At 38.5% G+C, this 72,089-nt stretch overlaps 2 protein-coding genes across 2 annotated transcripts; one reads left to right on the top strand and one right to left on the bottom strand.

Annotated features, from left to right (window-relative positions):
* The first annotated feature begins 13,631 nt into the window (after window positions 1-13,631).
* Window positions 13,632-14,552, top strand: LOC139738297 (allatostatin-A receptor-like). Its single transcript, XM_071648939.1, has one exon. It carries the CDS (start codon window positions 13,632-13,634, stop codon window positions 14,550-14,552), a length of 921 nt encoding a protein of 306 aa, XP_071505040.1.
* Window positions 14,553-27,690: 13,138 nt separating this feature from the next.
* LOC139738296 (uncharacterized) lies at window positions 27,691-43,242 on the bottom strand. Its single transcript, XM_071648938.1, has 2 exons — window positions 38,874-43,242; window positions 27,691-28,621 (listed from the first exon to the last, which is right to left on the bottom strand). Exons 1-2 carry the CDS (start codon window positions 43,061-43,063, stop codon window positions 27,691-27,693), a joined length of 5,121 nt encoding a protein of 1,706 aa, XP_071505039.1. The 5' UTR covers window positions 43,064-43,242.
* Window positions 43,243-72,089: the final 28,847 nt, after the last annotated feature.

Below are 72,089 nucleotides of genomic sequence, written 5' to 3'. Positions count from 1 at the left end.
CTGAAGACTGCGCAGCCGACCAGCCGTCGCGTCGCTACCTCCGCCGCTCTTGCTGGCCAACAGCGCAATGGCTTCAAGGGTCGTAAAAGCAAGTGCGCCATCTAGCGCTCATGATGGACCCAACGACATTGATAAAGAATCCTTCAAAAATGTCCACCCCAAAAAACACACACACACACAAACAAACAAACAAACAAACAAACAAACAAACAAACAAACAAACAGACAGACAGACAAACAGACAAAGCAAATTAAAACAAAATGAAGACCAATCCTGAATCCTGACTGTGCTTGGATCACTACGAACATTAAAATGACCATTCCTTGTGTTATTAACAATGTCAACATTTTCTGAAAATTTTATCCAAATACATGTACCTACAGTCGTATACAACTTCTTGAGTTATGTTGCACACAAATAAACAAACCAACACCGGCAAAGCAGATCTCTTTGGCGGACGTAAGTACACCATGGTTTAAAAGGATAGCAATTTCTTCTTATAATGATGCTATTCAAGGGTATACAGGTCTTGAAGTTGCATAATAATCATCACTTCAAGCACCGAAAAATACACGGAGAATTAATTACATCACAATCATGGGGACGTGTCAACACAAAACTGGTATCTGGATTTTCTATCATTTATGATTTGTTTGAAGTTACTCGTATCCTGGTTAGAGTTTTCTCCTTACAGTGCTCAATGTGATGTTGTTCTTCCGGGGGAAAATAGAGGGCTATGCCTGCAGCTGTTAAGCAATGTTTTGCGAAGGCGAGTACGAGACATCAAAGTACTTGAATAGTGTTATTCGAGGTACGCTCCTGCCTCAGTACCACATTTCCATCTCTTCCTTTTCCTCCGACACCGTCCCCGACTCCAACACCGACAGATGCAGCAGATGAGAAGGATGATGAAGAGGAGGCCGAAGAAGCCGGCGACCACGGCAGCGATGATGATAATCATATTGTCTTGGTGAGTGTTGAAGTTTGATTGACGGTGGGCATAGAAGTGTAAAAATGAATCAAGGAAAAGATGACATTTTATTCATTCTTTCTTTTTTTCTTTCTTCTTTTTTTTTGGGGGGGGGGGCATTAAAGTATTTTTGATAAACAGTTCAATATGACGAATTCTCCAAGACTATTGGTGAGTATTTCCGCAGTGGTGTCAAAGACCTGTTTACTTCCAGCTGTCGGCCCGAATAAAAAGTGGGGTTCTGCAATTTGTTTGTCATTACCTGTCTGGCATGATTTATTTAGACATTGTCCCTCTCACCTCCCTGCTCTAACAAACACTACATTAATAGCAAAAAAAAAAAAAAGAAAATTCACATAATGTTTCAGCAGCTTTCATGGTGACATCACTGTTTTGTCCAAAAAACAACAAGAAAAGAAAAACCAGTGTCGTTTGTAACAAAGAAAAACAGAAAGAGGAGCATTTCGGATTGAATCAATGTTCAGTCAGGTTCATTCACTACATGCATTAGCCGAGATAAATATGCATATGAATCAGCCATTGGTGAATGAACGAGAGAATAAGTGACTAAACAAACATGTGAGCATATATACGCAAGCCATAAATCAAGCGTAACTGCAAAACAACATATTAATTAATCCACATTGCGGCAGACGTCTTGTAACATTCTCAAACATTTCCAGAAACCATAGAGATCTACATCGATTTCTGAAGCGCAGTTTGATAATACACGTGATTTACAAGAGTGCACCAACGTTGCCAACCATGCATAAATGATTTCATGGATACACAAGGTGAAATCTATTTCATTCATACATTCCTCTTTGACATTGCTTTAATCAAATTATATTTATGTCATTTTAAAAGGTAGTGCTGAAATCATTGAATTAGACAGAGACACGGCCATGGAATGTCCAGTTGTCGCTAAATTTGGCATGCCCCTAGTTTTTTACAAAAAATACCATAATTTTCTAATTAAGGCTTTTGTAAATATGATAATCTTTATAGAGTTTTGTTTATTTTGTGCCAATATGGTTGTGTAGTGATCCCTTAATTGGGAAATAATAATGTGAAAGGGAGTTGTTTAACATGTATTTGTAAGAAAACTGATTGTCTAAGAGCAAATCATTTTGTGCCAATATGGTTGTGCAGCGATCCCTTAATTGTGAAATATGTGAAAGGGAGTTGTTTAACATGTATTTGTAAGACAACTGATTGTCTAAGATAAAAAATTAGGTAATTGATTAAACAATACCATTGTACTTGTTATACAACTAAACTAGAGTATCTCGGTATTTCTAATGTTAATTATTGCCTTTATTTCTTTTTCTATTCTTTCACAGTATTTTTTTTATAATTAGAACAATTAATTTCAACTTCATATGAGATTTTAACAGCTGGAAAACATACTGTGCAAGAAAAAAAAACAACAAAAGGAACATGTTAGAATCTTGCAAAACCTCATTCATTTTACACATAAACACATACAAATACGCCATTTTTGACTGACATGTGACCGTCAAATGTTACGTAACACCATAACCGCTGCAGGTATATGCGCAAACTAGGTATCAAAAGATGCGCGTAGACTCGTGGGTTGAAATCTTATAAATTCTGGAAGTTATCGCAAAATTTCCGGAGGGGCCATGATGCCCCCCCCCCTCCCAATTCTTTTTAGGGTTGAAGAATGCAAATGTTAATTGTCCTGACATTATAACTTAATAACATTATAGCTATTCTATCTTGGTAAGATTGAATATTATGACTGTTGCATATTTTTGTATCCCTTTTCCTCACCACTGCCCTGTTTCGTACTTAATTATGTTCATCGTGTGTTTTCATCTAATCAAATCATGCTTCTTGGATTTTAGAATAGTAAGAACTGGTACTACCACATTTTTCATGCAGGTAACACAATTTTAGTACTAAAAGGTTATTCATTTTATTAGGTGTGTTTTTTTTTTTTTTACTCATTATAAGGCTAGCCAGATTCGCTCGTGTAGTAAATATTTTAAGTTTTAGCATTTGTCAAGATATTGCACCTTATACACGTAAATAACGTTTTAAGTATGAATACGGGGGTTGGACGTGTAGGAAATTTATATGAGATGGATATAAATCCTCAAGTGCCTAAGCTAATATGTCATCTTATTTCATGTTATACCTCTCTGGTTTTCGTCTGGGTTGTATCTAATAATTTTTGCTTCCGTAACAAATTTTTCAGGTTAAAATACATCTTGCTCAGTCCTTGATTTCGGGATCATTTGTGTTCTGTCTGATTAAAATTCAGTGACATGTGATAAATGATCAAGAAGGTATAATTACGCTAAATGATTACCGTAGCTTATGGTGTGATTTAAGATTATACTGTGATAGACAAACTGTGATAGAATGAGTTTGCAGTTTATTGTTTTGTCACATTTGACAAGACACGCGCCATTAACATCATCAGAACAGTGAATGTGGGGTGTAACATACAGGTTATTGAAAGGGTCACCCAAGCAAAATGGAATTGCGTGATCTTACACCGGTTCTTGAATAATGTCCCATACAACGCAATATACTTTCGAGTGGCCAATCAGGTCAAATCCACGTGAGCAGTTGAATGTCACCTCTGACCCCAACATGAAACTGTGTCCTGTTCTTGTAGCATTATGAGGGGTCATGACACACGGCAAATTCGGCTGAAAAGATTTATTTAAAAAATATGTAAAAAATGTAAAAAAGAACGGCTTTGTTTAAATAAAATGATCGAGCTGTAAAGAAGTTGGAAAAAAATAAGTAGAAATAACACACAGGTGTCATTGGATATCTGTCAGAATTAGGCCTACTGAATGATGACCTTTTTCATTGTTATTTAAACCTCAATAACGATGAAAATGGTAATGACTTCGATTGTCTATCACAATAACAACTACAATGGGAATATTTGTGAAATTCAACATTGAAAAGACTGTCTAATGATTTCCACTCAGTGCAACAATGGACAATTGCCGTGTCTGATTGGTCAGATACATACAAGCAGATTTACCCCAATCAGGAGTAGAAAATCGATTCCATGCATATGGCACTGCCGATCCACACCTGGGACCTTTTGCAGTTGCTTTTCTTTTTTTCAAGCAAACTGAGGAAAACAACGTAGATGTCTAAAACGGGAAATCGAATCCAAATATAAGCTAGTCTGATAAGAAAGAGTAAACTATTACGAGTTCAACGGTATAAATGTGATCAAAATTGGATGAAAAATAAGGAAGTTATGACATTTTGAAGTTTCGTTATTTTTTGGGAAACAGTTCTTAAGAGTCAATATGAATATGCAAATGGTGAAGTGAGTATGTCATTCCCTCACAACTTACCATAATTGTGACCGTGCATCACAAAGCGAACAAAAAGTCGCACACACTGATTTTGCGTGAGGACTGAAAATAGGTGAAATGGGTCAACCTAGCCGATCTTGACCTTTTCATTTCTTTTGAAAGAGCAAGTCTTCTTCTACACTGTTCTAAAATTTGGGATCAGAAAACGGACAGGAAAGTATGTTTTTTAGCAGTTTATCTCGAACATTTTTGATAGAATTGTATGGTTAGGTGTGTCTTTAGAGTCCCCTTTTCATTTCTGAAAGACCTTGTACACACTCTTCACTTTCACCTCTAATAACTTTTGAAAGGATGATGCTACTGCTTTGGAAGTTGGCATCAATAATGGACAGAGCATGTTATTAAGGCATGCTCAATTTCAGTTTAATCTGGTAATCTCTTCATTGTTGTTGCACCGGTGGTTTACTTCCTGTTTTTTGTCCCATTCATCGCACAGCCAGCACGGCTTGGTAAAGATTAAGCGCTTGAATAGACACTGTACTTCAGGGCCTCTTTTCTCAGTTCACACTTTCCTGAGTGTGTGCTTTCTTTCCAATATTTAGATAGGTTAGGAGAATCCATTTGATTTGAGTTATACATTTTTTAAAGCTTAAAGTCTGCTCTTTCATAATATGCTCTTACCTAAAATTTCATTTCTGGCGACTTCATGTTTGTTTTGTGAGGCAGGGTCACAATTATTATAGTTTGTACATAAAATTGTGAAATTTCCCGTTTTTCATTTAAACGCAAGTATGCCCGAGGCTCAAATCCTCGTATATCTAACTGATCACTATTCTGAAGTTATCAAACCGAGAATAACATTATGTTTCAGACTTCAATGACAGAAACATTGAATTTTTGTAATTTATTTTTGTACACGATCAATGGAAAATTGTGAGGGTATGACATGGTTAGCTCACTCATTTGCATACTCTTATCCACTGTAAAAGAACTGTTTTGCAGAAATTAGCAAAACTTCAAAAATGTTATAAGTTCTTTATTTTTCATCCGATTTCAATCAAATTTATACCGTTAAACTCATAATATTTTACTCTTTTTAATCAGAGTAACTTATATTTGGACTGGATTTCCTCTTTAACAAAAAGACACATACATGCATCAGCATCACACCCATACGGTGACAACTCTTCGAGTATATACAAAGTTGTATGATACAGCTGATATCTGCGATGATCGCACTAGCAGATTATGAAATATTATGCAAAAAAGATTTTGCAAAAAGTAGGCATTTTTTGGTTGACTCAGCTCAAATTCGAATCATTGCATGTAGTAGATGTAGTTTTTTTGTTGTTGTTGTTTTGGGGAAGGGTGAAGCAGTTGTGTCGAACCATTTCAATCTGTCTCATTGGTTTTGCCTCTATTCGCCACGAGTGAGGTACATAAACACAAGACGTGAAAACCAACAGGAAATATTATGAACAGTCAAAAATAGGCCTACCTTTCGTGCATATCTGCACACGAGTCATACTTTATTAGCTTTTTTTTGTGGATTTGATGGGTCGTATTCCCTGACTGTTCAAAATGCTTAGCTACACGATTCGTATTCTTAGAGCATTATAGTTAAGATAAAATTCATGATTATTGTTAAAACTTCACTTTTCGTTGTGTTAATTTCAAGAGTATACACAGGCATTTCTGTACATTCACCAGTTTGAACGGTTTTCTGTCAGCATTTACCGAAACAGACTTTGGTTATTGAATGCAAATAGGCACAAGATGACAACGTACAACACTAATGTTACGGATAACCAAGGAGGTTAGATAGGAAGCAGATAGGAGGACAATTGACCCGTGTATCATTGCATAATCCCCAGCCACTTTCTAGGGAACGATAATGTCTTGGTGATGGTAATTACTTTTCGCCATCCCTTCTTATAAAAGGTAGGTCCTGTAGACACGAGGATGCGCGAATAAGAATTGAGCAAACATGCTGAAATAATTAAAGATTAAAATTATTCGACTGGGCATACCAGGGCACAAGTCTGATATATCTATCAATCAATAATTATATTTGAATATTATTTAATGTTAGTTTCATTTGCGGAAATTAAGTGGAAAAGTGAAAACCGGCTTTCCAGGATCGTACAGTTTTAAACATTTTCACATGATACAGCTCTGATTTACACTTCTGCACAAATTTCTGGACGGAATGGACTTTTGTGTTTAATAAATAAATAAGCATAATATGACCAACATTATGTTAGCGTTCAAGATGAATCCAATGAATCTTCAGATTGTTCAGCAAGACCGCGGCGTCGAACATCGATCATCAAAGGCACAAATGCACCTGTGTAATTCTTTTGTACATTAATACAAAACTGACATCTGATAGAACCACTGGCGTAGCCAGGGGGGGGGGGGGGGGGGGCGATGGGGGCGGTCGCCCCCCCTAAGATTTGGACCGGGGATTTGGGAGGCGGAAAAAAAAAATGCGTGCATACTGTATGCATGCACATGAAGCGGGTCTCCTTTGCAACCTTTCATCAAATAAGATTTTTTTTTTGAATATTTCACTCAAAGTGTGCACCAGATCGTTGAATTTCAATTCAAAATACGCAAAATTTCTCGTGCTTGGGAGGGGGTATCCCCCTCCCAAACCCTCCCCCTCTGTGCCTCTTTCCCTAGCTAAGTACACTTTTTAGATTTACAAAAAATTCTGAATAATTCTGAGTGCACAAAACTTATCACTTATATTCCGAAAACTGAAGGTTCCCTCATGTATAAGGGGAATTTCCCCTTTTAATCGACCCTTTCCTCCCTCAGCGCCCCCCCCCATCAGTTTTTTTTTTTTTGGGTGATTTCCCAAATTTAGATTCCATCAAATATGCGTATACGAGATATCTCAATTTCAACCTTAAAAACATAAAAGCTCCATCGGAAGGGAAGGGTGGAGATAACACTCGCCCACGCCTTCTCCCTGCTCGCCCCTCCCCCCCCCCCCCCCCCACCCCCGCCGTGCAAAGAAGTAGACTGTGGCTATACCCAGATCGCTTTATTTCAATTGTAAAAACGCAAAAGCTCCGCGCGCGGGAGGGGGAATCCCCCTTCCCCTAAGCTCTACCTCACTAGACTTTATACATACGCACAGATGGTGCACATTCGGAATAGGAGCTAAATTCCGTGATTTTAACACTTCGATGAAAAAGTATTGCACCAAAAATTTGCACCAGATCGCTGAATTTCAGGTCTGAAAACGCAAAATCACCTTCGTGTGGGAGGGGATATGCCCCTATCTACACCCTCGTGTGCATGCTTTTTCTGTTTGATTGCTGAACAGACAGCGTTCATGATATTCAGTGTAAGAATTAATACAAGAAGACTAGTGTATTTAAATCATACCATTTTATAGGCAATTGTTCAATAATAATCTACACTAAAATATACTGCAACCTTAAACAAGTGGGACTGTTTCAACTCGTTAAAACACGCAGAATGCAAAAAGTTCTCATCGTGGGAGGGGGGACACCCCCTCCCACACCCTCCCCTACCCCCTCGGTCGCTCAGCTCGCTCGGGTTCAGTCGCGGTCATGATATTCAGTGAAAAGAATTAATACAAGAAGTGTATCTAAATTATACCATTTTATAGGGAAATTGTTCAATAATAATCTACACTAAAATATACTGCTACCTTAAACAAGTGGGACTGTTTCACGTCGATAAAACGCGCAAAAACATGCATCAAATTGCACCATTTGCAACATCAAAATGCAAAAAGTTCTTACTGTGGCAGGGGGACACCCCCCTCCCACACCCTCCCCTCCCCTCCCCCCTCGCTCGCACCGCTCGCTCGGGTTCAGTCGCGTTCATGATATTCAGTGAAAAGAATTAATACAAGAAGTGTATTTAAATTATACCATTTTATAGGCAAATTGTTCAATAATAATCTACACTAAAATATACTGCTACCTTAAACAAGTGGGACTGTTTCACGTCGATAAAACGCACAAAAACATGCATCGAATTGCACTATTTGCAACATCAAAATGCAAAAAGTTCTTACTGTGGGAGGGGGGACACCCCCCTCCCACACCCTCCCCTACCCCCTCGCTCGCTCCGCTCGCTCGGGTTCAGTCGCGTTCATAATATTCAGTGAAAAGAATTAATACAAGAAGTGTATCTAAATTATACCATTTTATAGGCAAATTGTTCAATAATAATCTACATCAAATAAACTGCTACCATAAACAAGTGGGACTGTTTCACGTCGATAAAACGCACAAAAACATGCATCAAATTGCACAATTTGCAACATCAAAATGCAAAAAGTTCTTACTGTGGGAGGGGGGACACCCCCCTCCCACACCCTCCCCTACCCCTTCGCTCGCTCCGCTCGCTCGGCTTCAGTCGCGTTCATGATATTCAGTCAAAAGAATTAATACAAGAAGTGTATCTAAATTATACCATTTTATAGGCAAATTGTTCAATAATAACCTACATCAAAATAAACTGCTACCATAAACAAAACGCACAAAAACATGCATCGAATTGCACTATTTGCAACATCAAAATGCAAAAAGTTCTTACTGTGGGAGGGGGGACACCCCCCTCCCACACCCTCCCCTACCCCCTCGCTCGCTCCGCTCGCTCGGGTTCAGTCGCGTTAATGATATTCAGTGAAAAGAATTAATACAAGAAGTGTATCTAAATTATACAATTTTATAGGCAAATTGTTCAATAATAATCTACATCAAAATAAACTGCTACCATAAACAAGTGGGACTGTTTCACGTCGATAAAACGCGCAAAAACATGCATCAAATTGCACCATTTACAACATCCAAATGCAAAAAGTTCTTACCCACACCCTCCCCCCCTCGCTCGCTCCCCTCGCTCGGGCTCGGTCGCTTCGCTCCCTCGCAGACTAACCGCCCCCCCCTAAGATGAAATCCTGGCTACGCCGTTGGATAGAACGATTATAGCCAGTTGCCACTGCAGCTATGAAATACACAACCAGACGTTGCCAACTCTTGAAATGGCATACATGATATGTGCGCATCTTTTATAAGTACAGTGTACATGTACAACTTAATTACTTATTACAATGTTGTAGGTACACCTTCAAGTTAAAGTCAGTCATGATCAATAACAGTAGTATGTTGATCCATCGCCTTCGAGCGTCTGAAACATACAGCTTTTAATACAAGCGGAAATTGTCTGTTATTTCTAATGCTGAATGTACATGTACATGTATGTATGGTTCATTCCGAGAACACACGCACACACACACATACACACACAGAGTACAATTTTCACACTTACTATCATATAGACGGTGAAAAGGACAATTCTGACACACTGTTGCAAGAGTCCGAAAGCTCACCGAAGCAGACCCGACTACAACTCTCATCGTCTTCGACAAACGTAATCATCCTTCGGCAGTAACATCGGATGTCGTTGAGGACAGCAAACTGCATACTCGCATGCTCACATTTTGTCAAACAGTTCTCAACAGTCGAACAAAAGAAAAAAAAAACACTAGTAATTTCAGTCAAATCGGGGAAAAAACAGTACGGCATTTCGAAGATTTCCTTGTTTTCGATCGTAAATGAATAACATTGGTCTCAATCACATATGCATGAGATTACAGGAGATTTTGATTTAGCAATGATAACTTCGACATCAATTGTTAGGTCACTAGTAACTGTGCAACCATGCTTGTGGGATGTGTGCAATTGTCACAAATGGATCGATTGGCACAGATTCTGAAAAGCCCGTAGCGTTGCACTTTCTGTTAAGTCTGGCATGGAAAATTTAAAGTTTGTCTTTAGTGATTTCTGACCTTTCGCATGAAGATTTTTGGTCGGCAAACAGTTCCCAACCAATTGCCGACCAATATTAAGGACTGATAGAACCATCTGCCAACTGGTCACCGACCAGATAGTAACAATTACTACTAAAAAAATATCATTTCTTAGATAGTAAGATGAGGGCATTTGATGCTTGGTTGAATTCCGACGATACTATGTCGAAAACATTGCAGGACTCAGGGTGCTGATTCACTCCCTCAAACGTGAAACAATTCTAAATAGCAGTTGTAATAGACAGGTCAAGAGTTCTTGAGCGTTTGATGACCACGTATTTTTTTTTAATTCATAGCACCAATGGCGTGGTGGAAATCTTATTTGCTTCCGAGTGTTACATTGACTCGAAAACACAACAATTCTTGGATTATGAGAATAACTACAGAGAATGTTAATAGGCAGTTTGGAAATAGATGACGTTATCGAGAAATAGAAGCAAAGTTCCAGGTCAGGTGTCTGGGAGAGACGTACAATGTGAGAAAAAAGAAAAAAGAGCTTATCAGAGAGAGAGAGACAAAGAGCGGAAGAGACAGAAGGAGGGAGAGAGAAGAGAGAGGATAAACAGTAAGATAAAAGACAGAAAAGAGAGTGATATAAAATGACAACCAAATGGCAGATAAGGAAAAAAAACACACCAGGAGACCAGGACAATTGAATCCCATATGTCGTATCGATTTCTTTGTTTAATCTCATCTTTGAGCTTTCATTCATTTTACTGACATTGACTCAGAGAATCGCAAGCACTGACCTTCGTCATGATGTTTCATCAAAGCGACTCTTTGTCTCCCGAGACGGCGGTGGTGTGTGTGAAGCTTAGCCCGTTGAGGACGAGTCCCGAGTATACTCGGGCAGGTGTCTATGGGAAATGCGTGTTGTAGCAAAATCAAACCGTCCTCAACGGGTTAGTATTGATTCTCACCTTTCATCCGAAGTTTCAATAAAGATTACAGAGAGGACGTGAAAGGTGCAAGGTTTGGCGTATTTATTTTTTGTCCATATTACGACTCCGTGTTTGATGAATAGAATATAGGTATTGATAGATGAATAAATGAATAGAAATGCCTATAGCATACATTCAGATTGTCAAAGTTGTACATTACAAAATAACTTTTTCTCATTTTTTTTTTCATCCAAGCTGAACTTTCTGTGTCAGGTATTTGAGCTGCCTAATGTCACGTGATCTTTCTGAGGTTACCACAAGATGACACTGCGTGTATATAAAAGTATACCTTGTGTGCCTTCCGTTTCAAATGGTCTCCAATTCGTGTTTTTTACCGGACAGTTAAGCTTGTATGTTAACTGGTAAGTAATGCACTATTTCTCTTACTTTGAGGCTGATACAGCTCACTGGGTGACCATCAAGACCTCAAAGCAAAGAGAAATCGAGATTTGATACCTGCGATTTGTAAGACAAAGTATTTACGATTTCCGGTGAGATAATTTTACCTGTGTGCGTAACAGGGGTAAGAATCTTCATTTATTATCAAGGTGCCAAAATGGTGAGAACTCTATACACTTTGTGCAAACCAAGTGATATACAAATAAATAAGTCTTTTTCCTTGACTTTATAGGATGATAAAATATGTGTTTGATAATTATACAGCTGTATTGCAGAAATGATGTATCTTCTATAACAGTTAATCACTGCGTTAAGAACCACCCCCGAAAAAATCTGGGTTTTTTTTTTTTTTTCAAATCAACAAGCATCTGAGATGAGATCATTACATTAATGCAGAGTATTCATTAACAAAATTATTTTCATGATTACGTCAAATTATAAAGCTGTTGTTGGCAAGTATCGCTTACATGGAGTTTTCGTGGTTGCAAAAACAAAAACAAAAACAAAAAACAAAGACGGGTTTAACTAGAGAGAAGGAAAATAATTGTTTTTTAACAACTGTCACAATATTTCTTATACAGTGTACTTTAGTCCTGCTCGTTTTAACATCAGATGGTATACATTGTAAAAATCTCAGAATACACTCAAACTCGTTTTCAGGTGTTGATACCAGAAAATGGCCCAGTCTATATGGTGTCTTATGGGTTTGTGACTTTCAGTCACACCTGGTAACAAGCTCCCCCGTGAATTTTGTGACATTTGAAAATGCAGTTGATTAGATAGTGTCCTGAGTTATAAGAATAAGTTGTCAAATTGTGCTTCACACATTTTCTTTTTTATCGTGATTGCGGAGATGTTGAAAATTCTGTATGTGACTTTGTGTACAGAACATAACACTGATTTATTGATATTCAGATATTAGGTTAATAAGTACAAAATTGTGTCAATACCAAACTGAAACAAGCCCACAGAAAATAAGACTTGGAGATCCTCGGGCAGGGTTTTTTTTTTTCCTTTTCTACACTGTTGTTAGTGATAAGTAGAAAAAAATAAAAGTGGCCAGTATTTTAATCACACATATTGTTCGGGCAGATTATTTGCCTTACGATCAATATTTAAGATGGTTTCGTAAAATAAAAATGAATACAATTGCAAATGTCTCTGATTTTTTTTTCAGAACTTCTATTCAAAACATATCTGGGTAAACATATTTCCCAGAAATGGCATTGATATTCTGGGCAATGTCCGTGCCATCCCTCCTTCAATATGTTTGTTCAACCTGTACTGGCATGTCCTCTCTGACAGTGATGTCCTCAGAGGTCAGCAATAATGAGGAAGCTATTGCAGTAACCTCTGATAATGGGTCCACACTGCCATCACTTGAGTTCAGTTCCGAGACAGCAGCAGCAGCAGCAGCCATATATGTGACCCTGCACCACAAAACAAACAAAAAGTCGCCAGACATGAATTCTTAGTTAAGACAATATTCTGAAAGAGCAGACTTTAAGCTTTAAAATGATGTATAACTCAAATCAAATGGACTCTCCTAACCTATCTAAATATTGGAAAAAAGCACAAACTCAGGAAAAGTGTGAACTGAGAAAAGAGGCTCTGAAGTACAGTGTCTATTCAAGCGCTTAATCTTTGCCAAACCGTGCTGGCTGTGCGATGAATGGGACAAAAAAAACAGGAGGTAAACCACCAGAGATACAACAATGAAGGGATTATCAGATTAATCTGAAATTAAGCATGCATTGACACATTCTGTCCATAATTAATGCCAACTTTCAATGTTATTAGAGTTGAAAGTGGAGAGTGTGTACAAGGTTTTTCAGACATGAAAAAGGGACTCTAAAGACACACCTAATCACACTATTCTACCAAAAATGCTCGATATAAACTACTGAAAAAACACACTTTCCCGCCCGTTTTATGATACTAAATTTTAGCATTATGGAAAAGAAGACCTGCTCTTTCAGAAAATATGAAAAAGTCAAGATCGGCTTGGTTGACCCATTTCACTTATTTTCAGTCCTCACGCAAAATCAGTGTGTACGACTTTATGTTCGTTTTGTGATACACGGTCACATATTTATGGTTGGGCGTGACACCCGATTGTATGGTCACCGTGGACGGTTATGGAATGGTAGGGAACGGTCTAGTTATTTTGGTAGTGTTCAAACGCCGCAATGCTAACCGGTCCACGGATACCCTCATAGGAGCCCTAGCCTGGGCCGATTTTCTCACGTCTTTCTTCATCGTTCCGTGGCAAGAAGCGAGTCTGGTTCCCAATTCACTGTTGGGACACATTTACTGCAAAATCATGTACCCTAGTGTCCTGAAGTGGGCATCCATCTCGGCATCCATCTACACTCTTGTGGGGATTTCCCTCGACCGGTACCTTGCCATTGCTTTCCCGCTAAAATTCACACGCATAGTCACCAAGGGAAGGCTTACCGTCTGCATCATCACCTCGTGGACAGTCATCTTGGCTGTAACGCTCTGCGAATGTGTTTTTCCCGCTCGCTTCGATGAGTCATTGCAAAACTGCGTCTATGATTACGGTTCCAGAGCGGCACAGCTATCGTATGGATGCTTCGTCTTCATCTATCGCTTGGTGTCCCCTGCGCTGACGATGTTCATCACTCAGTTGCTGATTGCGTCCTCTCTCTACCGTCAGTCTAAGCGTTTCAACAAGGTCGATTCCTCCAGAACAACAGGATCAGCCGCCCACCTGGTAGCAAGAGATCGTGTCATCAAGATGATGCTCCTTGTGATCATCATCTATGTCATCTGCTGGGGACCAAACGAACTCTTCTTCATGGGCATCAACCTCCGCATTATTCCGTTCACCTTCTTCGACACGCCTCTGCATAGGTTCCTGACACTGCTTGCGTTCATAAACTCCTGTGCTAACCCCTTGATATACGCTGCGCGCCATCCTCAGTTCAGAGTCGCCGTGCGAGAGCTTTTCGTATGCGGAGTTTCCACAAACGTGCCTGTCTTTGGCGACGGAGAACAGAGTGATGAATCCAAGCACACTGATTTATCGACATTGGCTTAAACACAAGTGACATAGCTTATCAGCTTCTTCTTTAATAGGTCAACCCTTTCCCCCCTTCAGTCTTTCTTGTTAATCTAATTTTATTGTCCCTGTCATGTTTTTCTTTAGATTTATTTATCCGCCGGCTTTTTGATCCAAAGATCTTCATGATCAATGGCCAAGGACTGATATCAAAGGCATTCAACTAGGGTATTTTTGGAATAGCAGAACATGGTTGTTCATCATATTAGATCATTACGCATCTCGCAATTTTCACAGTAAGCAGACAATCATCAACAACGAAAATTGTTAAGCGTCGACATTGATTTTAATCCCCTCTTGGTGTGTAAATGTCGGTTCCTATTTTTTTTCTCATGTACTTAACATAACGCGTTCCTAACAGATGCTCTGAATGTGAGTCCCTCAACCCCCCCCCCCACTTCCCTTTTCCCTCTTTCATACTCATTGTCTATATTCCAAGGTAGAGATATAAAGACTCACAGATGTATTGTAGAACATCTGCAGCTGCAAATATCAAACCAATTCCCCTTTCTGAGTATCGTAATGATTATCAAGGACATTTTTATGAAAGATTGTCGGACATTTTTTTTCCGAGCTGATATATAAATATTTTCTGTTGCGACTAACTAATGAGTAAACGAAACTGTGACGTTGCTAAAGGGTTGATAAATATGCTACTTACAGTGATAGATTAGTTATTGAGGAATGTGAATGATTAGTCCATAATGACTCTGCTGATATCAAAAAAGAAAAATGAGTATCCGCGGTCCAATCATTATCGCAGAAATTGTGTCATAGCCTGAAGTTAAGGTCCTTTGGGGCAATGATATTAACAATGCCATGAACAGTCCTTATATGTATAATTTCATAGTATAAGATCGTTACTAGCTGCTAAAGTTTTAAAAATTGTTTTGTCGGAAAACCAAGGCAATGTGTGTGGAATTCATTAATTTTGTATGACTATAAATGTTTATTCACCAGTGAAGGACATGGTCAGTAGTACATGCCACCTATCACATGAACATGATTTTGTTTTTGTCCAACCATGGTAAATATTCATTCATTCATTCATTCATAGCCAACCTAGACCCCCGTCACTTGAAAGCTTTGACCCCGAAACTGGGTGGTGCAGGTGCTGGTCTCATGCCATCTCTGACACCACGCAAGTTACCTACAACACTGTCTTTGGCCTGGCAACAAAACCAAAGAGCTTCGACAGATGATGAAGCAAGTCTTCACGTCTTTATCCTGTTTGCATGGCAAATAATCACCCTCTGACCCTTGAGATAGTGCTGAAAATAATCAAATGTGGTTGCAATTAAAGCCACTGAAAGACTGAAATGCATCTTTAGCCTGAGAAACCTGCAAATTGGCCTGCTGTCAAACATCCAATTAAAGAGATCTTTGAAGACAATGAATTGACAGTTTTAAGATAAGACTGAATGACCTCACGATGTCAAAATGTATATCATCAACACCTGGGAACTGTGAGAGAACTGAAAGAGGTACCTCATTGCTCCTTAATTGGTTGTGCGGTATTGCGTTTGGCATGTTTGGACGGTTTCGTTTATGCCTTCACCAGTTTTTGTTGTTTTAATTAAAGAAGAAAATAAAGCTTGCTCGATAATATCAAGGCGGTACTCCTAAATTATATCATATCAAAGTGATGGAGGTTATGATCCATTTCAAACTCGCTTCAGGATCCCCCCCCCCAACTCCTTGCCGCTGAAGGTACATTGTAAAGGTTTTAGTTTTGTCATTACTATAGTAATGTCCGATGTATTTTTGACCGCAACCGTGTATCTCTGCACTACTGTAGAGGATTTTTATTTTCTGTATGTCTGATTTTTTTAAAGGAGATCGCATATAAGAAACTTTGCTTTCTAGTCCCCACCCCCCCCCCCATTTTCAACTTTATTTGACAAATACCATACATCTAGTCTTATCAATTTATTGTTTTGGTATTACATTTTTATATTCAATGACCTGCATGTAGAATATGATGGTATATGAAATTGTGTTAAATATCTTAAGGCTTATAAGAATATCTAAGGCTCAAAACTCCATTCATAATTCCTGGTAAATGTTATAATTTATGTGGTAAATTGGGACTTTTGCATCATTTTTTTTTTGTTAAGAACATCTTCAGATGCATGATCAGCACTAAATCTTAAATAAACAATGTAGATGCACGTCAGAAAAAAAACGCAAATCAGATTCATATTTCCACATATAATACTTTATTCATTGATATTGTGAAGGAGAATACGAGTGGCGACAATTTTGAGTTTTTGCATTTAGAAGAATAAAAAATACATGTATATAGGCCCTCTATATTGTAAGTGGCACCCAACATATCTGTATTGCACATGCAACACTTTATAACAGCGTAGGTACGGTAAATTTGTTCCATATTTCCATACATATTTTTTTTTTTTTGTCATTCAAATTGCATATGACCATAGGAAGGCGGCCATTTGAAATTGACAATGAGCTTAAAAGTTTTGGTACCTCAAAAGATTCCCTGAATTTCCTTGTCTTGGTTTGTGTTTCAGGTTAAAGTACGTTGTCTGTGAGAATTACTCGCCCCAAAGTGCTCTCATGTCTTAGTAATTATGCAATAATGGTTTCGTACCAGAGCCGTCGCGGTACCTCGGTATAGGTATAGTATTGTGCGAAACCACTGACTGCGACCAGCAGCGTGCAGCCCCATACGCATATTAATTGCGACCAGCAGCCCCATACGCATAGCGTAATGGGGCTTCACATTGTAGCATTCAGGATCATGACAGAATTAGTATCGCGGGTAAATGTCAACTTAAAATCCAAAAACTTCTTCAATTTGAAGACTTACCAATTAAGTTGAAGTATTGAAAACAGGCTTCGGACAACGTTTAGTTCTGCCAATAGTCCCTTTCTGTTCGAATTGATGACTGAATGTGACTCGGTCGAGAGGACCTTGGGAGAGCCACATACACTGAATACTACGGCCAGCGCATCACACAAACATCTTATCCGTTCGTGGATTTGAAATTTGTGCGCATGTGATGTGTTCGCATGCACTGACTGTAGTATTCAGTGTATGTAGCTCTCCCGAGGTCCTCTCGACCGAGTCACATTCAGTCATCAATTCGAACAGAAAGGGACTATTGGCAGAACCAAACGTTGCCCGAAGCCTGTTTTCAATACTTAACTTAATTGGTAAGTCTTCAAATTGAAGAAATTTTGGGATTTTAAGTTGACATTTACCCGCGATACTAAATCTGTCATGATCCTGAATGCTACAATGCGAAGCCCGATTACGCTATGCGTATGGGGCTGCTGGTCGCTATGCGTACGGGGCTGCTGGTCGCAGTTAATTGCATGATTACTAAGACATGAGAGCACTTTGGGGCGAGTAAGTCTCACAGTGTTAGTTATATGAAAGGTACTTTAACCTGAGACACAAACTAAGACATGGAAGTTCAGGGAAACTTTTGAGGTACCGAAACTTTTTATTATCTTTAAATACTAAATGAAGCTATATGAAATGAAATTTTTCTTGCAAATGCAGATGGAGAAACTCTAGGAACAGAAATGTAAAAAAAAAGTTTGGTGGAATAATCGGTAATAGAATGCACATTATTTTGATAATCGCGGCTAAATTAGCATAGGCCTATCTGGCGGCCATTTTGGATTGTTGCATTTTGCCGAAGCGATTGGCATCAATCAGATTTGGAATCAGCACCCTCAAATTGACAAAAAACCAGAAAAAAATTTGTATATATCAACAAACAAGGTTAGGTGCCTTCTAGCCTAGACTATTATATGTTATCAATATTACGAGACTTATGGTGTACGACTTTGACATCCTCTATCAATCATTTCACAACTTTGTGGACTTAGAGAAAATGAAAAAATTATCATGCCTAAGCAGAAATATTTCATCTTTTCAGGGTATTGAACATTAAAGCTATTGAAAAAAAGAAAACCAATTAAGATAAATGTGATTATTCCTTGTCAGAAATTCAATTTGTAATGTAATTAGCGCAGTGGCATTGAAGAGATTTTCTTTTTCTGTATCAAATTTTCATGACGGCCTTTCACCGAATGAAAATACACATTTCCCGAGAAGGAAGAAGGCCCGTTGCGTGGTGGTCTTCACGGAAGCTCGTTCAAGACACAAACGTTTACAGTATAGTATACAATTACACGCGGCTTTGCTGGCAGTGTAAAGATGCTTGCATTGCTCTTTAGGACAAGGAGCGGTCATTGGATAGGGTGTATAACCAGTGAAATGACTGAAGATGCTCATCCATCGATATTTTGTTTGTTCTTGTTTTTGTTTTAGTACTTACATGTACGCTATCGGGTTGCGAAATTTGAGCTTACCCCACCCTGCACTAATGCATACATCCGTGAGATCATATGCCATGTAATATCCCTTATCAACATGATTCATTGCTCAACCAGCAAAATTTTTACAACGATGCACCTATTGAGGATTAACCTTCCAATGAAATGCAACCCATTATATTATCGGGAAAAAATGATCGTCATGTTTGAATTGATCAAAAAAAAAACCCGGTTAAATTATCAAATGTAGGCTTATACACATGACATAATACTGTTGTGTATGCCTTCATTGAAGTGGATGGTCTTGTCATGGAGACGGTTTGTCTTAGAGGTCCACATTTTATTGACCTTGTTCTTTCCTAAATGTAGCTGATTTACTCGAGTGCTTAGTGCCAGTTATTACAATCTCACCTACACACACATATATTTTGCACAGCAATCAAATGCGTTGCTTTAATCTTTTGTTTTTCAAAGTAGATTAGGTTTTGAGAAGTAGTTTTTTAACCCGTTGAAGACGGTTTGATTTTGCTACAACACGCATTTCCCATAGACACTTGCCCGAGTATACTCGGGACTCGTCCTCAACGGGTTTTAAGAGGTTTGTCGAATTTAAACGAGGCGATGATGGGTTTCAGTTGTGATCTCAAATTCTATACGTGTAGAGAGACAGAGACTTCATCACACATTGTACATGCTGCACGACAGAGTTTACAGAATAAGGAGGTACTGTACGATGAATGCTAAAATTCAGTGTACAAACACTTATGACAACAAAGAAAACATACATTGAAGTAGGATGCTTTCCTACGGCTTTATTAACGAATGTTTTGCAAGGATTAGAAATAGAAATATCTAAAACAAACGTATGAGACACTCGAGTATTGCTTCATTACCAAAGACTATTTTCACGATTTTGAGACAACTAAAAACAGAGAGGCACATGTCTATTGAAATCATGTTCTTTGCCTTCGACTGATATTATCATATCAAACGTGGTATAGTTGGTATTATACGCTATGAAAGCATAGCAAGATAGTTCATAACAAGGTTGTCTTAAATCTTGTAAAATATCAACAGTTGTAATACTTTGAGTGATCTTAGTGACATAATGTTAGTATGCATTACTCATAAACACATATATCATACACAGACGTACACACCTTCACACATAGTAGTCATAGGGTACGGCTCGACAGCATCACTTTTTTGAGGCCCGACAATGAATAAAAATGAGGAAAACTATGGAAAATAGTGTAATTACACAACAATTTGACAGAATAAGATAAATCATTATATGTGTGAGTTTCTTCAATTTGTCTCGCTCTACAAATGAAATTTGTTAGGATAGCAACTGCTAATCTGTGAATTAAGAAATAGTATGTTGTGGTAAAAAGGAACCAGTGGGACTCGAACCTGTCATCTATACAGCTTTCCGGGCAGAGACACTACCACCAGGCGGTCCCTGGTTGCTGGCAGTGACACGATGAACATGGAACAAATACCCATGCAGCTACGAAATTCCGACATTGTTACGTTAAGTTACTGTAGTCCAAGGCGGACAAGGCATGTTAAATGAAAGCAAGATATTATTCAGAGGGGTGAAGGTTCAGGTGCGAATTTCTTCAATTGTCTCCCTCTACAAATGAAATGTGTTACTTATAGCAGCTTTTAATCTGTAAATTAATCAACACTGCGGGAAAAGGGAACCGGCGCACAGTGGGCCAGAATGGCTCCAAAGTGCGCCAAAATTCATATTCACCGAGATCGACTTAAAACGTACGCTAAATTGACCGATCTAGGGGGAATCAGACCCGTAGAGTGCAATGAAAATATTTTCAAACACATATGACGTCATTTATATAGGGATTTCTAATTGGCTGTGAACATCCAATGAGAAATATAATATTTCTCACGTTACAATATTTTCCACTGTCAGAAAATTGATAGTGCGAACTGTAGCTGTGGGATAACGCGTGTGCTGAAACAACATGAAAAGTAACAAAATAAAAGAAACAAAAATAAAAGAAAGACGTCAAAGGTTCAGACTTTGGTCACACTTGGAGGGGCGCCCTTAAGGACTTTTTTGGTATTTGTCATTAGTTTGCTATGTTATGTCCCCTCTTGAAAATGCATGCGTTAACATTGCAAATAAGAGATAAGTGAGAAACAAACATTGTACACAAATATTATTGAAAAGGAAATTTGATAAAGTTATTATGTTAAGCCAAAGCCTTAAAAATGTTTTAGAGAGGTATTCATACTTCTTCAAAATGAATTAATGAGAATTTTTGGTAAGTATGTAGGATGTTACAAGACTATAGATATAATCGCATAATGATGGAGGAAGATGTGCTTACGGAGGTAGGACTGAAAGACAGAGAGGTGATATTATTATGATAAACTAAGAATTCAGTTAAAACATTCCTTTTGAAAATAGTATTTACTTTATTTGATAAAGGGGAGAAAATAATGGTTATTCTACATTCTAGGGCATACATATATTTTCGGAGAAAAGATACTCTACATTTTCGTAATGAAAAAAAAAAAGAACCCGAATGATTCTCCTCCCCCTTCCAACTGACTTGACCAGTGTGGTCTACAGGCATGCATAAAGCATGAAGAACTCGGTATTTCAATACAGGGAAAAAAAAGATCATTAACACCCACACTGGAAACTAACCTTACACCTCAATAACCCTACACAATAACAGAAGCAGAAGCCTATGGTATGTATTGCGAAAACATCATGCTAAAACAAAGTATCATGAACTGTCTATCAACACCCAATACTGCGTTGCATTTTCTGTTATTTTCGTGTTTTCCAACTCCTTACAGTCAGGTAATCCCATCACTGCAAGCCCTTGAGGCTCTTACGGGACACCTTTTTCTTTCACTTTATACCTCACTTCTCCCCTCTTGTTTTTGTTCTTCTTCTTTTTTTTAAGTCTGACTTGGTACTATAGTTTATTGTATGATGACCTATGATGACCTATGTCATCCCTTTGTGAATTATATTGTGAACTATGTTATATTTCGTCTTTTTTAACTTTATATACTGTGAATGTGGAAAGAAATAAAGGAGAGTCATAATTATGCTCTCGGTCAATTCAATTCAATTCAATTCAATTCAATTCAATTCAATTCAACACTGTGAGATTATCAATAATAAGAGGATATAAAAATATGACTGTGGTACCACGAAAAAACAGGTCGAAAGAATCGTGCAGGAGGAGAACGTCAGATCTGTAGGTTTCTTGAATGTGGGTACTTGGCAAGCTGTTAATCAGTGCAAGTAACTGTCTACACAGGCATTATAGGGTTATAGACCATCGAGACATTTAAGTTCGATGTGAACATTGTACACCTATCAATCATGATGAACATGACACCCCGCCCCTCCCCAGACCCCCGCCCCATCTCTCACCCTCTCTCCCTCTCTCTTGCTCTCTCTGTGGTCTCTGTTGTTGTGTGTGCCGTGCCTGCGTATGAGGATCCATTGGATGCGTGCGGCCAGATTTTGGCAAAAAACAGGCAAACATGCGGATGGAAAATTGGGTTTTCTTCACAAGATTGCGGAAGATTGCAGCCAAGTTTGGTATCATTGTAAAGCAGAAACTACAGCAAAGGCGACTGTGATATTTTTAGCGCGGGAATCGGTGGGAATGTTGACCATTTTTTCACATTAAAAGAAATTTGCTATTTTTAGCCAAATTTTCCTTGTTTTGACCCAAATTACTTTCAGAGGGAATAAAATCTGGCCTGTAGAGTTTATGATCATTTAAAATAATTAATTTGACACGTGTGTTGAAAATTTGAAGAGGTTCAAACGACCTGTTCGGCGGAAACCTTTTGAAAACCGCAATATTGCATTTACACGTGTTTTACCCAGTATTCACAAATTTTGAGTCTGTTTGTAGATAAACAATCCATTTAAAATTAATTTCAAGAAAAACTGTCATTCAGAGGTGTTCAGGAGGATGTAATTTGTGCCTAGGATATGAAAAAAATAAATTTCCTTCCAGTGACTAAATCCCTATTTTGGCGCACTTTCATTCACACCTGGCCCACTGTGCGGCGGGTCAATTTATAGATAAGCTGTTGCGACCTAAATATTGAATACAAAATCTAAATAGAATTTTATTCTTAGAGAGAGACAAATTGAAGAAACTGACACCTGAACCTTCACCCCTCTAAATAACTTGCTTTCATTAGTCATGATAATCATAAGAAAACTGATTAAGGGCTTCAAATAATACAGCAGGTACTCGACTGTACATGTTTTTTTGCTGTTGTTGTTTACTGAAGATTTTTTGTTGAGATGTGGCTGCCCTTCAGTGACATTTCTATCAATATCAACTCCATCCTATATGCTTAACTACACAAATCAAAGTACGAAGAAGTACTGACATTTGATGAACATTAAAATTCAGTGTATAAAAACAAATAAATACCAGGAAGATGTTAACTATACAGGACATAGAAAAAGGAAGCACTTGAATATGATGAACTTTAACTTTCAGCGTATAAAAATGAATAAGAATCAAACAGCTATTAACTACATCATGCAGTTCATACAAAAAAAAAATACTGTAATTTGTTGAATAATTGGTCTACATGATAGCCATTGTTGGATTAGATCACTTACATTTATTCCCATTTCGTGTAATATCACTTTTTCTGGGGGGGGGGGGGGGGTAGTGGTTTGTTGTCGGTTTGTATAGATTTTGTTTAGTCTAATTATCGTTTGGTCTATGGACGTTTGGGCTAATCACTTTTAAGTCTAATTTCCTTTGGTCTAATTTCCAATAGGGCCTGTTTATACTCTCGTTTCGTCGACAAGAATGTCCAGTAGGGCTCAGTTATATTCCCGTTTTGTCGAGAAGATGCAAATACTAAACAATATTTGTACCAGCGACCTGGCTGCCATTGAAGTGCCTTAAACTGGTACAGTTACCAAATAACCTTGTGATTTCATCTACAGTATCTATTTGTGCGTGTTCATTTGTGTGTGTTCATCGCCTGAGATTTTTGTCGTAGGCTAGATTACCGTGCCCATCCATGTGCCTAATTTGTGGAAAGTTTTTAGCAGAATGAAGAAAGTATGATTACGCAAGGGTGAACAACCTCCTTGGTGTAACGTTCACGTCATGGGGTAGCATATATCATACAAACTAGCAATTCAAAGTATACATTACTAGTACCTTGTTAGCACTATCTGAAAAGATGTAGACAAATTCTTAATCACTAGATTTCTTAACATATTATTAGAACAGTAGTATAATATTGTAGTACTGCATATTTACAACCAAGTTCTGCAGGGAGCAAACACACAAATCTCCTTCAACGTAAGCGCTGCAATTGTAATGTACTTAAGTAGTTGAGAAAACTTTTCTCACTCTCTATTTAATATGAATTTAAATATAAATATATATATAAATATATATGAATATCTAAATATGTATATATATAAATATATATGTATAAATATATATATATATATATGAATATATATATATATATATATATATTGATATCTAAATATATATATATATATATTTATTCATTTATAAACAGTACATAAATTATATATACAAGAAAAAGGAAGTACACACTTTTTTTAAATCAATATTCTTCATACAATGTTTGGCTAAAAGTTAATGAGGCCTATTGTATACCATAATGAAAGGAGATTTATTGGCTATCAACCTGGTAGGTCAATTAAAAATTAAAATCTTTACGCATGAGTGAACGCCTTTGTTTCTCTTTTCAACGGCACAAAAGTAAAAATTGATTAAAAAATGTACATGATGTCATTCATGCGCCAATTTTTGTGCTGTTCCATGTAACAATAAGAGCAAAATACAAATTTATTGCAATAAAAACCTGTATTAGATTTAATACGAAACCTACGACCAATGAAGTGCTTTTCTGATATAGTTACCAAATAACCTTGTGTTTTCGTCTATCTATTTCCGCATGTTCATTTGTGTGCATTCACCACCTAAGATTTCGGTTGTAGATTAGATTACCGTGCCCATGTGCTTAGTTTGTGGAAAGTTTTAGCGTAATTGATAAAAGAAGACACTCGTTCTCGGGGCATCAGAATTTAGTATCATATAATCAATGAATATTCCTAACATCACGGTTGCTAGAAGTTGTCATTTTCTATATTCTTCTCACTTTCTCCCTGTCTAGCTGAAGAGGGAAGTCCCCTACAAAATCACATGCTGACGTCACTATCAGATAATTCTCGTCACCAGTGTGGCGTCATGTACAGATTAGGATGACTTTACAGTTGCTCGCTTTCACGAAGTAGAAAGTATGACTACGCAAGGGTGTACGACCTCCTTGGTGTAATGTTCACTTCATGAGACGGCATATACAAAAACTAAAATATATTGTACAAATTAACACTTAAAAGTATACATTACTAGTATATTGTTAGCACCAACTGAAAAGATATAGACAAATTCTTAATTAGTAGATTTCTTAACATATTATTAGAAAAGTAGTATCTTTTAGTACTGCATATTTACAACGAAGTTCTTCAGGGAGCAAACACAACAATCTTCTTTAACGCAAGCGTTGGTAACCGTAGCCGTAACGTAACGTTGAAAAGGGTTGATATGTTAGTTGTCGTTGATTTTAAAGTTTCTTAAATTGTATAGTTACCATAGTTTTACGCAATCGGAACAAGGTCTACAAATCAACTTTACAATCTCCACGCTTAACAAGAATTACACAAAATCGATCAACAAATTATTACTTCACAAACACACCTGTTACACTCTGTAGACCTTCAAGTTCAACTTGCTATCAAATAAAAATTACATCCACACATCCCAACAAGACAAACCTATCGTCGCTCTCAACAACGCTTTAAAGCTAACACAGTCTCACACATCCTGGACACAAAGTGTTATCCCCCGAGCTTAACTTCGCCACACCACCCAAAGCTGATCCATTTTACAGATATTTGAATTATAACTACGAGAACCCGAACTCAAGCAGCAGCCGACAACATCAAACTCCTGGTTACCCACGCTCTCTCAACAGTCACACCATGCCTGCTCAGCCTGAACAAAGAACGAGCAGGGATCAAAAGTACAGCTGTATACACACAAATTAATTCATCCACACAATACAAGCAGACAAAATGCAACACAACAGTCTTTACGATCAAAACACAATAATAATGAACAGCGAACGAGCAAGGATCAAAATTCTACACATGAATTAATCCGTCCACATAAAACAAGCAGACAAAATGCACCGCAACTCCAACTCTACTCCACATCCGCTATTTTCAATATCTCATTCATATCGACAGTCTCTCAAACACGTCAATCAGCTCTACAGACACTCTTGTAAGCTTTGATGTATACTCACTCTTCACCAAACGTCCGTCAACGCACCCTGCGACATCATCATCAGGACCGTACTCACATCACAACAGATACAAGTCTTCCTCTGTACACGTCTTAATGCTATCTTCTTCTGATGAAAAAAAACACACTCTCGACTAGATCAGATCAGTTGACCGAGATGTAGGCAACTCGTCAGCCGTAGAACGTTTCCAGGGTGGACCGCGAGGAGGTCAGTTCCTATGCCACCGCGATTGAACAGCCATCACCGCCACCTCAACCTCCTTGGAGGCCTACTACCGTAGGTGACGCCTGAAACCCATAGAAGAAAATCTGCGCTGTGTCCCATCAGCCAGTATCCAACACTCTCGTCGGACATACACGGCAACTCAGTAAGTTGCTGCCACTTTCATGGGCGTATTTTCGATAGTGTTTAGTGTTTGTGCTGGTGTTGGCGCTGGTGTAGGTGTTGCAGCCGGTGACGTGTTGGTGTTGCCGTGGCTGTTGTGCTGGGTTGTTGTACAATGTTCCTCGTGCTCATGTGGATCTACGTCAGCTATACGTTACCCTTCACGTCTCGTCCCTTGAGCATACTTCAATCAACACTTGGGTCTACAAGGCAGAATAAATATTAGGAAACATTCCCATCAAAGGGAGGCAGCGGGCAAAAATGGTACGAGACCAATGATGTGGCTAGTCGACATATTCAGAAACGAAAAAAAAAAATCCGCGATAACTGGGCAACCTCATTTATTTTGAATGAATGATTTGTCAGACTGTCTTACGCAGTGGTTGGATTTTTGCATGCATCAAATTTCATAGTATGTCAGAAAATATGGCCTGTATCTAGTAATCTTACCCATTGCGTATTAAACCAAAACGAACCACAGGGATAAAAGTTAACCAACTTCAGGCCTGGTAGGGAATTAAGTTAGTCACCTTTCTTAATAATCAGTACACAATCCACCTGGCCATGCGACAAGTCGTCATACAGACTCAACACGGCTTTAACCCTTGAGAACCTAAGGCTGGAAAAAAACAAGTGTAGCGAGGTAATTCATAACTGTTTGAGGTTTTAATCACCATTTGTTTTGCAAATCCAGTTAAACCCTATTTGCAGGCACCCACTTGATAATTTTTTTTTACATTGTATTATGTTGTTAAGACGACATTATAGTGGCATAAAAAAAACGTAACGAGGAAGAATACAAAAAGTACGAATGCTCGTATATTTCCTTTGGAAAATACGAAAATTGGGGAAATTACTGTACTAAAGATTACACTATTAAGGAACTGACGATACTGTGCCAGCATGTTTATGGTCCTTGTTTTAGTCGATAGTAGGTACTCGGGGAAAGGAAAGATCACAATAAATCGTTTACAGGAAAAATAAAACACGAAAGAAAGAAGAAGAAACATTCACCTTTTTGTGCTTCCATTTATGGACCAACATTGATGTCTTCGTAGATTTGCGTTCCATTTTCCAGCTCTTCGCTCTCATCTTCAAGTGTTTGGTACAAAAGGGGACATCTATTATAATTCTCGTGACATTGCTGCTGAGATCCAGGTGCCTTTTGGCCAGTGTTGCAGGACGCATTGCAATTGGGGAGTGCAGGCTGGTGGTCCACGGCCTCGTAACTTTGGTCGACCATGTGACTGGTGGAGGGTACTTGGTGGTTGATTTGGGCGTACAACATGCTTGATCTTGCTGGAACAACTACATCCTTCAAGTCTATCTTACTTTGCCCTTTGGAATGGTCAGTTTTGAAAATCTTTGATGCATACCGTCTGGGTTTTACTGGAGGTTTCTTGCCGTCAGGAACTGCATAGGAAACCTCAGATCGTCCATCGATGCTTTCTTCGCCATCTGGCTTCATTGCAGGATCTGTACTCTGCACTCTTTCATTTTTGCTTCGCCTATTCCTGACGTGCGGGGTGGACCCTGCAGTTGCGAGTTTCCTACTGGAGCTCCTTGCAGGATGATGTGACTCATTGTCACGTAAGATACCGAAGAGGGTATTGGAGTTTGTGTTGGTATTTTCGTTCGTGTTGGTGTTGGAGCTGGTGCCGGTATTGGTGTCGCTGTTTGTGTTGCTGTCACGTGGTGTGATGGGTTGTTGTACAGTGTCCCCTGGGCGTTGAGGCAGAGGTCGATTCTGGCCGGGGACCGTTAGAACCTGATCTGTGTGTGAAGTCTCCTCTAGCAAGTGATCTCGTTTCAGCGGGGAAGGGTCCTCTGGGTTTGGAAAGTTAGTCTGTTGCTGTGTATTTTGTTCCTGGACGGGTGCTGTCATGCAAGATCCAATTTGAGTGTTCGGTGACCCTTCAGTTCCGGTCTCTGCAGCATGTAGCTGCAGTCGACACCCGGAACTACAAGATGAAGTGAGAGATTTTATAATAGGCAAGTCACAATGAAGACAATGATCAAAGAGGGTAGGAAACATACAGTGTGGTCAGTCGTCACGTTTCAAATGGCGGCGAACAAAAATTCGAAAGTATTACTATAACTCACATATATCTCGAGTACTTCATGCTTTGTTATCATGTGCCACGCAGTATTGTTAGAAATTGTTTTATACTTTCGTTCAGTTTTGTAAAGCAATTTTAACCTTGTACACCTTGCAGTGGAAATTGCAACCTTGGCATTGTCATCTGTAACAACTACGGAAGATTTCATGATCACTTGCAGTTTAGGTCACAATATTGCCCACTTGTTTATTGTAAGTATCACTGTTGCATACAAATTAACGTAGAATATTCAATACATACTGATACTGTGAATTACATAGTAGTAGTAGTAGTAGTAGTAGTAGTAGTAGTGGTAGTAGTAGTAGTAGTAGTAGTAGTAATATAACACAAAATAAAGAAGGAAAACTATTGACCTTTTCTGCCTTCGATAACAACGAACTGCGATGATTGTCAAGGCTACCACAGTCATCACCACCACCAAAGCGATGATCCAGTAAACAAAATCTTGATCTGGACAGATGATAAATGGGAATGTATTGAATAGCTTCTGTCAAGTCAGAAATACTACATATCTTATTGATTCAACGGATAGGGTTTAACTGTCATTATTTCCCTCACAAATTATTTCTTGTTCAATGACTTGTCGAGAGCATTGAAGGGGTGAAACATATTTTCACATGAAAACCCCTTTCTTGTCAGAAAGCCCAACTACCTCTCCTGGAAACGAGTAGATAAAATTATATTCCGCCGGCAATAATTGCTAAACATGACACTAATACATCACGAGTATACAGTACAATTTCTTAGATTTTTTTTTTCCACAATCTTCATCGCGCACGGAAGACAATGTATATGGGTGAGAATTTTGAACGATGTACAATTGCCAATTTTCGTACCTTATGACATTCTTTCCCTTAGAACACGCCAGGATGCTCTAAGAAACCAGATTTTTTCATGTCATCTCAAAGATTGGTAAATTTCCTTTCAGGAAATATATGGTTTAGTTGACTTTTGTCTAATATTTTTCATTTCACAAGGACTTAAAGCGTAAAAATACGGTAAAAACGCTAATTTCACAATAATTTTTGTTTTTCAAACTAATGATGTGCATTTTTAATGGTACGTGGCATCTAATATCTGACCATGTTCTGGATCTGACATATCATGAATATATACCACAAAATTATAAGAACTTTATGAGCACGTACAAAATTGCAGAGAACAATTAAAATATCACAGTCCTAAACAGACGAACGTCCGTGATGCTTTTATTTCTATCGCTGCTGCAAATTCTACTTTGTTGTCTCAACTGTAACGTATACGAAAATTTGGTGTTCCACCTAATGAACATATCCTGCAAAAAGTGTACGTCTTCTGGCTGTACATGGAACGTAATATTCTTTTATGCAAAATTATACTCAGTTTTCGTCACGGACGTGCTTCCGCTATTTTCTAATAAAGATCGTAGCCCATGAAACGTTGTTTGCGATATTGTTCTGAGTCGTAATCAACTAAGATCTAGCAACACGATAATATGTTTGTTTTGAGTTTCTGTCCATCCTTTGCCAAATAGGAACCGAATTTGTATTTTTAGACGAACCTCCAAGAAAAAAAGAACGTCCGTGATGATTAAAACGTTTTCGAGTGGGACACCATCTTGCTTTGATGGCGAAGGTGCATTTTACCTTTGGCTCTCTTGCCGAGGAGCTGCATGCCATTTTTGGAGCGGACTGAGGTTCGTCCGCAGTTTTTGGACCATGCAATTCACCAAAAACCAAGCAAATAATTGATATTTTCTCTGAAAATTCACCTCCTGATCCCCCTCTGAGCAATACATATGTTGTAAGGATGTCAAATTTCTTATAATTTGCATTGACAATACCTTTTCAAATTTTTGAAAGAGTTAGGAAGGCTAGGTACTCTCTGCCGATTAGTTATCCGTCCTGGAACATGACCCTAGTAGTAGAACGAACGTCCGTGATAATTCCAGAGAACGTCCGTGACGTATGCAATCCCTCCGATAGGGATAACTTGTCCCGAAAGTGTCCTGTATTCTTTAAAACTTTTGGCTCGAATAGCGACAAATAAAGTTTTACAAAGTAAACAATGAGTTTAGAGCAGTAGTTTCAGAATTTTTAAGGCGTTATGTGATCATGATGAACAAACAATTGAAAATTTACTCACAATTTTACGCTTGATTTCCCTCTAATTATACAAAAACAGCTAAACACTTAAAACAAAGTTATGGGAAAATGGAACTTTGCGTAATCTGTAATTTCTGTGCGTTTAAATTTCTTTCTAATGAGGTTCTGGAGACAATTTGTACTGTTACAGGTTCTGAAAGTTTCGCTCACGGACGTTCTGTCCGAGAAAGGAAATTTCTGACAATTGCAAATATATCACTGCACATAAGATTAATGTTAGTTGAAAATATTACCAAATCACCGAGCCGCTCATACCCGAAAGTGAATAGCGTTCAGCACTCAATTTACCTGTAATAACAAACGGAAAACGTTTTTTTCACGGATGTTCGTTGGTTGAATAAGTCAATGGATTACATAGTAGGAGAAAGAGGATCAGTGCCACTTTTTAGTGACAGGTGCTCTAAGTGTTTATCTTTTGAGTATGGTAGCTGCCGTCTCAAACAGAACACATCCAGTTTTGGTCTCCATAACGGACGTTCGCTGTAATTGTCATGATATTAAATGCCTTAATTCATTCTTATTTTTCTCTTCATGACAATTTTTCTCTCATTCCCTCAATAGCCTGAACATGCTGCGACCAAACAGAAAACAAAAACAAAAGAAAACAAACCAAAACAAATCCGAAAAGTGCTACGCAATCACATTCAGGATAATGACGGAAGAAGTCTGTAATGAGCATGTGTTGAATAAGAAACGGAAAAGTTTCAAAAGGACGTGGAAGCAGTTGAATGAAAATAACTGAGAAACAGAGAAGGGATCGAGCTCCAACACACAGAGAAAAGAATTGCCAGTGCACTCCTGATATACCAAATTCCTCTGGAGAAGTTTTTGTTTGTTTGTTTATGTTTTTTATTCATCGAAAAGCCGTCACCAGCGAACAAAAATCATGCAGTATACAATTATTGTCTGATGAAAACACACAAATCCATCGCTTATCATCACATGGTGTTGTTTTATACTCATCAATGAAAAGCAATATTCATTTGTAATTTTTTCCAAGATTTTTTTTGTTCATTTTACATTTAAGAGACAGAGAGATCGTCAGTTTGTTTGTGCTTTTGTGCTTACTTTGAAAACACATGTTAAAAAAAGTAATGATTAAGAATAGGTTTAAGGTTGCACTTTGATACGTTCGCTCTTCCAAAGATTCGTTACTCCGATGTCCAAAGGTTTGTAATTCCAAAATGAAAAAAAAAAATTGTAGTTAATTCAGGAGGTTTGTTATTAGAAATGTTCTTCGAAAAATAGATATTAAGGATCATTATTTTTAGGTCCGTTCTTCTAAAAGTAGAATGGGCCTCATATTCGTTTAGGTGAAAACAGTTATTATGAGGTTTTGAAATTGGAGGATTTTAGCTATTAACTTGTTTCTCCACATTTGGATAAGCGAACATAAGTTTTCATGTTCCAATTAATAAGCCTTTCGGTTAACCTCCGGAGATTCCTATCATTTACCGAATAAAAAAGCTTCATAATTATACGAACTCTATCAATTTTCGTATTGACAAACTGTATGAATAACGTGCCTCCGAAATGACGCGCTACAAAAGGTTTGTTATAACAAACCATATTGTATAATATCGAAGTCACAAACATCCATCCAAGATATATGGACTTATTGTATCTTGTTATGACGAAACTTCGCAGTGTCGAACCTATTATAATTTCTGACTAATATAATAACACAAATTTTTCTCGGTAACAGTGTGTAACACAAGGAGCAAACACAGAGGGATTTGTTCCTAATGTATTCGTTTGCCCTTCCCAGCTAAACTTCGTATTTCTATAACGGAGCACATTTCTGTTGTTTTTCTATATTAATTCTTTGTCATAATTTTAGCTGTGACCATGTTCGTTATATAAAAAGCAAATTTTGCGTTGTAGACTTTATTGAAGTTTAGGACCTGAATATTTACTTCATGATAGCGAAATTTTGATAAATATATTCGTTCTCAAGGATGGACTATACATCACTGAGATTACACGTACGTTTGTACGTTCATTTACGAGAGATGGAAAAATTGTTTTCTTTGATTCCTCAGTATGAGAACATAAACAAGCTTATATAATTGAGAATTGGTAATATCTATTCAGGATTTTGCAGAGGAGTTTGTTCTCGACATGAAATTGCTGTTTGTTGTGAGTAGAATGCGTTTCCAACTCAAGAGAGCTGCATTGTTCAATATCTTGTTTGTTCCGAACGTCCGTGAGCTACATGCGAACCTCCGTGATGAAAACTATGCTATGTTTGTTGGGTTATAGAGACTGCCCAGATGAGATACATCTTAAAAAGGTATATTATTATTTGGGAGTGAGGATTAAAGTATAGGATAGTGAAATAAGAGGTGAAAATATTGAGTTTCTGTAAAATGCGCGTAAAGTGGAGAAAGTGTTTAGCGGAAGAGCAATATTTTCACAGAAATGACGAATTTAGTTAAATCATCAGTTGTCTACCATTACGTACAGGTTACGAGTACAAGCTTAATATTCTGCAATCACGTACACATGTCCCTTAAGATATTTCGTTAGGATTTTGAAGTGAATCAGATCTTTGGAAACTATGTTAAATGGTATTCAAATGTATGTGCAGTACTATTAATCACGGACGTTCGCTGCTCTGGACATGGTAAACTTCAGCGGTGAATAAAAACTTGTTCCTCTGGGAAAATCCTAGTATAATTGGGTTCATATTAAAGCTTGGGTTATACTCTATCAGATAAGATGAATGATTTGGAGAATTTCCTACTTTTTAAATTTTGCCTTGTTTTGGCTCAATTGTACATCGTTCAAAATTCTGACCCATATACTGAGACGTGTAAATTCCACCTAATGAGTAAATCCCACTTACTTTGTTGTTATTCTTGAATGTGAGGGATATGAAACAAATATACCACATAATTGTCCCTGTTAAATTCAGCTCAATGCATTCCATGCCCAATGGAAGCATTATTTAGGAAATTTATTTTCTCTAGTACAGATGTCCTGATAGAATTTCGATTATCTCACTGTCATTGCATGGTGGAGAGTGACTTTAACAATAGACGACTTTGGAGTCGATTCTTGCTTTGAGGGTGCCATCTATCTCTTGGAGGGGGCTTGCCTTATATTCAACATTACCAAAAGAGATTTTTTTTTCATTTTAGTAAGTGGGTGTTATAAATCATGAAAAAAAAAATTAAAAATCGGTATAGTTCCTTTTTTTCCGGCAGATGCAAGCATCGGGCTTTAATCACTTAAATGGTGTGTATTGTTTAAGTGAAAGTTTCAAAAACTTGTTAGGATAGAATACATAATCATACAGGTGATATAACACAGACTTCAGTATTGAGCATACAATGATTCATCATATAAGTGATGGTGAATTCTGTAATTAAATTTGCCAACCAATCATGCATATATACATGTATATGTATATATATATATATATATATATATATATATATTGTATGGTGAATGGTGTCATTGCCTCCTTCTTCTTCGCACTTCGCTTTCATATTGTGCACACATATACAAATATGTGCATGCGCTGATCAATTTTGTGCCGACACCAAACATGACTCAAAGCCGGCAATTTACGAATCGAAAATTCACTAAAAGTTGACCAATACAGAATTCATCTATTGTCTTGACCTTGATCTAGACTGGCTTGTCTTCTCACTAAATGGCAAAATCAATGTCCCTGATTGTTCTTACGTAGGAAATATCTGCGATCCGGTGCCAAATTCTATGACGCCGCATGGAATGACACTTGACCGTGGATATATACGTCATAAATTTATGATACGTGATCAAGCAGTGGGAACTAATAGATCCCTTAACATGATTAAAGCGAACAAAAAAAAAAGAATAGAATTTAGTGGTTTTTGTGATTGTGCTTTCAGATAACATGTACAAATAAAAGAATGGTGCCAGAATAATAATTGTTTTCTATCATTTTATCTTTAGGAGTTGCAGATAATTACTGTTACCCAGTGCTGTTTGGTCTCCCTCGTGATCTAAAGCAGGCGGAAAAAAGACAAACAATCGAGGTGACGGTCATGTGCAACCGTTTTGTTTGCCTTTGTGTACATAAAGCTGTAAGAAAATACATTTTACAGGAGAGTGAAAGTGAGTTGAATGTACTCACTAGTCACCAACACCCACGCAATTATATACTCAGCAAAAAAAGTAAGTTCCCCCCTAATATTTTTGGATATATCTCAAAAACTATTTTACCGATTTTCATAATTCAAACGGAAATGGATAAGGAATCTTATTTCTCATAACATGAGTAGCAAATCATTGCCACCAAATATTATTACTAGTCTGAAAAAATGCATTTTATGTCAAAATGCATGAAAACAAAAGTTGCACTTTTGCAGTGATTTGCAGTGACTTTTACACAAATAATCAAACAATCAATCATGATTCTGAACATTAAAGCATGGTTTATTGCATATTTTTCTATCTCTTTCTTTTCATGAGCATACAGTCAAATATTTGATAATTTATATGTCCACCATCCGCTTCAATGCCCAGCCGGCATCTCGTCCTCACACTGTTAACTAAAGTTTGTACTTGGCGCTGCTCAATGTTGGCCCATGCTCTCTGCAAGATGCGCTGAAATTATTGCAGTGAAGTGTCATTTTTCACCTTCTTGCTCTCTTTCCGCTTAATGATATCCCAAAGACTCTCTACTGGATTACAGTCAGGGGATCTTGCAGGCCACTCCATACGTTCGATGCTATTTCCCTCAACAAACTGATCTACAACTTGAGCGGCGCATGATGCAAAATGGCCATAGGCACATTAATGTGATCAACCCAAATTGGAATTACAAATCACATGGCTTCTACCAACATTTTCATATTGAAAAGGCTATTGTTTAAAAAGTATGCTTAACATCTGTTTAATAGGGAAGCACATTGTACCTGAAGAAATTCCTGAGAATTACACAATTTAAAAAGGTCATTTGCTAACTTACATAGGAAATGTATACAACATGCTTCATATAGCCTAAAGTGCAACTTTTTCCCCCATGCATTTTGACATAAAATGCGTTTTTTACACCAATAATGATATCTGGTGGCAATGATATGCCATTCATGTTATGAGTAATGAAATTTCCTATCCATTCCCGTTTGAATTATGAAAATCCGTAGTATACTTTTTGAGATATATCCAAAAATGTTAGGGGGAACTTACTTTTTTTTTTGCTGAGTGTATATATGTGTATATGTATACATTATATTCGGCGTATAAAAAAAAGTTACACTGTCGAAGAAATTGTCTAATTTACATTTCAAAATATTTGGAAGATTTTTTTTTCAAATCTATGGATGCCCAATAGTCTCATCTATCAAGTGCAATCAACAAAACAAATTTTCGTGCGCGCATGCGTACATATAGGGTATTGCAATTGTACACAAGAGGATATGCATCAATCCACATATTTTATACACAATAACACACTAAGTTAAAGCAGGATTTTTTTTTTTTTTTTTGGGGGGGTCTGTCAAAACGTCACTCACAATTCTGTTCCATGCACATTTTTTTAGATTGGTTTTTCATATCTAATATATTTCTATGCAGATACATAAAAAAGCAATACAGTCAAGCATTGGAAATAAGTATACAATTACGATAGAAATGGTCCTTGACATACTGCAGTGTTGGAGTACATGCAGAAAATAAACATGCACGACGGGATGTACTGAAGTATAAGTTTGTTTAATTACAAAGTCACCTAAGATCCTCGGTGATATGAATTAGGGGATGGGACTTAGGCCTACAACACGTGACCAGCATAATAATTAGCAAACAAATGACAAACAAACAAAGGAAACCAACAGCGATACTAACAAACAAAGGACACCAACAGCGATACAAAAACAAATGCAAATGCATATCAGACCATAAAACTGAATAGTAATGAAAGTAAGATGGCATTGCCAAAAACCTAAGGGGTGTTCAATATTTAGCATAAAGTCCATGAAATTGTGAAAGTATTCACATTTTGTAGTATATAGAGGTACGAATAAATTGTTACTAGAAGATATTAGTTGAAAGTTTATAAAAAAAAAAGACAATGACACAGAAAAGCAGAAATCCATGCATGTTGATTGACCACAGCAACGAAGCACAAAGTTTAGTAGGCTATAAAGGGTGACAACAGCAATGCGCACTTTACAATGCGGAGCTATTACAATGATTTAACTTGTAAACCTATACGTAATGGTGTTTTATATAATATGCCAGTTCGTAATTAGCTCATGTACACATTGGTACAAATGACCTTTCTTTTTTCTCAGTTGGTTAGGCACTTCACTCATTCTCAAAGGAGCATAATGCATAAGCTTGCCCGACGTAACAATTTATGGAATTTATGTTCAAACAAAGAATGAACTTCCGTTGAGATCAGGTGATCACAATACTCCATCAGTTGTCAATTTAGCAGGCATCCATTTTATTGTTTTGTATTGAATGCATTAACAGCCTATTTCCTTTTATATTACGAAATACCATCCTTACTGTCAGGTGGATGTGCTGGCAAGCACCATTTAGATAAGGATAACATGAATAATCATTGCATCACAGATGCTAATTTCCATGAATTTACAAACCAAAATGTCTGTTGGTAAAAATGACCTTTTTCTGTTCATGCGCAAAGTGGAATTACGTACTGGTCTATACCGGGTGTCCCAAAAAAAGCGGAATGGTGGATTTTCAGCACTTTGCGTTCTAAAAGTGTTGTGTTCTTACTATGTGACAAACGACAATGGACACGGACACGTCCCGTTAGTAGCCATCATTTATTCGGAGCCCGTCGTCATAGCAACCACACTATGGCAAGCCAACAGTGCATGATCATACATAACAACTCTCCCCCCTGCCAATCCAAAAACGTATTTTGACATCCGGTGTGAGGGTTTCCATAATACAATGTTGTGTACATCTGCAGTACCATGTTATTAGAACATGACATCACAAAAAAGATTGTCTCTTACTTACAAATACAGCCCACAACTGTGTGATCATAATCAAATGTCACTTGATATTCAGCAACATTGTTCCTTTTCTGTTTTGTTGACGAAAAAGTGCAAAAAGTATCCTTTGCATAATAACAAAATTCTGCCTTTGGCTACTGTTCACAACTAACCGAAAACAAGCTGTTTTCCAGCAATTGTATGCGTAAATTTCACATCATATATTCTGTAACATACAAAATAAAATACATGGACTTCAACTTCCACGTGTTGTCCGAGTTATTTTTCCACAGTATGTATAAAGATCCTGATTATCACAAAACTGTAAAACAACCAGTAAATAGCATTATTCGTTTCCTTAAGAATAATGTCACATCATTAGCTCAATGCTCAGTTTGCTATGTGAATTCGGAATAACTTCTACTGTATCAAACTTTGAGGTGAGTGGATATGCGATATGTAACCAGTTCAATATCTCCAGCAATAGATATACTGTATGGTCCATTCAACTGACACAGAATACTTGTTCAAAACATTTGTAATTCCGTTGTTACTTATTTTGCTTGTACACGAAACATCTGTAATCTGTTTTGTTGCTGATAATGTATGTACATAAACTACTAAACTTAACCAAAAACCTCGGGATATTACTTTATATCCAGCTAATATAACACATGTTTCTGTTAACATCGAAACAACAATCATCTGAGTGATTTAAACACCAAAAATTAACTCCTTAATCACTGAGTTGTGATTTAACATCCATCTTTGTGTCAACTCCTCTACACCTCTATTCAGAAAGAAAATCTATCTGGTGGTTTTCTCTTCCTCTGAGACCTCCTCAACACTTGTGTAGGAGACTGTTCTACTTCAGCTCCTTGTACATCAGGTTCACTCTGAGTATCTACGTTGTCTTGTTGACGTAAGGTTTCAGGTACTCGAACTGGTGTGTTTTGAGAACCCAATGGATGTTCTTCTACATACCTAGGCAAGACAAATGTGTCCCTTGGGACAGACCTGCTTGGTCTTGAACTGTCTGGGTCTCGTGTAGGATCAAACTCTTTGTTCCCTAACTGACTCTGATCTTGTGAGTCTTCTTCCGTTTCTAATCTAGAAAGCAACTGATCTACATGCCTTCTCCAAAATCCTGTTTGTACTTGTACTTTGTACATGAGCGGACCTTCTCTTTCTACAACCACTCCCGGGACCCATTTACGCTTTCCTGTGTAGTCCCTAGCGAGTATGGATTGTCCTACTGCAAACTCGCGCATTTTGATTGCTTTGCTGCGCTTATCTCTGAGAGATGCTTGGTAATGCAGCTGTTCAGCATATCGACGTTCAATGTTAGGACGCAAGTTATCTAGTCTCATGCGCAACTGCCTTTTCATGAAGAGTGAAGCAGGAGATTCCCCCGTGACACTATGTGATGCATTACGGTAGGCCAGCAAGAATCTATCTAGCTTCGCTTGTGCAGATCCTCCATCAGATCTTGAGGCGCGCATGGACTGTTTGAGTGTCTGGACAAAACGCTCTGCTTGACCATATTTTGTACTCGGATGGTACGGTGCGCTGCGCTTGTGCTTTATGCCGTTCATGTGTACAAACTCTTGGAATTCAGCGGAGGTGAACTGACTTCCGTTGTCAGTTACGATGATTTGCGGTAGTCCATACCTAGCAAATACGCTTCGGAGAGTATCAATGGTGCGCTCTGATGTGATACTCGGCATGATGAATACCTCCGGCCATTTAGAGTATGCGTCTACTATGACCATGTAGGTGAGACCTTCGAATGGTCCGGCAAAATCCACATGGATTCTTTCCATCGGTTTGGACGCTGGAATCCATGGATGTAAGAGTGTTTGCGCTGGCTGATTTTGCACAACCTGACATGTTTCGCATCGCTTTGTGCATTCCTCGATCTGGGAATCGAGGTGCGGCCACCATACGTAGCTTCGTGCGATTGATTTCATTTTTACTACTCCGAGATGTCCTTGATGTAATTCCGCAAGGACTGCCTTCTGCATTTTGTGAGGGATGATAATTCGCATTCCCCACATGAGTATGCCTTGCTCGATTGTGATTTCTGTTCTACGCATGAAGAATGTCTTTAGCTCGCTTTCTTCTGTAGGTAGCTGCTTTGGCCATCCATCCAAAGTATATCTGAGCACTTTGGACAAGATCGGGTCTTTGCGCGTCGCATTACGCAATTCCTCGTGTGTTGTCGGTAGCATGTCCACATGACAAACCGAAACATTTCCTGGTTCACGACCTTCGCGTTTCTCGTTTGAGTCCGGAAGCCTTGAAAAGCAGTCTGCGTTTGCATTGGCCTTTGATGTGCGGTAGCGTATCTCGTAATCAAAACCTGCGAGGTACATAGCCCATCTTTGCATGCGTTCCGCTGCTAATGTAGGCAAACTCTTGTACGGGCCTAGCAGTGCTGTGAGCGGCTTATTATCGGTAATAAGCGTAAACCTACGGCCATAGATGTACATGTAGAACTTGCGAAGCGCGAATATGATTGCTAACGCTTCTCGCTCGATCTGAGGATATTTTCTTTCCGTTTTCGTGAGCGACCTGGACGCAAACTGTATCGGTCTCTCAGTTCCGTCTGGTAGTACGTGCGACAATACTGCGCCTATGCCTATCGGACTCGCATCCGTTGCGATGGAGATCGGCAACTGTGGATCATAGTGGATCAAACAATCTGACGCTTGCAGCAGTTCTTTCGAGCGTATGAATGCCGTGTCTGCTTCTTCGCTCCAAGCGAACTTCCGATCAGATTTCAAAAGATCTGTGAGCGGGGCGATCACGTGCGCTAAATTTGGAACATACTTGCGATAGTAGTTCAACAACCCTAGGTACGATCGTAACTGCGACACATCAGTTGGTCTAGGGAGATTCACAATCTGCTTCACTTTCTCCTCAACAGTGTGCACACCTTGCGCATCTATACGATGTCCTAGAAACTCCACAGAGTTGCACTCGAACTCGCATTTCTCCTTTTTGAGCTTCAGACCGCGTTGCTCTAAGCGCGTGAGCACTGCGTCCAAATTTCTCATGTGCTCTTCTTGCGAACTACCCGTAACGAGAATATCGTCTAGGTACACCTGTACTCCCGGTAATCCTTGCAAAACCTGATCTATCGCGTTCTGCCAAATTGCCGGTGCTGTGGTAATCCCAAACACTAGTCTATTCTGCTTGAACAAACCCTTGTGTGTTGATAGTACTAAGTACTGTTTGGAGTTTTCATCTAGTTCCATTTGATTGTAGGCATGGGCTAGGTCTAACTTCGAAAAAGTTACTCCTCCACTCAGACTTGACAAAATGTCATCGACATTTATGTTGGGTGGTGCCACTGAACTATAAAGCACTGGGTTGACGGTGCACTTGTAGTTTCCACACAGCCTAACTGTTCCATCTTTCTTAGGGACAGGCACTATGCCTGTGCTCCATTCACTGTGTTCTATTGGTGTAAGTACACCACACTTCTCCAATCGGTCTAGTTCTTGTTCTACCCCTGCCTTTAGTGCATACGGGACTTTGTAGGGCTTAGTCCTGACTGGTGTAGCATCATCTTTCACCCTTATGCTAGCCTTTGCATGGGACAATTTACCTAGCTGTCCATCGAATAGCTTCTCGTGTTTCTGAACTACTTGATCGCTTAGCCTATGCACGTTCACTTTCTGGTCCAATGTACTAGTACCAAGACTTGTCTGGACTAACGACTTCCAGTCTAGTGGAATTACTCCTAACCACTCACGACCTAGCAACATGTACTCTGTACATTCCAGTACATACAGGGCTAGTGTACCTTGGTACGTTCCATATCTGACCCGGACTTGGACCTTACCAACAGGCTCAACTGTCTCTCCTGTAAAACTCACAAACGACTTCTCAGTCTGGTCCATTTTCAAGTGGGACAAATGCTTTTCATAGTACGACAGTGGTATGATGCTTACACTTGACCCTGTATCGACTTCCATTTGTGTCAATTTACCTTCGATCTCAATGGGGGCCAAAATAGCACCACTCTCAGACCTAACGCTAGAACTGGACCTAGTCCTAGACCTAGAACTACTCTCAGTCCTCAACTTGAACATAGTGCAATCGTACTCAACATCACTTTCATTGTCAGAACCATCACGCTCACTCTCATTCTCACTGTTTCCAGACATATCATTGTATTCATGACTTTCCTTTACATTATGAATACCACCTTTCCTTTTCTGTCCTTCGTTTGCTTTAGTCTTTGACTTAGTCTTGGATCTAAAGTCTGTGTGTTCTTTGTTCTGATTTTTCATCGGTTTTGGCTTACTCCGGCACTTCCTTTCAATGTGTCCTTTCTTCTGACAGCATCTGCAAGTTGCTGACTTAAACCAACACTGATCAGGTGCATGGTTCCTCCCACAACGATAGCACTCGCGTTGTTCCTTCCTCCCGCGGTTACCGCTGCCTGTAGAACCGTGCGACTTGCCGTAGACCGCATTCACCATGGTGCTGGTCCTAGTTCCTGGTCTAGCGCCGTTGTAATCTATGCCATTCCGCGAACTCTGGTTCCGCATAGCACGGGCCTCTCCCGCTGCTGTTTCTCTCTGTAGCGCGTAGTCTACCGCTTCTCTGAACGAAAGTCTGGGGTTTTCTGTTGCTTTTTCCATCAACTTCAGCGAAGTAGGCTCGTGGGAAATGCCACTGATGAATTTATCGCGAAGCTGTTCATCGAGCTTGTCCCCGTATTGGCAGTTCAAGCTCAAATGTTTCAGCTGAACCACGTAGTCACTCGTCGACTCGTCGGGCGCTTGATCACGACGGATGAACTTTCGTCGCTCCGCTACAACCATGGGCGTCGATTTCAAATGACGTCGCAAAACCATCTTCAGTTCGTTATAGGACTTCGATTGTGGGGTGGCTGGTGCTACCAAGTCTCGTACTAGACTGTAGTATTTCGGTCCGATAGAATGTAAGAACATGGCAGTGACCTGCTTTACTAATGCTAGGTCCCGCTCCTCCGTGCGATCGCGTGCGCTCTGTACTGGCTCATCAGGCACCGCGAGCCCATTTGCTAATAGGTAAAGTTCGAACCGCTCGACGTAACAGTCCCAGTCTTCCGTGCTGTCGTAGCTGGAACTAAACGGTGGCAAAAATACCCTGTTCTGCCCCAAATTTGCACTCGCCATTGTGCTAGCTGCACCCCTACAACTTAGAGAGTCGAATGTCACAAATATCCCGTCCTCGTCGCCAGTTTTGTTGTGTTCTTACTATGTGACAAACGACAATGGACACGGACACGTCCCGTTAGTAGCCATCATTTATTCGGAGCCCGTCGTCATAGCAACCACACTATGGCAAGCCAACAGTGCATGATCATACATAACAAAAAGTGATATATTTTCTGACATCATCAGAAAGAGCATCTTCCGCAGAAGACCATGATACCAAAATCATTAAATTTGGATACGTACTTTTTATTCTACGTTAATTTCTGTAAATGCAGTCATTTTCAATTTTTTGCGACTTATGAAATAATAATTTGGGTGCGACACGCGTTCCATACGGTGAATTGTGTAATCTCGTTGATCTATGTCAACAAAAGATAACGCTTTCATATTGGGAGCGGATACACACACACACACACACACACACACTGTTTTTTCCTGGCCCGTGCCCAATGTGAAAGCTGTATCTTTTGTTGACATGGATCACCGAGCTTACACAATATTCACCGTATGGATCGCGTGTCGCACTCAAATTATTATCTCATAAGTCAAAAAAATCCGGCGAAATTTGACAATGACTGCATTTTCAGAAATTGGTGTAGAATAAAAAGTACTAAACCAAATTTAATGATTTTGGTATCATAGTTTTCTGCGGAAGATGCTCTTTCTAATGATGCCAAAAGATATATAACTTTTAGACCGCAAGGTACTGAAAAATCCACCGTTCCGCTTTTTTTGGGACACCCGGTATAGGTAAGCCTTCACACCCTCATGTTCAGGTAGTAACTTCGTCGGAATAAAGAGGGGAAAACATAAGGAAAAGAGAAAGAAGATTACAAAATGTATAAGAAAAATAATATCTAAGTTTCTAACAGGATAACTGAACAGTAGACCTATATACATGTATACTATAGTTGGTAATGTATACATGCCTGTAAAGGTACAATATCTCAGTATTCAAAAAGCGAGCGGGTGAATGTGCTATTCGCTATTATCACACTTGCAACGTGCCGTGCACATTGCGGCAATGTATCGTCGGGATTTAACGACACGCATGCCACACATATTCAAACGACGCAATTGCAGCATACGCCTACCCTGTTTAGTTATGTGCAGATACTTTTCTTTTTACATTGGAAATATTTGTCCTAATCTAAGCTCATTGTGCTGCTACTCTGGCATTAAAGGGGAAAACTAGTCCAAATATAAGTTAGTCTGATCAGAAAGAGTAAAATATTACGAGTTCAACTGTATAAATTTGATCGAAATCGGATGATAAATAAGTAGTTGTGATATTTTGAAGTTTCGCTTTTTTTTTGTGGGGGGGGGGGGGAACAGTTCCTGAACAGTCAATCTGAATATGCAAATGGCAAAGTGAGCACGTCATTCCCTCACAACTTACTACATAGTTTGTACATTATTTGTATTCTGAAGTTATTCATCCCTGAATAACGTCATGTTTCAGACTTCAATGACAGAAACGTTTATTTTTTTTTTGTACATGATCAATGGAAAATCGTGAGGGTATGACATGGTTACCTCACTCATTTGCACAGTCACATCCACAATATATAATAACGGTTTTACAAAAATTAGCGAAACTTCAAAATGTCATTTTATTTTTCGTCCAATTTCAGTCAAAATGTTTACCGTTGAACTAGTAAGATTTCCTTTTCTTAATTAGATTAACTTAAATTTGGACTGGATTTCCTCTTTTACATGAATGCTAATGAAGCGCATGAATAGCAAATTTTCAAGAGTATATTATAACTTACCGGATGAAGTGGGATCCACAGTTGTTTCTTTCCAAAAGATAGAAATGAATGTAATACTATGACTGATATGCTTATTATCATACATACAGAGTGATTTTTTTTGTGTGTGTTTGTGTACTATAAAGGATGTTTCTCGTACCATGAATGTTTACACAAAAAATATAGGCTATCCATATCATTTACCTATTTATGTGGTATTTTTTTCAAACAGAAATAGGAAAATATCAAGAAGCTCCCACAGCTAAGAGAATATCATCTTTGTGAACAAAGTACTTGTTAATTTCATCATTGAAACCTGTAAAATGAATCTGAAGTGGTTTCGACGAAATCAAGCTGAAATAACAGTAACTCTTCTGACATTCACACTAAAACAGTTATCTAACTTTACGTTACCAAATAACCATGGAAATGTCTTTCACTTAAGTTCCGTCCTTTCAAGTGCTAAACTAACAAATCAGATCCGGAGGTACTGTGCAATATCCTTTACAGCAATATCACATAGCATGACGCTTGAGGTTAACTCTCGGTTCTGCATTTCATTATCATAAGCAATGTCTGTTGCAGATATGGCAACCCGTAGAAGTCACGAGCGTTCTTTCATGCCTATGCCACCTCGTGCGAATGATTTCTGAGCAACTATTTTCTCATCATGACTATGATATTTGCCAAGTCTCGTGATGCAAAATGTTTATTCACGTCCAAACCACTTTTGACCACTCGGAAGGCTCTATTCGTACACTAATAGTTATTTAACCCTGTTGCATTTCTTCTGTTCGCCGCAGTGCGTTCTTACATCTTTGACGGTTAAAAGGAATCTCGTTTGTTTGCCCATCAAAAGTTTAATGCGTGATTGTATCTTAAATTAATGTGTCTCTGAATTACTCTTCTTGCGCATCAAGTAAGTTTCAAAATTGATTCAATACTATGTCACAGAACTCTCTTCTCCATTAAACAAAACGGTCCCACATTTATTTTACCATAGCATCCTTTACCATACTTCTACAATAGTAATATGTTTAAAGGAAACCAAAGCACAAATGCACAAATGAATTGACTGAAAGCAGCAATAGAACACATCAGTGAAAGTTTCAGGAAAATCGGACAATTGATTCAAAAGCTTTGCATTTTTAATGTTGTGATGCTGCCATTGCTGGAACAGGAGACTATAATACCCTTCAAAAAGACAGTTTGGATAGCAATATAAGTAGACCTATAAAAAATGAATAGAAAATTTAACATGTTTTCACTTTTCTAGCATAATGAAAGAGCACAAGACTTACTTCCTTCAGAAAGCAAGGGGAATGATATAACCCTTATAACATATGTCAAAAACAAAAAATGAAATTCTTTGATATTCCCTCAAAATTCCCTTTATACCTTATACTGTTGTTCCAAAATGTAATGACCTCATGACCTGCAGTAGTCTTCTTATCAAGTGATGACGGCACCGCATCTTTAACATTTATAACTTTTGAATTTATTATCAGATTTTCCTCAAACCTTCACTGATTCGTCATAGTAATATTGTTTTTTTTTCCCTAAATCCAAATTTATACTTGGTCTTTGGCTTCGTTTAAGTTGCTTTTCCTCTATTACAGAGATGTTCGATTAAGTCAACATCCCTGAGACGCGTCCTTTCTGCTCCCTTCTAAAACACACTGGTAATTACGTATCACATTTGCATCGTCCTTTTTAATTCAATTTACATCTTTAATAGAATTGCCCACATCGGCGATTTAATCCTCATGATTTTTGTCATTATTCTATAGTATCAATAACCGACGAAATTTATCCCATTGTCCACTTACCAATCTCTTCCTCCATACAGAAGGGTACTGTCGCGTTCCAACTTGGTTTGTATGGTGACTGTCCAGGCACGCACTGAATGGTTTGATTCCCGTTGACAATGTAACTTCCGTCACATGTCAGGGTTAGAGAGGAGCCGAGATACACGCTGCCATTTTTCGACCATTGCCCATGCTCCACTATGCCAGGATGGTTGCAAAAGCCAACAGTGGCTTTGAAGGGAAGGAGGTAACAATTAAATGTCATAATGATAAGATATGAAACTATGAAATTCTTTGAGCCCATTTGGATTACTAGGAAAGTAATACAAACTATAGAGGGTAGGGTGTTATCGTTGGCAACGCATCTTATGTTTCCATATTCCCTTTCTCTGATTAATTGTGATGTGATGTCTGTCGTTGCAAAAACAAGAGCTACCTGAATATTGCGGTGAAAGGAAACACTACTATAGAATAGGTACATTCAGAATAGCCATTCTTTTGGAATTCTCAGTTATTCTGTTAGAAAATAAAGTAAACTTGAAGTGAATTGAACAGTATACTGTAGTATCGACAAGTAACTGTTGATTCTCTGTTTGTTTGTTTGTTTGTTTGTTTGTTTGTTCGTTCGTTTATTTGCTTGTTTGTACGTGGGGAGTGTTGACTATAAACTCTGTCACTGGTACTGTAACACTAAGACAGTCATGATGTTAAAAAGGTAAAAATCATGCTGATTTTTCTAACATATCAGAATCAAACCAATCATGCCTGGACCCTCTGTGTAATGTGGTGTTGTTCGAGTGTTTGGCAATGTTTGTTATTTATTTGTTTGTTGATACATCAAATGATGAGTATTATTTGTGATGGAAAGTCAAATTATACCACTGTAGAGAGAGAACCAGGTTGGATTGCCAGCAGCTCCACCACACCGTTCATCCGTGTTTCCGGGGCATGTGCTGTTACACCTATCTTCATCCACTCCATCCGACGTAGCGGTGATTATCAGGTCTTTTCCTTCAGTGGTATTAAGACAATAACATTCGTCTCTTTGGATGACAAAATAGTTTTCTCGCTGCTCCTTGCAGGTCAAGAGGCAGTCTTCAATAGATGAAATGGAGGTCGAATTCCGTAGATTAAAGAGATTCGCCTTAGGTCCTGCAATTTCGTAGCAGCCTTGGTAACCAGGCCCTAGAAATCATGGAGAAGAAAACGATACGTGCAGAGAGGGTGGGGGATGGAGCAAGAGAGGGAGAGGGAATAGGCATGCTACACAGAGAAGCAAGGAGAGACAATAGGACAATCAGAAATAAATAAAAGGAAGTCATGAGAGATTCCACTGTACGAAGAACTGTTAAAGGTGAGGTCAGTGACCTACCGACAATAAGGCGCGAAACAAATAAAATGTCTAAATGTCTAAAGCTTTTAGGTGACACAGCAGAAAGCTACAAGAGAGGCTAAGCCAATAGTTGCGGTGCACAGTGCATGTCCAGGCGAAAGAAAAAAAATACCGAGTTAAAGCGTCACGTACGCTTGATTTATTTATCAAAACAAATAAACAAATGGCACAGACGGCCGAGATTTCGGGGGGGGGGGGGAGGGGGAGGGGGAGGGAGTTGATTCAACCTTTCCCGGCCACAGAATAGCCAAGCCCGGCCTGGCTAGGGTTAACATGCTTCTTCTCTGTGAAGGAATTGTTTTTAGTAGTCGTACACGGCATACAGACGCTATTGATAGGCAGGTTGTCACTAAACCGGGTTTGACTTTAGGTGTAAACGATAAACAGTTGTTAATTTGAATGAAGCATTAATTCTATGAAGAGAATGAAAATGGTATATTTGTTTCTTTCCAAAATAAATAAAGTTATGATGTCATTGATGACATTATGTGGAAATGATTTCACATTCATAGTATTTTACATTTGGATATCTCACACATGCATGCTTGCTCACAAATAAGATCATCTACACAGATACTTCAGAGGCGTCTATCTTAGAGAGTTTGTGGGTTGCGAGAAACTTTTAGTTTTATATCTCAAGTTTTCTTGAGGATAATGTTATACTTACGATGGCATGCTACTTTTGCGATGTTTCCAGATGAGCATACATTAGAGGATGAGGAACATTCCTGTAAAATTCGCACGTCTAAGGCAGATTTAGGGTTTAATTCAAAGACAGAATAGGAAAATTGAACAAACTTAAATTTCTATATTTATTGTGGAAGAGAGTAGTATATACATGTACCCGTTCGCACCTCGTGGAGCAGTAGAGCTGTGGAGCGGTAGAGCTCCACAGTTTATGAATATTAATGAGCTCGTGAATATTAATGATCATGAATATGTGCGAATATGCATTTCTGTAATTTATGCATAATGTGTGAGTGTGAGATATAATAGTCTGTCATTAGAAATACAGTCCGTCTAAAGCAACCCAAGTAAAACAATGCTTAGCTAGGGTTTTCGACACCGTTTTGTCTCACCAGCCAAGCTTCTTATCTACACAGTTAATCCCTTGTACAAACATTGACCTATAACAGAAGAAAGTACTCCTTTGAATCCATACACGAGTGGCAAAATTGATCTAATTGGCGAAGGGTCTGGAATTCAGACTACCCTTATCTAGAAAACGGTGTCGAAATAATCCCCAGACCCGAGTTAGGAGAGATTTTAGACGTGCAACTCCTCCTCCAACTCGGGTTTGAGGATTATTTCAGCACCAGTTTGTAGATGTGTAGTCTACATCAAAGACAGTGGAAATGCATTGCTGATGACCAAATTACTTCTTGTTGCATGATTGTGATGTGGGCATCGTAATTTTGTGTTAATTTTCTACCAAACACAAGCTGCACGATTTTTTTTTATTACGTATTAAAGAAAGTGCAATCTTTATTTGTGCAGGAATTTTTTTTTTCTCTGCAAGAGTTCTTTACCACTCTAGTCTAGGGATTGATTCAACACTGTTTTAGGGGATTGCAAGGTCTAAAACCTGAATTGTATGAAGAAATCATATTCTGAGAGGTGGGGAAGTCCCTTCCAACCTCCCCGGCATGTAGAAATGGCAGAGAGAATACTCATGACAACATAGCAACAGCAATGTGCGGCAAAGCACTCTGATGTGTGCGTGCACCCATGCATGCAGTCATTTTACACTTGCCAGACTGAGATAAAAACAAAGGAGGGGGGGGGGGGGGGTCTCTGTCATGAGAGAGCTAACCGTTGGTAATGCTGGGTATGGCAGTTAAATCCTAATAGGATTAGGATAGCAGCTTCTCTTGTGTAAACATTCAAAACGGTGAGTTCAATTTAGACGAGGTGTTCTCGTCATGGAATGGGTGTGGCAATAGCAATAGTGAATTGTCTAGCAGTGGAGCCCTATGACCTTGCATAATATTATAAATCTTAAAGAGCTTAATTTATGAGCATGTATGATCGTGCAATTATGTAAATATGACTTGTTTATGCGTGTGGAGCTGTGGAGAGTGACTCTTTTTGTTACCGATTGTATGGATTGTGTAGAGTGTTTGTTGTGGAGTCGTATAATTTTGCACAATGATATGAAAGGGTAAATTATATCAGCATATGCAAAGATTACGACATTATAGAGATGTTTAGCTTGTGAATGGGCGTGACAGTAACACATGTGGGCTTAAGTGTATTTGATACCTCATTGTGGAGCTGTGGAGAGTTACACTTTTATTTATTTTTTTATTTTTTTATTTTTTTGCACCGGGAGTGCTTTTCTTTTTTGGTTTGTTGTTGTTTTTTGCACGATGATACGAAAGGATGATACGAATATAATTATGCAAATGTCTATGACGGTAACGTATAGAGGATTAAGCAGAATCTGTAGTGAATTGTGGAGTAGTGGAGCTCCAAGATGACTAAGATATGAATATTAATTAGCTTTATTCATGAGTGTGTATGAATATGCATTTATGTAAATATACGAATTATGCTTACGCTAGGGAGCTGTGGAGCTGTGGAGGGGACTCTTTTTGCAATCGATTTTATTGCTGGTGTGGAGTGTATGTTGTGGAGTCATATGATTTTGCACGATGATACCAAAGCTTGATATGAATATAACTATAACGTATGACAGTAACGTATGTAGGATTAGTCATCGCCAAAAGTGAATTGTGGAACAGCGGAGCTCCAACAAGATAACTTAGCATATGAATATTAATGTATGCAAATACGTATCAATCATTTATAATTGTAAGATTAACTCTTTATGTGCTACGTTCGCATGTCCGACTCAGTCGACGGCGTGCCAACTTTGTATATTCTGCTCAACAAACAAAGCCGCCAAAACCGACAGATAAATTACTAATCACCGCTAATCCCGCGGCACAATGAAAGTGTCTCTCGTGCTTTTGTTCCTCTCATATACGGCTTGCATTCTATGTGGTGATTGAATATCAAACGGTGTTCCCAACTAGATTTGCTCGTACATTCTAAGTTTTTGTCACGGTTTCACGATCAAAAGCCATGCCTTTACAGTAATGTAGCAACTGGTCATTCAAAAGGAAAATTGAAAATAGATTCGTCATACAATTTATATCGAAACAAAGCTTGGCATTCCTCTTTAACTTTGCCTACTAGTATGCCCGTCTTAACAGAAATTTGTAGGAGTTATATACAAATTGGAAAAACAGAATTCTTTCTCAGAGCATTATTACCTTCCTGTCTCAGAATAACGTGGCACACAGGGGGTTTCCACCATGGCACATAAAGAGTTAAGCATGCTCAGGTGGGAGTTTATGTGGAGCTGTGGTGAGCGAGACTCTTAGAATGAATTCTATGGTTATTGCGAAGTTAGGTTACAGAGTCATGCTTGCACGATAATACATACAGAAACTTTGATATCATTACAAGCATTCGAGTAAATGTGTCAAGATGATGTACATGATCATAAGATAGGCCTATGATCACGTACCCGCTAAGCAGCGGAGTCGTGAAACAGTGAAGTTCCAAGGTGATGCAAAATGTATGAATATTCATGAGTTGACATCGCATGAACTTGAGGGTTTTTGTGAAGTTTATGGTGTGATGGGGCTGTGCGCCTTTGTAGAATATCATGGAAAATTGTATATGAATTTGTATAACGTAATCGCATTATGGTGTAAATAAATGACATCAATGTGAGAATGAATTAGAACTTTAATATTCCTAATTTTATTGTTCAATCACTTCATCGTTTGATCATTTCATCATTCGATCACTTTATCGTATGACAGTTTCATCCTTCCACCATTTCATCGTTTTATGGTACTACTGTCAGAGAGATTTAAAGGGATCGTATTTGGTTGAGACCTAATTTCAGGTTTCTAACATTTTTTTTGGTGACATAATGAGAAACCTCTTATGAAACATGAAAGAGCATGTAATTTCAAGAGGGATTCAAAGTTTATTTGATGAAAATTGGTTTTGAAATGGCTGAGATATCCATAAAAGTGCGATTCTGATAAAGTGTGGGACCCAAATTTAATAACTATCGCTTTGTTTTACTTTGTTTTTGGATGTTTCAGTCATTCCAAACCCGATTTTCATCAAATAAACTTTGAATTCCTCTTAAAATGGTATGCTCTGTACTATATCATAAGTGTTTTCTTGGTATCTCGCAAAAATTTAAAAGCCAAATTCTCATCTCCACAACTGTACCATCCCTTTAAAGTCAGCTTTCTACACAATGTTGGAAAAGCAAACATGTAGACACACAAACTTGTATACAGTGTTTACACGTGCGAAGTAACAATTTGTAGTGATAAAAAAGTACACTCTTCATGTTGAGATCGAGAGAGACGACCGAACATCATGAATATTAATGAGATGAAAAGTATGAATTTGTATGTGTGTAAATGCATATGAAATATTTATGCTTGCAAGATTAAGAATCGTCAGTAGGGATTTGTAGAGCTGTGGAAAGCGAGACTGTTTAAGTGAATTCAACGGTCATTGTAGACTTAGGTTGATGTAAAGTTGCATGCTTTCACGATTTATGAGTAAGGTTGTGGAGTCGTATGTTTACACGATAATACAGAAATGTGATATCATTGCAGGTATATGTGTAAATATGTAAACACAATGATCGCAAAATAACGATTGAGTATACCCACTGAGCAGTGGAGTTCCAACATGCTGGATGACGCATGAAAGAGTGCTCATAGATGCGACTTAGGGTGCGTTTATCAACTCCTTTTCTCGGCAGAAACAGGTTATCCAAACAGCTTTCAAGGAATTTTTACGAGTTGATAAACGCAAAGCTGTTTTGATAGCCCTTTAGGAAAGCCTTTTCGAAAGCCCGAAATTTGTGACGATCCAAACAGGTTTCCTAAACAGGTTATCAGAAACCTGTTTGTAAAAGCCTTTCGAAGTTGATAAACGCAAAGCTGTTTTGAAAGCCCTTTAGGTCGCCCTATACTGCGGTTGCGCAACCATGCGTTTCCAGTTTTTGAAAAGACGCGCGCCACGTAAAGTGCACACGAGTACGTGTACACAGGTGTATACATACAGCTGTGTGTAATGCACGCATATGCTTGGAACAAGGAGATGTTTCTCTCACCAACAAGGTTTGAGAAATAAAGTAACAACAGTCTCATTCCCTTTGATCCCATGTCTCATGCCGCTACTCAGAAATATTTGAAGTATGTGCTAAACTGGAGCTGCCTCACAGATAGGAAGACAATTGATTCATGTGGCATTGTATCATGACTCCTCACTCTCAAAGGAAGATATGTCTTTATGATGGTAATTGCTTTTCGCCGTCCCTTCTTAGAAAACAAGCGGCACATTAATAGTACAGGCAGTCAGGGCTTTGGGAAGAGCTCTCGAAAGGGCTATGGAAAGGGCTATGGAAAGGGCTATGGAAAGTTGATAAACGCAGCCGACGAAAACAAGCGGCACATTAATGGTACAGGGAGTGGACAGGGCTTTCGAAAGGGCTATGGAAAGGGCTTTCGAAAGGGCTATGGAAAGGGCTTTCGAAAGGGCTATGGAAAGGGCTATCGAAAGGGCTATCGAAAGGGCTTTCGAAAGTCGTTTAAACTGGGGAAAGTTGATAAACGCAGCCTTAGACATATGGGTTCTTTGTCATGTTTGTCATGGTCACAACAACGTACCATACGACTCCGCAATTATCGTACGAGGAAAACACCTAATCTGTTTACTTCGCACTTGTAAATAATGCAGATGGGTTTGTCTGTCTACATGTTTGCTTTTCCAACATTGTGTAGAAAACTGACTTAAATCTCTCTGACATTAGTACGATGAAAAAATGAACATGATGAAGTAATGAAATGATGAAATAACGAAATGATTACATGATGAAATGATGAAATAACGAAATGATTACACGATGAAATGATGAAATAACGAAATGATAACACGATGAAATGATGAAATAACGTAATAATTACACGATGAAATGATGAAATGATGAAACGATGAAATGATGGAACGATAAATCGATGAAAAGAGGAATATTCGTCTGTTGAGAATGAGAAGGGCGTTAGGTGGTCTTGAACACTATGGGTGTTGTGGCAACTTAACGCCCTTATCATTCTCAACAGACGTACTGTCCTAATTAATTCTCACTTTTGATGCCAAGTACTTGCAAACATGCAGCTGTACATCAACCTAAGTCTACAATGACCATAAAATTCACTCTAAGAGTCTCGCTCTCCACAGCTCCACAAGTCCCACCTGATCATGCTTAATCTCACAATCATACATAATTGATACGTATTTGCATACGTCAATATTCATATGTTAGGTTATCTTGTTGGAGCTCCGCTGCTCCACAATCCGCTTTTGGTGATGCTTAACCCTACATACGTTACTGTCACACGAATTTGCATAGTTATAATTATTCATATCAACCTTTCGTATCATCGTGCAAAATCATACGACTCCACAACATACAATCCACACCAGCCATACAATCGATTGCAAAAAGAGTCCCCCTCCATAGCTCCACAGCTCCTCAGCTCAAACATATATTTACATAAATACATATTCATGAATATTCCTGAATTTAGCTCATTAATATTCATATCTTGGTCATCTTGGAGCTCCACTTCTCCACAATTCACTACTGATGATGCTTGATCCTTACCGTTATTCGCATTGCATAATCATATTCGTATCAACCATTTGTATCATGGTGCAAAATCAAAACAAAACAAAACAAAACACGACTCCACAACATGCACTCCACGCGTGGACAAAAAAGACTTTAGTGTAACTCTCCATAGCTCCACAATTAAAGGACAAGTTCACCTTCATAAACATAAGGATTGAGAGAATGCAACAATAATAGTAGAACACATCAGTGAAAGTTTGACGAAAATTGGACAATCGATGCAAAAGTTATGAATTTTTTAAATTTTTGTGTTGGAACCGCTGGATGAGGAGACTACTACAGCTTGTGAGTCATATGCGTACAACAGTATAAAGAAAATGTAAAAGAAAATTCAACATATTTTCACTTTTCTCGCATAATAAAGGAGCTCTTGACTTGCCTCTTTCTAAAGGCAGGGGGAATAATATAACCCATAACATTTGTCGGTAACGAGTCAGGGGAATGTGTATTTTTTTCAAAAGATGGAATTTTGTGAAATTCTCTTTATATTTTCCTTATATTGTTGTACGCATGTGACATCTTAGTTATTCATACACTGCAGTAGTCTTCTCATCCAGCGGTTACTGCACAAAAAATTCAAAAATTCATAACTTTTGAACGGATTGTCTGATTTTCCTCAAACTTTCACTGATGTGTTCTACTAATATTACTACATTTTCTCAATCCTTATGTTTATGAAGGTGAACTTGTCCTTTAAGTATAAAAATAACTAAGCCCACATGCGTTACTGTCACACCCATTCACAAGCTTAACATCTGTGTCATACACTGTACATTATATAAATTGTAATCTTTGCATTATGCTGATATCCTTCGTGCAAAATCATACGTCTCCACAACAAACAGTACACAGAAGCCATAGAATCGGTTGCAAAAGAGTCACTACCCACAGCTCGACATGCTCATTCATATATTTACATGATTGTATGTGACCCTGCACCTCAAAACAAACAAAAAGTCGCCAGAAATGAATTTTAAGTTAAGACCATAATTATTCTGAAAGAGCAGACTTTAAGCTTTAAAATGATGTATAACTCAAATCAAATGGACTCTCCTAACCGATCTAAATATTGGAAAGAAAGCACAAACTCAGGAAAAGTGTGAACTGAGAAAAGAGGCTCTGAAGTACAGTGTCTATTCAAGCGCTTAATCTTTACCAAACCATGCTGGCTGTGTGAAGGATGGGACAAAAAACAGGAAGTAAACCACCAGAGTAACAACAATGAAGGGATTATCAAATTAAACTGAAATTAAGCATGCCTCATCAACACATTCTGTCCATGATTAATGCCAACTTTCAAAGCAGTAGCATTATCGTTTCAAAAGTCATTAGAGTTGAAAGTGAAGAATGTGGACAAGTTTTTTCAGAAAATAAAAAGGGATTCTAAAGACACACCTAATCACACTATTCTACCAAATATGTTCGAGATAAACTGCTCAAAAAAAAAAAAAAAAAAAAAACCCACACACACACACTTTCCTGCCCGTTTTATGATACCAAATTTTAGCATAATGTAAAAGAAGACCCGCTCTTTCAGAAAATATGAAGAAGTCAAATTCGGCTATAGGTTGACCCATTTCACTTATTTTCAGTCCTCACGCAAAATCAGTGTGTGCGACTTTATGTTCGTTTTGAGGTGCACGGTCACATTGTATAATCATACATGTTCATGAATTAAGGTCATTAATATTCATATACTAGTCCGTCTTGAAGCTCCACTGCTCCACAATTCACTATTGATATCGCCACACCCATTCACAGACTATTATATCTCACACTCATACATAATTCATGTTCATTTACATAAATTCATATTCACACATATTCATGATCATTAATATTCACGAGTTCATTAATATTCATAAGCTATGGAGTTCCACCGCTCCACAGCTCCACTGCTCCACGAGGTGCGAACGGGTACATGTATAATACTTCTGAAGAGAATGAACAGTGCTTGAAACAATTCTTGATTTGCCATGCACCACATGGACTGTGCATGGACTGTGCTGCCAAGTTAGTTAAAGGCCTTGTTTACCTTTAGGAGCGGTGATTTTTAAAAAATGTTCAAGATATCACATTTGATGCATGTGCGTTGGTCTGTTCTACCACAAAACATCCTAACATATAAATTTTTTGCAATAAAGCCTAGAATATAAGGAGATATGAGTATTTTTCTCAATAAAGCATAACTGTAGACGGTTTAGTCTGGAAACCTTTTTATTATAACTGTTATTCAGTTTGCGTATATCTAACAATACTTGACATCGATTTTACTGATTTTAATTTTTACAGTGGTTTTCATTTCTTACTCATATTTTAGAACTATTTTAAAGCACTACTGTGCCGGGTTTTGGTTTCATCTGCAAATGGTAAATTATGTCTTTAAGAAAAAACAGTAATTAATGTGTTTTATAGTAAAGTTCCGGACAAGACCAAGTGAAGACACAGGTATCTATGCATACAAGATCAGCAATTTGGAAAAAGAAAAGAAACATCAATCTTCTTGTCTTGTTATAACGCGATATTTTCAATTAACGTAAAGCAGTCGTATTGCTGTAATTCTCATGATAAATTAAAGTTGTAGAAGTCACCTTTGCTGGTACAAAGACTGCCGAGTTTTAACAATGTTTTCATGCTGGCGTCATTGATATCATATTCAGTACTGTACCCCGTGACGTCAGGGTAACCGAGCTGTCGACAAGCTGTGCGAGCTGTGGCAGAATTCCAGCCGTCGGCAAACACAGGTAGCCATGCCTTGGAGTGGTGGTGGTACACCTGCAACAAACCGCTCCACGGTGATGTGCCGTCAGATTGAATCCTAGTAGAGTACTCTGGAACTTGTAATGCACAAGACTTTACATGTTAAAGCGTATAACAACTGTCATTAAACATCAATTAATCTAATTCGGGTGTGGTTACTAGTTATCACCGCTAGCACGAATATCTCTGAAGATTAGCATTATACTTGCTTTTATAAATCAGAGGTGGGGGATTGGTGAAATACGACTTCCCGTCTAACAAGTCAATAATAATTATCAACAACGGCAATCAAAATTATGAGTATACCTTGTAATAAATTTCAATGTACGTTTTGCTAGAGCCAAACGTCAGAGTGTTGTACCAGAAATATGTATGTATTAATTACATATCTACATATTTCTGATACAACACTCTGACGGGCTGGCACTTGATTCAATGGATTCAGATATCAATTCTCTGATAAAGCGTGTGCGTGGGTCATTTTGTATAATGTACGGTGCAAAATTAAGCTGAATAGGCGACTCTCTTGACCAGGTACCAATTCTATATCAAATATTCGCATATACAGAACAATGAATGTGTGTAGAATTCCGAGCGTTTGGTTCTAAGTAAATATGATGATGATGATGATAATAATAATAATAATAATAATGATAATAATAATGATAATAATGATAATGATAATAATAATAATGATTTAAGGTCTTATTTACCCAGCCCAGGGTAGCCTCTTCAGTGTTGCCACTACCAGAGGGCCTTGCTATTATTATCACCCTATCGCTATCAGGTACCAATTTATACACCTGGGTCGAGTGGGACATAGTGGGTAAAAATATCTAGTCCAAGCACCCCGTACCAAGGACGTAAACACTGGACGGGATTCGAACTCGGGTCCTCCGATCGGGAGTCGGCAGTCTTTTATCCACTAGGCCACAGCGTCCCAACAAGTCTGTTTCTTTTGCTTGTTGAATTTGCCTGTATGTATGTTTGTTTATTTGTTTGTTTGTTTGTTTTTGGTCTGACCGTGACAACACAAAATTAAGAATAATGTAATAAATCATGGCACTAATATGCAATAAACAAAAGGTTAAATAGCTCAATAACATATTGAAATAATATAATAAACGACGATAACGCAATTACCAGACAGACTTCGTATCCACTAACTACTACTACCGAACTTTCGCCTGGTTTTAATCCTTACAGTATGCAATGTTCCATGCGTATTCGAATGAATGAAGGCAATCAGGAGATCGCTGGTTCCATCTTTCTTTCCTTCTTGTTTCGTAGCTAGCACCTTCCACGTACTCGAACAATTTTCGATATAAAAAACAAAATGATGACGTATACAGGCCCCAGATACTGCATGACGTCTTACCCGAAATAACTAGCTGCTCGTCTTATATTCCTTCAAACGTAGAATGAAAGAGTTTTTATTGAATCCATATCTTGCAAACACTGAATAAGTTTGTAATGTCTCATGTAATAATACTGGGGTATGTTATTGTCCTATCAAACATACACGTTCTTGTCAACACGCTGCGGATTGCAATCTGGGCCTTGCCGTCACGCTCTCTGAATTTGTCTTTGCAATTCCGCACTCTGTTTCGTCTCCTTCTCTCCCTCCTTCTCTCTACATCTATCTCTCTCATTTTCTACCTAAAGTTCGACAGCAGGCACGAAATGACTGGCTGTATAATTCAATAAGAGTGTAGTGTATGCCTATAAAGTAGGCCCCATAAGATCATGTCCTACTTTGGAAAAAAAAAAGATGAAAGGTATGGTCACTTATGGTTATCAGTATAGTTTTATTTTTTCTTTTATTTTTAATCATAAAGGCATACCCGCTTCCCTTATTTGGTACCATTAAGTCACTTGGTCTGAACTTCTATCTGTTCTCCATTTCTCTTTAAAACACTGATTATTCGGGGCTTACGGCCAAACAAGGTTGCTTCCCATTAGGTCCCATCATCATACTTCTCTTTGTACAGCCCCATTTCGATTTTGTCCAGTTATCATCATAATTACTGTGTCATTATCATGTATGTATATTTTTTGTATATTGTTGAAAAGGCAAAAGAACCTGTGCTATTATTCTTTGATGTGATGTTGAAATATGAGAAGTATATATGAAATGAATTGAAATTCTTTGATATGATGTTGAAATATGAGAAGTATTATGAAATGAACTGAAATTGAAATTGAAAAAAAAAAACAGTGAATAATTGGTGCTTTTTTTTTTCGTTGATAAAGGGCCACTTGTCGATCAGTTGCAACAGGGATATCGTTAATAAAGAACACGGTCAGCACTATAAAGTTATCGTTCTCAAACCAAGACATGACTTGCCAATCGTGGTGCCTAGTAACATGAATGTGAAGGCATGGGTGTAATCTGAGGTGCATGGAGCGGAACAGTTTGATTGTCAAAATGAGGTGATTGGGTTGATTCGTGACACAAGGTCTTAAATGCATTGCTCCGAAACGAAATTGAGCGCTGGAATAGCGGAACTGCATAATTACAACACCGTCCCTCACTTTAACTGAATGAGAACTCTGATAAACACGAATACAAATTCGTTTGATCAATAAACAAATCCACTCCTACCCTACAAGAAATGCCTCCAATATTCATCTTATAAATCCCAGAACTTGTTTAGCTAAAAAATCAATTCGGCACACTGGCCCAGACGTATGGAATTCTTTACCATTTCAGTCCCGTGCAATTCGCACGATTGGTTCCTTTAAAAGATTTGTTAAACATATGCTTGTTGCTAAATATCAGTGACTTAATTAACATATCCAGAACATGAATTTCTTTTGTTACTTGAAGCATCTTCATTCTATGTTGTACTCTGCCTTCTGTTGTAGGCATGCCATGGAATGTTTCTCTATTTTTGTATACAGATGTAACTGGCCCGTACGTTGCTACACCCAGCCGTTACCTGGCAACAGGGTGTATGCACCTGCAATAGTGTTGTATTTGCACAGTGTGTTATTGTACAGTGAACGAGGAGTCTTTCTATTTCTCTCTCTCTCTCTCTCTCTCTCCTGTTCTTTCTCACCATCTTTCATTATCGCTGTCCCCTTCTTCTTTGTTTTTCTTTCTTAGCATCACCTGCGTACATGTCCGTGTATGTTTTGTTGTGTAACTGTCTTTGTTGTGTAAAACTAGTTTGTCTTGTTGTAGTTAAGTAAACCAACAGTTGGTTGAAACTGTTTATTCATTTATCAGTGTATGAGGCCCCAATATCAAGCTCGGCTTACTGGGGATCCTCCTGTATGGTACCTTGACTTTTTGTTTATTATCATTATGTCTTCGTTCTTTGTCACAAAGATTTGATTACCTGTCATGTGCAAAATCAGCCATGAATTATTATGAATCATGTGTTTATTTCTGAAAGTGACCACAGTTGATTATATTGTGCCATACAGAAACAATAAAATGAAATGAAAAAAAAAATGAAGAATAATTTTTAACGATAAAGCGGCTGTGAATAACGAAACCATGTAAATTGAATGGACGCAATATCAATTTGACAGACGAACCAGGGAGGACGAACTCACAAAATGGGCAAGAAAAACCTATGAAAATGATTGAATCGAGTAACTGTCAGACGAATCATATCACATGCACTGTTAAACCCTATAAGCCCAAGCTATTTGACCCCTTCCAGGGCAAAGGGGGGGGGGGGCACCCGTCTATTACTTCTTTATCATATTATGTATCACTGTCATATTTGGCACATGGGTATACAAAGAGCAACTCATACTCTATATGACATTTGGAATTTTTCACGGTTACCCACTGAGGGTGCTATTTACCCAAATATAACGAAATACGTGGGAAATGATTATGCTAAAAATCATGTTTTCCTTCATGTTTCTTTACCCCGAATATATATGTTTTTATTTTATACCAATCATTTTCATGTTTACCACAAATGAAAGGCAAGTCAACCTTCACTACTTGTTATGGTTTACATTTTTCAAGGTCAACACATGGGGCGGTATTCATTACAATATGAAGAAACATATGAGACCTATGATGTATTGTTTGGGATAGGTATATTGGTATCAATTTCATATTTCCCTAATTTTGGAATTTTAGTTTGTAAATTGGTGAGGGACAAATGATACTACAGGCAATACTTATGTGAAAATGACTCAAAATAAAAGGGTAGTCTTTGGAAAATGCTGTAATTTCTGTGATTTTATATTATATCTATTGTTTGATGTCTATGTCACATACAAATATAAAAATTACAAGAAGACCATTTCACGGTAATTTACAACCATAATTACTTCACATTTTGGTCTTTTGGCAAATTGCAGCCCAGTAAAACCCCGATTTCATCCATTATTTACGATTAAGTGAAATTGCAACAACAAAAAAAAAGTATAATGGTTGTCAGTTTACGGTTGCCATGCCAACCAGCAACCCATGACCTCCTGATCACCGGACAGGCATCACTACGTCCATGCAATGCAATTTGTCAATCAGTTACAATGAAAGCATCTCGACGGAAGAATTTCTTGAATTTTAATAACTACGCAGTACCCGCTGCATGCTATAAGGATTAGAACCAACACTTCTCTTGCTGTCGGGCGAAAGCTCGGTGGTCTGGTGGAGATGATGCCTGTCCGGTGATCAGGAGTCGTGGGTTCGAATCCCGCTCGAGTATGTACGCCAATGATTTTTTTTTTTTTTTTTTATCATGGCTACTACTAAAACACTGATCAATTCAGTGCTTATTTACGTCCATGCAGGGCAATTTGTCAATCAGTTGCAATGAAAGCATCTCGACGGAAGAATTTCTTGAATTTGAATTTTAAAGATAAACAAAATGATATTTGTGGATCTGGAATTAAAGTACATTATAAAATTGCAACGGATAAATGATTCTATTGCACAGGCTTTTAATGATTATTTCATTAGGTGATCCGAGTATCCTCTCGGATCACCTTCCGTATCTGTACGGATTCTTTCTTCTTTCTTTCTTTCTTTCTTTCTCCTCCAAAGTTGTGCAGAGGTTAACTCAGAAAGTCCTCTGCCTATCAATTTCAAACTTATAGCATATGTGTATCGTGTCCCAAAGACGACAGATCTAATAAAATGATTGTGATCAGTCGACCGTCACGTCACTACGACGTCATTGTGAATATGACGTAATCGCGTTGAAATGTTTACACGCTCCAATCGAGCTCAATTTTTTTCTGCTCACGTTTCAGACCATTTGCAGCATTTTTCAAAAAAAATGAAAAAAAGGACTGACGCACACGCGCGCGCGCATATACGCACGCACAGCTCATATTCAATAGAAATTTCTCGTTTTTCCACACAGATCGGATGTCTGAAAAGTCAAGAAATAATTCTACCAAGTTTCAAATCAATTCGACTCAATATGACGTCATACGGGCCCGTCAAAGTTGAAATTCCGTGCGCGCGTCAATGGCGATATACAGTGGAGCTATGCCAAAAAACCGCCAATTTTATATCCGATTGTCCTCGTCAGGACGGACAATGATCCCCCATTTTCTTTACATATTCTGAAAGCTGATGAGTTGTATATGTCATTTCATTGGTTGGCGATGCTGCAAAATGATTAAAAGATATCAAATGTCCTAATGAAATAAAAAAAAGGAAATTTTCAAAATAACTTCATAAAATTTCAAGTTCACTCGAGCGTATCTCACTTATCCTTGGCCGATTTTCACCCAGATTTCAGCATGTTGTAGCTTATTAAATGGTCTTTCATAAGCGCATTCAAAATTTTGATTGGATGACGGCATGATCTCGTAAAAATGGATTGAAAGTAACCTTGTCAAATTTGACCAGTTTACGTGTAATATCTATGGGAGTGCAGTTTTTCTGGAAATGAAAACTCACATGACTATCTTTTTCGAGCACTAGATCACTTATCCTTCTGTGAATTTCTCCCAGATTTTAATATGTTGTAGCTGAGACTTTGGGCTATCGTAAATATGTCCTTCTTTTTCATTCGACGTCGAGATCACGTCGAAAAACTTGGTTAAAATGGCACTTTTTGCTTAATACACAGAGCCAATGGGGGATGAAATAGGTCAGTGCGTAGCGCATCGGACTTTTAATCCCGGGTTCGAGCCTCACCCCTGGTTTTTGCTTTTTTTAAGCACTTTTTTCTTCTTTTTCTTTAGTGAGGCTTATTCTCCCTTCCTAATGTTATCTTTTTTTTCTAACTTTTTTATGCTTCTCCTTCAAATTTCTATACAATACCTTATTTTTTTCTTTATTTTTCTTTCTTTCTTTCTTCCACTTTCTGTACAATAGTTCAACAACAACAATGGCTATCAACCCCATATTTTGCACATGTTTAATTCTTGTCACGAACATCATTTCATAAAATAACAACTACTTCCTCCGACACCATATTGGGTAGGTAAATTAGGGTCAAAGTTCAAAAGTGTTTCATCCTGTATCGTCGTAAATACATGTCCTATCTTTCCCACATTTTGCACACGTAAGGAACATGTTGCAAGAATCATTTCACAAATTAACAACTTTATGCTCAGATGCCATCTTGGCTGTGTGACGTGGGGTCAAAGGTAAAAAATACTTCATTCTGTAATGTCATTAGTGTATACGGTATCACCGTCATATTTTGCACACACATGGACCTCGATAGATGGATCATTTTGAAAAATAACCACGCTTTGGTCGGACGCCATTTTGGCTGTGCAAATGAGGTATTATCTCTATGGGAGTACTTTTTTTTCTGGAAATGAAAAATGACATGACTGTCTTTACCGAGCACTAGCTAATCTATCCTTCAGTGAATTTTTCCCAGATTTTGATATATAGAGGAAACTTTGTGCTATCGTTTATGTGATCCATATTCTTATTGGAAGTCGGGATTACGTCCAAAGACCTGGTTGAAATTGACGCTTAGCTTCAATGTCGGGAGATCTGTCTTTCTTTCGGTGACTTTCTTTGCAATAGCTAAAAAAAATAAAACAAACACGCCCTTTCACCCCCACATTTTGTACATGCTTAGTCCATGTCATGCACATCATTTCATAAAATAACAATTAATTCATCAGACACCGTCTTTTGTAGGTACATCAGGGTCAAATGTCATAAATGTTTCTTCGTCCTGTATCTTGGTAACTACTTGTCCTATCTTTCACATATTTTGCACACGTATAGACCATGTCGCATGAATCATTTTATACATGAATAAACTTTTGCTCAGATGCTATCTTGGCTGTGCAAAGTGGGGTCAAAGGTGAAAACATATGCCATTTCCATTTTAAATCTGTAGTCATGACAGGTTTGATTCCCTTTTCTTCGATGAGAATCTCAGAAATCTCGGAAATCATTTAAATATCGGATCACCTAATTTGTCAGTCTTGACAAATTCCAAATCTAGTTTACATTGGACCTGAACTGGAAAACAAAATACAATCCACAATTAAATCGTTTCATTCCTTTCTCCATAATCAAAACACAAGTACTATTTTCTTTTTTTCTCTTTTTTTTTGCAATGACATGTGAAACATTCGACACGATACAAAATTGGAAAAAAATATATGAGAATTAGTTCAGGTTACGATATAGGATATTAAACAATTACCTTAAAATTGTTGCTTAAACAATTTAAATAGCTTACTAGAGCATACCATCAATTTAGCTTTGCTGCAAACATGAATACAACTAAAATTGACGCATTATTACAATAGAAAAAGTGACCCCGCAATCACTTCCAAGAAATGGTCCACATCTTTCCTTTCGTTAATTTCCGAAAAAAAAAATATCGAAATAGTTTAATGAATTGCATCTTGTCCACGTGTCTAGAGTAAATGGAGTGAAAAAAATTTATATTTTTCACAATTCTATTTTCCTTCAGTAGTACATTCTTATTTCAGTACAATATTACGATCTAGCGATAATTCTTTGGCAACAAAGTCCTAATGTTGTGTGTGTAGCATCTTCGTTAAGCTTTTCCTAGAAGAGTAAGGGCAAGAATTATATCTAACTGAACAATACAATAAGAACGAAGTCACTTGAGTTAGTACTCACATGCTTTGTAACAATGCGCAGTGAGATTGAATCCTCTGGCAACAAGTCTTCTGTCCGTTTGAAATATGATGTCGATGGAGTGTCCGAGAGAGAGAAATGACGGGGCGTCGGTGTCCGAATGTGTGTAATCGCGTGATATGGTAGGATACGACACGTCTGATATTGATAATCTATCATTCAATTCACCCATTTGGAAATCGTTGAACACAACGAGAATCCTTTCTACTGTCACTGATGTAATCATCCAGTTCACATTTTCGTTATGTCCATAGTTCCCGGGGTATCCGGTTGATGTCAGATGGACGGGATTTACACACGCCAACTCAATCTCTGCAAATGAAATAAAACATTACATATTTTAGTACATGTAGGTAATTTTCATGTTTTTGTTTGTTTGTTTGTTTGCTTGTTTGTTTGTTTTGAGGGTCAAGTCAGGATGCCAAATTGAAAAAAATGCTATCAAAATGATAACTCTCTTTTTTATTTTACTTGCCTATTTCACTTCATCTGGGGATTTGTTTCGGAGCGTGTAATAGCTTCGACTGATATCTAACTGCAAGGGATGAGAAAAATAACTGCCACAAATCTCTTTCCATTTATGGAGGGGGGTACCTTTGTTTTTGGTTACTCCGTATCATAAGACTCACACTTGTGTATGTGGAAACATCAACGCAAACAAAGGGAAACTGACCAGAAATGAATAAAATTTATTTATTAGTGGAGGAAATAATGACCAAAGAAAATGGGATTCTATCGGGATAAGCGTTTCCGGGACGAACACTGTACTAGAACTTTCTATAGCTCCGTCGGTAGAGCACCGACCTAGCATCAGGAGTCTCGGGTTCGAATCCCGATGGAATTTCATTTTCTTTGCTCATTTTTCCACTGATAATTCATATTCATTTCTGGTCAATAATTTCCCTTTGTTTGCACTTATCACGTATTTGAAAAGGTGCATCACCTCGGTGATCCTTTGCATTTATCCCCAAGTTTAATTATCCTTCGGCTTTATGTAAGGTTAAAACCCGTTGAGGACGGTTTGATTTTGCTACAACACGCATTTCCCATAGACGCTTGCCCGAGTAAAATCGGGACTCGTCCTCCACGGGTTAAAATGTGTGTGTGTGTGTGTGTGTGTGTGTGTGTGTGTGTGACATGGGCGGAAATCCCGGGGGGGGGGGATGGGGGAATATATCCCCCCCCCCTGAAATGGAGGAGGGGGGATGGCCTGTACAATCATCCCCCCCCCCCCTGAATTTTGAAAAAAAAATGGAGGAAGCAGAAATGCGATTGTATCAATTTTGGCATATTGCATGAAGTTTGTACGCCGGCCTTCAGACAGGTAACAGAGCTGAACAGCATTCTATCTTCATCTTGTAGGAAAATGTATACATAATTTTCTCAAGCGCTCGCTCGCGAAGAAAGTAACATCAACATACACTGTATGGTATGGCTCAGACGTTGACAACGTCAAATAGTGTAGGCCTATATGTAACATGCTATGACGCAAGTAACTGGGGACCATATACAAAATATGTACGAAAACAAACTAACAAACAATATTAAAAACTATATCGCCATAATTGAATCCCCTCCATTTCCGGAATCATTCCTGAGAAACGATAGTGAGTGATGACTCAGTCAGGATACACCTATGAGCATACCCAGGGAAGATCAGGGGCGTCGAATCTATCGGGGGGGGGGGGGGGGGGGGGGGCAAAGGGGCATTTGCCCCGCGCCTACGGAAGTGTTTAGGCAGACAAATCATTTATCCCCCATGCAATTCCCGAGATGAGGACAAATCTCGAACTTTTTTTATGGAAAATTGTCCAAATACCGCCAGATCTATGCACCAGATCGTTGAATTGCAATCATAAAAATGCAAAAGCTCCGTTATACTGGATCCCTTTAGATAGACTTTATACACTTTTGAGATTGACGTATATTTCCCTAATTTATCAAAGAGTGTGCAGCAGATCTTTCACTTAACAAAAGCTCCCTCATTATGCAGAGGCGTCGATGTGGGAGAAACAAAAGCGAAAAATAAAGCTACAAACGGCAGTTTTTGGAGTGTAAAATGTCAAAATTTTAAAGCCAGCTCGCTCCACTCGCTCGCATTTAATCATGCCATTTTCCGATGTTGCTGCCAGTGATTGACAGAAGTTGCGCCCGGTGCTTGAAAAATATAGCTAGAAACGGCAGGTTTGGGACTGTAAAGTGTCACAATTTTGAAGCTCGCTCGCATTTAATCATTATGCCATTCTCCTGATGTTGCTGCCAGTAATTGCCAGCAATTTTCGCCCGGTGTGCTCCCCCCCCCCTTAATTTCAAAGCAAAAAAAAAAGAACAAATGCAGCCACAAACGACAGTTTTTGGGACTGTAAAATGTCAAAATTTTCAAGCTCACTCGCTTCACTCACTCGCATTTAATCGTTATGCCATTCTCCCGATGTTGCTGCCAGTAATTACCGGCAGTTGCGCCCGGTGTGCCCCCCCCCCCCCTTAATTTCCAAAGCGAAAAAAATACAGCCACAAACGGCAGTTTGAGGACTGTAAAATGTCTAAATTTTCAAACTCGCTCGCTCGCTCGCTCGCTCGCATTTAATTGTTATGCCATTCTCCTGATGTTGCATGCTGCCAGTAATTGCCAGCAGTTGTGCCCGGTGCGCCCCCCCCCCCCCCCCCCACACACCTTAATTTTCAAAGCGAAAAATATAGCTACAAACGACAGTTTTGGGACTGTAAAATGTCAAAATTTTCAAGCTCACTCGCTTCCCTCGCTCGCATTTAATCATTATGCCATTTTCCTGAAGTTGCTGCCAGTAACTGCCAGCAGTTGCGCCCGGTGCCCCCCCCCCCCCTTAATTTCCAAAGCGAAAAAATACAGCCAAAAACGGCAGTTTTTGGACTGTAAAATGTCAAAATTTTCAGGCTCGCTCGCTTCGCTCGCTCGCATTTAATTGTTATGCCATTCTCCTGATGTCGCTGCCAGTAACTGCCAGCAGTTGCACCCGGTGCGCCCCCCCCCTTAATTTCGAAAGCGAAGAATATATCTACAAACGGCAGGTTTGGGACTATAAAATGTCAAAATTTTGAAGCTCGCTTGCTTCGCTCGCACGCATTTAATCATTATGCCATTCTCCTGATGTTGCTGCCAGTAATTGCCAGCAGTTGCGCCCGATGCGGCCCCCCTTAATTTCCAAAGCAGAAAAGTATAGCTACAAACAGCAGTTTTTAGACTGTAGAATGTCAAAATTTTCAAGCTCGCTCGCATTTAATCGCTATGCCATTCTCCAGATGTTGCTGCTAGTATGATTGACAGCAGTTGCGCCCGATGCGCCCCACCCCCTTGATTTCCAAAGCGAAGAATATAGCCACAAACGGCAGTTTTTGGACGGTAAAATGTCAAAATTTTAAATGCAAAAAGATTTCACCGTGGGAGGGGGAAACCCCAGTACTATGCCCTCCCCCCCCCCCCCTCTTGCTTCACTCCCTCGCATAACCGCTCCCCCTAAAATCAAATCCTGTCTACGCCGGTGATAGGCCCCATTATTTAGTTGGCCTTCACAGTGATGTCGCACAGGCAAAGCAAGAGCTGAAATACCACGATTTAGTCATTCAATAATATATTGTGAATATTTCATTTTCTTATTGTTTTTTTAACAAAAAATTCACCAAAAGTGTGCATCGGGGGGGGGGGGGGCATTTCATGAAGCATTTTGTCCGACAAAGTTGTCGGACAAATTTGCTCTTAGCCAATCAGATGCAAGGATTTCGATAGCTTGTAACAGTTTGTCAGAAAAGCATCCGACCAAAACGCTTCATGAAATGCCCCCCAGATCACTTAATTTCAGGTATGAAAATGCAAAATCTTCCTCGTGTGGGAGAGGGATACCCACACACACACACCCTCCCCCCGTTCGGTCGCTCCGCTTTCACAGATACTTCAAAAACAAAAAAAATGTCTTCAGAATACTTTTAAGGTCTGATTTTCCGCCGAAAATCATCTGACACTAAAAAAAAAAGCAACAAGAAGAACAAAAAGGTCTTCATATTTTTGCTGCCACTTTCCTCCCACTTTATATTTCATGCAAAAGAGTAGGACATCCGATCCTTTTAATGTGTGTGTGTGTGTGGGGGGGGGGGGGCACAAAGCTTCCCCCCCCCCCCCCCCCCCCCAAGGCTGCGCCGGTCCGGTTATGGGCTTGTAATCGTGGTGATGGTGACTATCGCCGATCATCCCCCCCCCCCCCTCTCCTCAGTATGGATTTACGCCGTTGGTGTGTGAGTGTGTGTGTGTGTGTGTGTGTGTGTGCGTGTGTGTGTGACACATACACGCACACGCCCTGCTATAGCTTCTGACCACACGAGCATTGAGAAATCAGGGTTTCTGGGACGAACACTGTACTAGGGCTTTATAGCTCTAAGTCGGTTGAGCACCGGGCCAGCACCAGCACCAGAGTCTCGGGTTAGAATTTCGATGGAATGCCATTTTCTTTGCTCATTTTTCCAGTAATAAATTTCAAACATTACACATACAATACGTAATTTAGCCTGGGACTTTCACTCTGGCAGTTTGCAAGCAATACCTTACAGGTTTTATTTTTTTGTTTGTTTTATTAATAGCTTATTTCTATTCTATTTCATCTCTGCATTTTTTTTTTCATACAGGAATATGACCCAAAGTCAATTAATCAATATGGGAACACTTGAATACAATTACAGGAATGATTGAAATGTACAGCATTGTTGTGCTCCTGTTTGGTTTTGTTTTTTTAAATACAAAGTACATATACAGCGGGTTGCTGTGGGCCTATTGATATCTTAGACAATGATGATAGTAATGATGCCAATGATGATGATGATAATAATAACAATAATAACGATACTACTACTAATAATAATAGCTGGTTTTTATATGATTGGGCTCCCACTTGTGAGAGAGTCATAACTCACCCAATATGTTACATCATTACGTTCCTCTTTACTTCTCGTGAAGAGTAGAATGCAAATGTGACCCTGCACCTCAAAACAAACACAAAGTCGCCAGACATGAATTTTTAGTTAAGACCATATTCTGAAAGAGCAGACTTTAAGCTTTAAAATGATGTATGACTCAAATCAAATGGACTCTCCTAACCTATCTAAATATTTGAAAAAAGCACAAACTCAGGAAAAGTGTGAACTGAGAAAAGAGGCTCTGAAGTACAGTGTCTATTCAAGCGCTTAATCTTTACCAAAGCGTGCTGGCTGAGCGATGAATGGGACAAAAATCAGGAAGTAAACCACCTGAGTAACAACAATGAAGGGATTATCAAATTAAATTGAAATTAAGCATGCCCCATTAACACACTCTGTCCATGATTAATGCCAACTTCCAAAGCAGTAGCACTATCCTTTCAAAAGTTATTAGAGTTGAAAGTGAACAGTGTGGACCAGGTTTTTCAGAAATGAAAAAGGGATTCTAAAGACACACCTAATCAGACTATTCCTACCAAAAATGTTCGAGATAAACTACTAAAAAACACACTTTCCTGCCCGTTTTATGATACCAAATTTAAAAATAATTTAAAAGAAGACCTGCTCTTTCAGAAAATATGAAAAAGTCAAGATCGGCTAGGTTGACCCATTTCACTTATTTTCAGACCTCACGCAAAATCAGTGTGTGCGACTTTATGTTTGTTTTGAGGTGCACGGTCACAAATACAGAAGTGGTTCGTCTAACACTGGCATAGAGTGTGAGATAGTCATGAAATAAAATAAGATGAAATGAAATGAAATGAAATGAAATGAAATGAAAGTGCAAAACAAGCGAATGATACAAAACTTATGTGGTTCGACCAGAATGACAAGTGACTACCATATGATGGGATCAGTCACACAGATTGTCTACCAGGAATACAGAGGCCATTTTAGCGGCTTTAAAGAAGGTAAGGAAAGGGATGACTGCGCCCCACCCGTTCCTTGGCCCATGAAATGAATGCAATGACTATTAACCACTTACCTGATTCAGAACTCCGAGATGGAAATAAAAGTGAAATAACGACAATGAGTCTTAGTAGGGCATACATCTTGTCGACTTCTCTTCTACTGACAATAATGTGTCCTTCCTTCCCGATTCTATAAACGCGGTGTCCTCAAATATTTTCTTTGCCTACAGATGGCGCAATCACATTCTTTATATTTTCCAGATTAATTCGTCATACGCAGTCGTTCAATAAATAATAAATCATTCGTAATTAGCTCACGTGAAAATTGGTACAAATGGCGTAACGAGCTTTCTAAATTATTTTCTTGGTTGTTTAGGCACTTCACTCTTTTTAAAAGCGACATAATGCATAAGCTTACTCGATGTAACAAAATATGGAATTCATGTTCAAACAGCGAATAAACTTGCTTTGTTTTGTTTTGCATGCTTTAACAAACTTTTCTATGAATCTTGCCAAAACAAAATACCAGACAAGTTGTCACGTGTAT

This window comes from Diadema antillarum, unplaced genomic scaffold, assembly GCF_040938485.1.
Source record: "Diadema antillarum isolate AM-2024a unplaced genomic scaffold, OU_Dant_1.0 seq00000733_RagTag, whole genome shotgun sequence".
Lineage (NCBI taxonomy): Eukaryota > Metazoa > Echinodermata > Echinoidea > Diadematoida > Diadematidae > Diadema > Diadema antillarum.
Note: the sequence above shows the minus strand (reverse complement) of the source record. Positions and strands in the feature narration are given on the sequence as shown.

What these genes read in the sequence shown, in the direction of transcription:
- LOC139738296 (XM_071648938.1), bottom strand. Translation starts at nt 43,063, where the DNA reads ATGGCGAGTGCAAATTTGGGGCAGAACAGGGTATTTTTGCCACCGTTT. An exon ending in GACACATTTGTCTTGCCTAG is followed by an intron (nt 28,622 to 38,873) that starts GTATGTAGAAGA and finishes TTCATCTTGTAG; the next exon opens with TTCCGGGTGTCGACTGCAGC.
- LOC139738297 (XM_071648939.1), top strand. Translation starts at nt 13,632, where the DNA reads ATGGTAGGGAACGGTCTAGTTATTTTGGTAGTGTTCAAACGCCGCAAT.